Raw genomic sequence first — 72,089 nt, 5'->3', positions numbered from 1 at the left:
TTCCTTTTCTAGATGTTTACTGTACTTTTGTTGATGCTTTAGTATTTTCCCAGAAATTGAAGTCTATGTCTGTGCCCTAAATCTGCAGGCACCTATTCCCTTTTGGAAAATTGGGACAGCATTTGCCTGAATCCTCTTGTACTACACTCTTCCCTTTCTTCATGATCTTTCAAATATGGGCAGTGGCTTGGTGATTTATGTTGACTTGGATCAGGCATCTTAAATTTAGCAAGGAGAAACTGAGAGCTGCCAAAGGCAGCTAGATGTAGGTGTAGCACTGGGTTTGGAATCAGGAAGACCCAAGTTCAAATTCAGTGTCAAACAACTTGCTAACTGTGTGTCACTTAACCCTATTAACCTCAGTTTCCTCCTCTGTAAAATGAGCTGGAGAATGAAAGAATAAAACCTAAATGGAGTCATAATGAATCAGATGTGAATGAACAATAGCATGAACAATGAATAATAAATTATGTCCTTATTATTGCCCTGTCTACCTACCATCTTCTATACATTCCTTTAAAAGAAACCAACCAAATTAGTTGGCGAATTCCTTGAGTATCAACTCTGGTCTCTTTTAGACAATTTTTTCTTGGCAATTCCTCTTTGTAGGAATTGTTCCTTTATATCTCCCAAAATTTCATTCTTGAGAATTTCCCATTAGCCCTGGACAGATATATCTGGTAGAATTTTAGTCTAGAATTTTATCTATTCTTCCTCTGAATTCTAATTAATAATTCTTTATTAATTCTAATTAATTAATACCTTTCATTAACATAGGCTGCATGTCAGGATTTGTCTGATTTTCCTTCTTTATCACAAACTTGAGGAGGAAGAAGTCATTCTTTTACCAAACAGTTTTTTTTCTCTTTTGTTCTCAATTTAAAAAAAATTGACCATGAGATTAACATGCTTTAGGGAGTTGATATGTTATGCTAAAATTAATTTCTATGAAACAATTCTAGTTTTTTTTTTTTAGTTTTTTTAATCAAAAAGAGAGTCCTTCTATTTCATCTTCTTGTGTCAGACATTGTGCAATTGTTTTAAATTGCTTTGTTTTCTTTCTTATCTAGTTTGTTCCATTGATCCACTGTGTTTTCTTTATTTTAGCTTTCCCCCAATTTTGATTATTATTGCTTAAAAATAACAATGATAAGGATGATTATAGCTAGCATCTCTTTAAAATTTACAAAGTAAGAGGCTTTCAAATAGATGGAGAAAACATACCAGATTGAATCCTGCCTGGTAAGAGATATCCAGAAAAAGACAGTGACTTATTTGTTCAGCCTAAATCAATATAGAGAAACAAAGGTCTGCAAATGATAGGGATGGAGTTTGATCAGAACACAACTAATAGAATACTCAAGTGCCCAGCAAGAGGAGATCCCAGACCTATGTCAGAGCACTGAGTGCAGGAGCAGGTGCCAACTGGCCACTTTGGCATTATGACCTAATTCCATAGTATGAAGAGAACCTGAAATATGGATAGTAACCTGTGTAGGACAGTTCAGGACTGTACAAGTACCATTTGTGTGGCTTAGACCACAGGAGGAGATTAAGAGCTCAGTTCTAGCTTCTAAACTAGTCTGAAGTTTGGTACAGCTTCATAATCAGGTTAAGAATTCCAGAACAAAGGGAAATCACAATTCTGTAACTGAACTAGCATTCTAGCTGGCTGATAGAAGCCAAGTTCAGCAGTAGCATACAATATTCAAAGAAAGTAGCAAGAGGACTAGCCCAGAATTTCCTTCCAGGAATGTGGCAGAGCTTAGTTCTAACATCAAATCTGAAGTCAGGAAGCAGGAGAAAACAAAAAAAGAACCCCACCCTAAAGAACAAAGAAGCACATGATTCCAAAACATCTTAAAAACAACAACTTGAATACTAGTTGAAGTAGAATTTTTAGAAGAGATGAATGAAATTTTTTTAAGAACTAGAAATATTTTTGTAAATTAAATGAGAGCACTTTAGGAAAACAATATGGAAAATAAGTTGAGAACTAGGGAAGAAAGAATTGAAAAGGGAATTAACAGTTTAGTGTAAGAGGTACAAAGGACTTGTTCAGCCATCAAACAACCCTGAAAATGAGAACGACTTATATAGAAGTCAATGGTTCAAGGAGAAAACAAGAATTATTTAGAACAGATTCAAATACTGAAAAATAGAAGAAAATATAAAGTTTCTCGTAGCAAAACAACTGCCCTGCAGACAGATTAGAAAGAAAAACATTAAGAATCATTGGACTATTTGAATGCCATGACCACAAAAGAGCCTAAACATTGTATTTCAAGAAATCTTAAAGAACACTGCCCAGATCTCTTAGAACCAGAGAATGATGTAGAAATAGAATATACTGGTAATATTCTGAAAGAAACCCCCAAAAGAAAACTCCTAGAACATTATGGCCAAAATCCAGAGTTTCTGGGTCAAAATAAAAATATTGCAAGCAGACAGAAAAAAGGAATTCAAGTACCAAAGAGCATGGTCAGGATCCCACATAAAACCTTTCATTATGAAAATATAGAGAATTTAGAACATGATATTTTGGAAGGTAAAGGATATAGGAGTACAACTAAGAATAACTTATCCAGCAAAACTAAATATAAAGAGGAAAAATGAATCCTTAATGAAATATATGACTTCCAAACATTTCTGATAAAAAGACCACAGCTGCACAGAAATTTTGAAGTTTCAACACAGGACTTAAGAGAAACAGAAAAAAAGAAAAAAGAAACATGAACAAACAATGATAAAGGACTAATTACCCAATTGAGGAGCATTTCCTCAGTTTCCTATTCTTTGCTATCATAAGAAAAGCTGATATATATATATATATATATATATATATATATATATATATACATATTACATATGATTCCTTTTCCCTTTCCTTTCATCTCTAAAGGAGACTATGTGGATCAAAGCATAGTATTTTCACCATTTTTTGGTAATGGTGTTATGTTATTTGTTTGCTTGTTTTTTCTTTCCTTTTTGATCTGATTTTTCTTGTGCAATATAACGAATATGGAAATATTTTCAGAAGAATTGCACATATTGCTTGCTGTCTGGGGGAGGAGGGAGAAGAATTTGGAACACAAGATTTTGCATAGGTGCATGTTGAAAACTATCTTTGGATATATTTGGAAAAATAAAAAGCTATTATAAAAAATAAATTTGGATCAGTTCCTGTTATGTCTTAGAAATAAGAACCTCATCAGAGGAACTTGCTATAAAGATTCATCCCTTACCCCTGTTATTGTTTCTCTTTTAATTTAGCTGCATTGGTTTTGTTGATAAATCAAAATGAAAAAAATTTATGAAATGAAAATTGTTTATTTTACCTTCTACAAACCTGTTTTTTTGCTATTGTTAACCCTTCTAACACCATGTCAAATAGTAGTGGTAATAATGTATATCCTTCCCTTCTGATTTTATTGGAATGGCAAATAAATTAAAATTTTTGATCTTCCATTACCTCATCTGCAAAGTGGAAATAATAGTACTTGCAATATTTATGTCACAGGATTTATGTATGGTTTAAGTCAGTTAATCCATCTGAAATATTTTATATAAATGGTGGTTTCTCTTATTTAGTGGTTTTGACATATTTTTATATTATTAGGCCATACTATTAATTTGTCCTCTATTATTTGTTCTTATTTCTATCTTTTATGTGTCTTTTCTGATCTTTAATTGGTTAGTGTCTAATTATCCACATTAATCTTCAGATCATAAATTTTGAATTGAATATTATTTTAAAGGTTATCTTATCAAATCCCCATATTTTACAGGTGAGGATAATGAAATCCAGAGAAAGAAAGTCACACAAGAAGAAATTAAGTGATATGGGATTTGAATTTCTATAAATTTATAATAATTGAATCAATAATGCAATGTGGTGTGTTGGAGAGATTATTATTTTTAAAACCAGAAAACTTAGATTCAAATTTCTGTTGTGAGACTTTCTGCCTGTGTGATTGTGGGTAAATCACTTAGCTTTTCTAAGTCTTGATTTCCTCATCTAAAAAACTGAGTGATTGAACTAGATGAACTTTAATACTACTTTTAGCTAGAAATCTATGATCCTATGAATCTAAGATCACCATTCTTTTCATTGTCTTTGAATTTTGTTACTGGTTCCTTCCTGAGTTTTGTTTCCTACAAATTTTTGGATGTCTCCATCTCTGTGTCCTTGCATGGATGATGGTATCTATACTTGGTTTGCCTTTCTTCCTCATGGCCTCCTTTCAGAGAATTCCTTTAAGTTTATACCACTTCTTCTATGAAGGTCTCTCTAATCTCTCTGGTTGTTTATTATCTCTTCCTCTTCTGATTGTCTCTGTGTATGGTTTATCCCATAGCTTCTTAAAGTTTTAGTTGTGACCTCATGTGGGGTCATGTAAGTGAATGTGGGGATTGTGAAAAATTTGGCCACAATAAAAGGTATCAAATATTCTTCCAAGATTTAATTCTTTATGTAAAAAATGAACAAACATAATTCACTTCAGTAGTATGCAAATTTGATTTCATCTTTAATAAATGGCAAAATTACATGTATACTAAAGAATTGTTTTGAAATAAATTTCTTTATGATTTATTTTCAATAAATGTTTGTTTTGTATACCTATTTTATAAACTTGTATAGCCAGAATCATGTAAAATCCCTCTGGAGAAATAGGGGTTGCAAATGGGAAAAAAGTTAAAGAAACTGTTGTTTGTCCCTTCTTGAAGACAGGGTGCTGTTGTATTTTAATTTCTGGTTCCCCAGTGTCTAACATAGTGCCTTACATATAGCAGGCATTTAATAAATGTTTTAGGAATTATATTGAATTGAATTGTGTAACATGGGCTATGCTGCTCTTATTATTAAAGATTAATTTAAGATTGCTTCAAACCAAGTCTTACCTTGTGATATCAGGGTCCCAGATATGAAAAAAATGGCTGAGAATTGACAGACGTGATTTTATCCTGTAATAATTAGTGGGACTTGAAAAGCTAAGATGTTTTCACTGAAAGTTCACCAGTGATTCAGAGACATAAGAATTCAAAGGATTCTGACTTGGAAAACAGTGGGAAAAGAGAATGTTAAAATAAAAACTTGGACTCAAGTTTTCAAGGCTCTTTTGTATCAAAGGATTCACTGACCCTGAGAAAGTTCTATTTTGTCTCTGATATATGATTGAAAAGTTTAATTGGCTAGGAGAGGAATCCAAGGCCAAAAATTCATCTTTCAGGCAAGGCTTAGAAAGGGAAGAAGATCAGAAGGAGGGAGTGTTGGGAATGGAGGTGGTGACATGATATCTTCAAATGTTTCTGGAGAGCTTTAATTTCCTTCCTCTTAGAGTTATAAACCATCCCCTCCCTCAAAAAACCCTTCTCTACAAAAACACCCCAGTATGATGGAAATAGTACCTGTAACATCGAGTCCATTAATATGTTATTTTTCTTATCTAAACCATTTTCAAGTGGGGGAAATAATACGTTCATTGCCTACTTAATAATTCACCATATACCTCCTTTCATTTTAATTTCCTTTTCACAGGTGAGGTAATAATACAGAGGGGAGTACTTTGTAAACCATTAAGTATTATATGATGGTGAGTCTGTTTTCATAGAATCTTTGAACTGGGCTGGATCTTACTGACCCCTGGGTCTTACATTCATATTTTACAGATAAAAAATGTATGTCAAGTCTACTTGCTCAAGGTTAGTGCATCAAAGGGAGTGAGAGTACATTAATGGATGACTTATATAGCACATCCCTTCCACTTTCTCTCCCCCGTTTTCTTCCCTCCTTCAAAAGCAGGGTAATGATAATGCCCCATTTATAGAGGGTTTTCAAATTTGTGAAGGTCACAGACATGATCTTGTTTGAGCTTTATACAAGGTAGAGAATGATGAGTCTTATTGTGATTTTACATATGAATAAATTGAAAACCATAGAAGTGCCTATGGTCATATGACTAGTAAGTGTAACACAGAATTTGAAACCAGCTGTTACTGACTCCATGACCACTCCTCCATTTACTAGCAGGAGTAGTAAGAGTACCTCTGTTTTATCCAGAATGAAGGGAGAAAGGTGATATGAAAAGAGAAAATTGTTTTTTAAAAATATAGGCGAGTTATCGATGTTTTATCTATATTATTGTATTTTTCTCTGTTATCTCAAGCAGTAACAGTCAATGACAGACCAAGCTTTTCTTAAACAATACATAGGAAAATTCTGGGAAGATGGCGGAATAGATCAGAATATTTCAAGCTCTCCGGATTTCTTTTACAAACAAGACAAAAATAGCAACTCAGGGTAAATTTCGAGCAGCAAAAGTAAACAAAAGGTTGGGGCAGAACATAAGCCTAGAGAAAACCTGAAAGACTTGGGAAACAGAGGTTTGGCCAGAGAGAAGTGCAAACCTCACTATCTTTGTTGACGCAACAAACCAAATGTCTGAGGGCAGTTAGGTCGGGGTGAGTAGTCTCAGTCTCGGTCTCAGCTACAGGAATTCTCCCCTCACAGACATCTGGGCAGGGGAAGATTGAAGGGTCTCTGTTGCCCAGGAATTCTATGTCTAGCTGGACTACAAAGAAATGGGTCCTGGTTGTGGCTGAAGGCAAGAAAGGACCAGTATACTTTGACGAAAAGCAGTGGTTCAAGGATGCTGTTGGCTGTAAGCACTTAGAGGAGAGCTGAGTTCTTGGCTTCCACTCCAGGTCAGAGGGTAGAACTGAGTGTTACAGCTATTGTTTAGGGGCCCTAGCTGTGCCTTGGCAGGGAAAGGAGTGTTGAGGTTGGTTCCTGGACAAAGGTCATAAAATAACAGGAAGAAGGACCTAAGATCAGAGTCACCATCCCCTGCACACCTCCAGAGACTAGCTGTGATTATAATAACAAGCTGCTAAAAACAAAAATAAAATAAAAATGAGTTAGCAAAGGAGAAAGAATCCAAACACAGACAGCTACTATGGGGAAAGAGAAGACCTGGGTTAATTTTCTGAGATGGCTACTTAAGCAAAAACAAAACAAAAAAAAAAAAAAACCCCTCTCCTCCCCCAAAGAGTAACATTAAATGGTCACAGGTCCCAAAAGAATTCTTGGGAGAACTTTAAAAAGATGTGGAATAGGGTAGGTAGGGAAGTAAAAAGAGAAACTGAGGACAATAGTGAGGAAAAATAGGATGGAGGGAAATTCATAAAGAGTAATTATAACTATGAATGCAAATGAAACAAATTTGTTCATAAATGGAAACCAAGAGCAGAATTGCTTAAAAATCAGAATCTGACAATACGGTGCTCACAGGAAACAAATTTTAAAATAGGAGATATACACAGAGTTAAAATAAAGGGCTGCAGTAGAATGTATTGTACCTCAGTCAATATAAAAAAGCAGAGATAGCAATCATGGTATCACATAAAATCAAAGCTAAAGTAGATTTAATTAATTGTTATGGCCAGAACTCTGAACTTGAAACGAGGATGCTTACAAGGTACTAACTAAGTGGAATTGATGAGACAATGGTTATCTATTTAGTTTAGGATGGTTCAGTATGATTGATTTAATCTTACAACAAATAATGGTTTCCTAGTGATATAATGATTGTTTTATACTTAGTGTGGAGCATATAAGCAGGGACTGAAAGCCACAGAGGACAAGAGCACTAGAAGCTCTCGGAGCCAAATAGACAGAAATTCATTTCACCTTCAGTCAGGCTTCTGGTGGCTGGTCTGGCCTCCTGCACTTCCCCGACTGAGACCAAGGCTGCTTTGAAAGGCTCTCCAGAAAGCTGCCCAGCCCCAGGAAGGAGATAATATAGGATTTGGACTTTAACACCTGGATGTTCTTGTGGTGATTACTGAACTGAAATGAAGATGCTTCCAGAGATCCCAGGAAAACCAAACAGAACCAGAGAACATTATACTACGTTATGATAAAAGGACCATAGATAATGAAGCATTGTCAATAATAAACATATTCACCAAATACCAAAGCATTTAAATTTCAAGGAAAAGTTAATGAATTATATAAGGAAATAGATAATAGTACTATGATAATGCTGGACTTCAATCTTCATCTCTCAGAATTAGACAAATCTAACAAAACTAGTAAGGAAGGAAACTAGTAAGTGAAGGAAATTAATAGAATTTCAGATAAGCTAGATGTGATGGCTATTTGGAGAAAATCGAATGGATATAAAAAAATACACATTTTTTTCCTCTGCAGTTCATGGTACTTTCACAAAAAATAACCTTATATTAGGACATAGAAGTTTTATAGCTAAAAACTGAAAAGCAAAAATATTAAATGCTTAAAGATCCCAATGCAATAAAAATTATATTTAATAAAGCACCATGGAAACATAGGGGGAAAAAGCTAACTGGAGACTAAATAACCTATTCTTAAATAATGATGGGTTAAAAAACAAATGATAGGAACAATCAGTAACTTCATTTAAAAAAATTACAGTAATGGGATGATTCTGGGAAGATGGCAGAGTAGGTGAGTAAATTTCAAGCTCTCCAGATATCCCCTACAAACAGAACAAATTTGCACTTCAAGGCAAATATAGATGGGTGAAAAATCAAGAGGAGTTGGAAAAGAACAGAGTCCTCCAGATACAAGCCAAGAATATCTGAAGAAAGACACCAGAACAGGATTTGTGAAATGCCCACACTTTCAGGTTAGCTCCACAGAAACACCAATTGGATTCTTTATCCTTGGATTCCCCAGGATGGACTGGAGCCTCAGAAGGAACCACAGAAACTTTCACCTCCTGGATTGTTTGTGGAGTCAGGCATATGACTCCTGGAAGACTGAGGGAACTTCTGCTAATTAGGAACACCAGGCCCAGCTATGCTACAGAGTCATACCCTGGGCAAGAATGAACCTGCACAACTGGTGAGTGCAGGAGCAGTGGAGGCAGGAACACCATTAACTGCACATACTGGCACCAGGGAGGAACTCTTGGCTTGGGGTTTCAGCTCAGAGAGGAGAGCTGACGTGAAGGTACAGGCACCATTCTCTTACCCCATGATTTGAGGAGCTTACATTAGAACTTCTTCTTCTTCTTCTTCTTCTTTTTTTCATCATAATAAATTTTTATTGACAGAATCCATGCCAGGGTAATTTTTTACAACATTATCCCTTGCACTCACTTCTGTTCCAATTTTTCCCCTCCCTCCCTCTACCCCCTCCCCCAGATGGCAAGCAGTCCTATACATGTTAAATAGGTTACAGCAGATCTTAGATAGAATATATGTGTGCAGAACCGAACAGTTCTCTTGTTGCACAGGAAGAATTGGATTCAGAAGGTAAAAATAACCCGGGAAGAAAAACAAAAATGCAAACAGTTTATATTCATTTCCCAGTGTTCTTTCTTTGGGTGTAGCTGCTTCTGTCTATCCTTGATCAATTGAAACTGAGTTAGATCTTCTCTTTATCGAAGAAATCCTTTCCCATCAGAACACATCCTCATACAGTATCATTGTTGAGGTATATAATGATCTCCTGGTACTGCTCATTTCATTCAGCATCAGTTCATGTAAGTCTCTCCAAGCCTCTCTGTATTCATCCTGCTGGTCGTTTCTTGCAGAACAATAATATTCCATAACATTCATATACCACAATTTACCCAACCATTCTCTAATTGAAGGGCATCCATTCAGTTTCCAGTTTCTAACCACTACAAACAGGGCTGCCACAAACATTTTGGCATATACAGGTCCCTTTCCCTTCTTTAGTATCTCTTTGGGGTATAAGCCCAGCAATAGCACTGCTAGGTCAAAGGGTATGCCCAGTTTGATAACTTTTTGGACATAGTTCCAGATTGTTCTCCAGAATGGTTGGAATCGTTCACAACTCCACCAATAATGCATCAGTGTCCCAGTTTTCCCATAATTCCCCTCCAACATCCATCATTATTTTTTCCTGTCATCTTAGCCAATCTGACAGGTGTGTAGTGGTATCTCAGAGTTGTCTTAATTTGCATTTCTCTGATCAATAGTGATTTGGAACACTCTTTCATATGAGTGGTAATAGTTTTAATTTCATCATCTGAAAATTGTCTGTTCATATCCTTTGACCATTTGTCAATTGGAGAATGGCTTGATTTCTTATAAATTAGAGTCAATTCTCTATATATTTTGGAAATGAGACCTTTATCAGAACCTTTAGCTGTGAAGATATTTTCCCAGTTTGATGCTTCCCTTCTAATCTTGTTTGCATTAGTTTTGTTTGTACGAAGGCTTTTTAATTTGATGTAATCAAAATTTTCTATTTTGTGATCAATAATGGTCTCTAGTTCATCTTTGGTCACAAATTTCTTCCTCCTTCACAGGTCTGAGAGGTAGTCTATCCTATGTTCCTCTAATTTATTTATAATCTCGTTCTTTATGCCTAAATCATGGACCCATTTTGATTTTATCTTGGTATACGGTGCTAAGTGTGGGTCCATGCCTAATTTCTGCCATACTAATTTCCAGTTATCTCAGCAGTTTTTGTCAGATAATGAATTCTTATCCCAAAAGTTAGGATCTTTGGGTTTGTCAAACACTAGATTGCTATAGTTGACTATTCTGTCTTGTGAACCTATACCAAATGGTTTTGGTGACTGCTGCTTTATAATATAGTTTTAGATCAGGTGCAGCTAGGCCACCTTCATTTGATTTGTTTTTCATTAATTCCCTTGAGATTCTTGACCTTTAATTATTCCATATGAATTTTGTTGTTATTTTTCTAGATCATTAAAATATTTTCTTGGAAGTCTGATTGGTATAGCACTAAATAACTAGATTAGTTTAGGGAGTATTGTCATCTTTATTATATTCACTCGGCCTATCCAAGAGCACTTAATATTTTTCCAATTATTTAAGGTTGACTTTATTTGTGTGGAAAGTTTTTTGTAATTTTGCTCATATAATTCCTGACTTTCCTTTGGTAGATAGATTCCCAAATATTTTATGCTGTCAACAGTTATTTTGAATGGAATTTCTCTTTATATCTCTTGCTATTGGATTTTGTTGGTGATATATACAAATGCTTAGGATTTATGGGGATTTGTTTTGTATCCTGTATTTTTAGTATTCTACTAAAAAACTATCAGAAATAAGTTATGAATTATTTCTGATAGTTTTTTAGTAGAATCTATGGGGTTCTCTAGGTATACCATCATATCATCTGCAAAGAGTGATAGTTTGGTTTCCTCATTGCCTACTCTAATTCCTTTAATCTCTTTCTTGACTCTTATTGCCGAGGCTAGCGTTTCTAATACAATATTGAATAATAATGGTGATAGTGGGCAACCTTGCTTCACTCCAGATCTTACTGGGAAAGGTTCCAGTTTTTCCCCATTGCATATGATACTTACTGACAATTTTAAATATATGCTCCTGACTATTTTAAGGAAAAGTCCATTTATTCCTATGCTCTCAAGTGTTTTTATTAGGAATGGATGTTGTTTTTATCAAATGCTTTTTCTGCATCTATTGAGATGATCATATGGTTTTTGTTAGTTTGGTTATTGATATAGTCGATTATGCTAATAGTTTTCCTAATATTGAACCAGCCCTGCATTCCTGGTATAAAACTACTTGGCATAGTGTATTATCCTGGGGATGATTTTCTGTAATCTTTTTACTAACATTTTATTTAAGATTTTAGCATCAATATTCATTAGGGAGATTGGTCTATAATTTTTTTTCTCTGTTTTCAGCCTACCTGGTTTAGGTATCAGTACCATGTCTGTGTCATAAAAGGAGTTTGGTAGGACTCCTTCAATCCCTATTTTTTCAAATCGTTTATATAGCATATAATTAATTGTTCTTTAAATGTTTGGTAGAATTCACATGTAAATTCATCTGGTCCTGGGGATTTTTTCTTAGGGAGTTGGTTAATAGCTTGTTCTATATCTTTTTCTAAGATGGGACTGTTTAGGATATTTACTTCTTCCTCTGTTAATCTGGGCAAGCTATATTTTTGAAGGTATTCTTCCATTTCATTTAAGTTGTCGAATTTATTGGCATAAAGTTGGGCAAAGTAACTCCTAATTATTGCTCTAATTTCCTCTTCATTAGTGGTGAGTTCTCCCTTTTCATTTTTAAGACTAACAATTTGATTTTCCTCTTTCCTTTTTTAAATCAGATTTACTAAGGGTTTGTCTATTTTGTTGGTTTTTTCATAGAACTAACTCTTAGTTTTATTAATTAATTCAATCATTTTTTTACTTTCAATTTTATTGATCTTTCCTTTTATTTTTAGAATTTCAAGCATAGTGTTTGACTGGGGGGGTTTTAATTTGTTCCTTTTCTAACATTTTTCATGGCCAAAGAAGAACTTCAAATTATGGAATGCAAAATGGATAATTTTGATTATATTAAGTTTAAAAAAGTTTTTGTACTAGAAATTTACTTAATACCATCAGTAAGCATTATTTGTAATAGGTATAAAGCTAGAAGTCTTCCCAGTAAAAACAGATGTGAAACAAGGATGCCCACTGTCAAAAATATTATTCAATATTGCGTTGGGAATTCTAGAAATAGCAACAAGAGAAGGAAAAAGAAATAGAAAGAATCAGAATAGGGAAAGAGGAAATAAAACTATTTCTCTTTGTAAATGTTATACTTGGAAAATCCTAAAGACTCAACGAAAAAGTTAATTGAAGTAATTTCAGTGAAGTAGCAAGATGTAAAGTAAAAGGACATAAACCATCCACATTTCTATATATCATTAATAGGATTCTGCAGGAAGATAGAGTTATAGATACCAAGTGTAAAGGAATGCTAGACAGCATAAAATACCTAGAAATATACCCCCTAAAATAAACTCAGGATCTATATGAACAAAATCACAAAAAAACTGTATATGAATAGGATCATATTTATATAAATGGAGAAATATTAATTGTTCATGGGTAGGCAGGGCCAATATAATAAAAATGACAACATAACCAAAATCTATATATTCAATGTCATCCCAATTAAATTACTAAAAAGTTGTTTTACAGAGTTGGGAAAAATAAGAACAAAATTCATTTAGAAGAACAAAAATATAAGAATATCAAAAGAACTAGTGAGGGAAAATGTAAAGGAAGGAGGTTTAGCATACTACATCTTAAAACTATATTATAAGGCAGTAATTATCAAAGCTATCTGGTACTAAGAAATAAAAAAATAGATCAGTGGAACAGAATAGATATATAATCTATAGCAACAAATGAATATAATAACCCAGTGTTTGACAAGTGTAAAGACCAGAGTTTTGAAAATAAGAATTTATTTGGCAAAAATTGTTAGGAAGTCTACAGTTTGGCAGAAATTAGGCATAGACCAATATTTGACACCATTTACCAAGATAAGATCAAAATGGACACATGACCTAGATATAAATGTAGATATCACAAGAAAATTTGCAGACTATGGAACATTATTAATCAGGCTTATAGATAGATGAACAATTTATGAATAAACAAGAGATAAAAAGTTTTGTGAGATAGAAAACTGATAATTTAGGTTACATTAAATTAAAAAAGTTTTATACAAATAAAACAAATGTAGTCAAGATCAGAAGGCATAATGTCCGGACTAGCTCTCTGGAGGATCTCTGGATGAGCCTTGGTCTTGGGTGGAGGAGTGATGAAGGCAGGAGAGCCACCAGGAGAATCTCTGTTTCTGTCTTTATCTTTTGTGTCTCCTCTGTGTCTGAATCTCTCCTCTCTCTGTGTCCAAGTTTGAGCTATGTCTTCAGTTCTCTCAGCCCTTAAATATCTCAGTATGATACAGCATTATATCAGTATATATATCAAGTATGCTAAAGTATATGCCAACTAGAGTGATTACATCATTATATCATACTAAGTATATGTGAACTAGAGAACCATTATCTCATCAATAACACTGAGTATGTGCTTAACTATAAGCACCCAGCTGTAAGTATCCTTGATTCAAGTAGAATACAGGTGGTCATGCCCTCCCTGACTTCTCAGGAGTGGGGGAGATGAGAAATTCCAAAGGGAAAATGGGGAGCCAAACCAGATATTTTTAGCAGGTTTCCTCTGGGCTGAAGAGTCTTATACCTCACTCAGAGTTCCCCCACTATCTGTGGCCCTCTACAAGAAGGAAAGCAGAAAACTTGGAAAATATTTTGTAGATAGTTTCTTAAATAGAGGTCTCATTTCTCAAATATATAAAGAAATTGATCAAATCTATAAGAATTCAAATCATTCTTTAATTGATAGATGGTCAAAGGATACAAAGGGGTGGTTTTCCAATGAAAAATGAAAACAATTCATAGTAATATGAAAGAATGCTCTAAATCATTATTGATTAGAGAAATGCAAATTAAAACAATCTTGAGATACCATTTTACACATACCAAATTGGCTAAAATGGTAGAAAGGAAAGTGCTAAATGTTGGAGGCAATGTGGAAAAATTAGAACTTTAATTGATTGTTGCTGGGTCAGTGAAATGATCCAACCTTTTTGGAGAGATATTTGAACTTATGCTCAAAGAGTTATTAAACACTTATACCCTTTGATCCAAACAGTACCACTATTAGGTCTGTTTTCCAAGACAATTAGGAAAAATGGAAAAGAACTTAAATGTTCTAAAATATTTATAGCAACTCTCTTTGTGGTAGCAAAGAAGTGGAAATTGTGGGGATGTCTGTAAATTATGGAATGGCTAAACAAATCGTGGTGTATGTTCATGATGGATTATTATTCTACTATAAGAAATGATGAGCTCAATCATTTTAGAAAGCATGGGAAGATCTCCATGACATAATGAAGAGTGAAATGAACAGACCCAAAAGAACACAGCAGTATTGTTTTAAGAACAAGTTTGAACAACCAAGTCATCCTGATTATTATAAATAATGAAATTAACTGCAAAAATCTTATGAAGGAAGATACTGTTTGATTCCAGAAAAAGAACTGACACATGCATACACATACACACACACACAGCATATATATGTATACACAAAGATTTATGTCTAATGGTAGTCGTCCTAAAGTTTGGGGTAAGAGGAAGAAGGGAAAAAAAGAAAATATAATTTTGTCATATATTTGAAAGGAATATCAAGTTCTGCATAATGGATCTTCATTTTCAGATGAAATTGTCTATTTTTCTATCCCATTTTGATATGGAAATGCTTGTTTTACTTCTTAAGTTCAGAATAAAATATAATAAAATCAAAACATTGCTCAATGTTTCCCTATGTTTAGAAAAGAAGTCAAGATCTTGAAGCTTTCTCTAGATAGTGAATTGAAGCCTGGAAAGACAAAGTTAGATGTCTGTGTGTCAGTGAAGATCTTCTGGAGAGTCACTTAGAAGCCTATTCCCAATTTTTTAATGCATTCCAGAAAAAGGAATAGTTCCCACATATTGAAAGAAAATTTTTCTTTTCAACATTGGATCCTTAGGATTTGGAGGCCCTATGATCACTGATGATGGAAATGTCACTGAATGAATGCAGCTGTTCCTTTCTGCTCCTTCCAAGTGAGTACTATATTGCAAATATCTTCAGTTTCATTGGGATGATCAAATTATTCAATTTAGTCTCTGGGCACAAAATGTGGCAGCACAATCAGGGAGATGAAGGAGGAAGTCAATCATTCGCTCGTAAGGAAGGAGAAAACCAATAAGTTGTATTGATAACAGAATAGCATCAGAATTCCAGTTATCCTTGATCCTGACATTCTTGTTCCTGAAATCCAGTTTGATTGCACAGCTGGCCTGATGAAGTTTTTGCGTGTGTGTGAGGGCACACACACACACACGGGCACATACATGAAGTAAGAAGGAAGGGTCTATAGGGTCATTTGATATATCCAGTGTTCAGATTGCTTGGAAAGGTCACTCTTATAGCTTGGAGAACTGTACCAAGTCCTGGTTGATCTCTGAGATTGACCGGCAACCTAAAATGATAAAACACAGCCATATGTATCTGGATTCCTTTAGTCAGATAATCAAGGGTCTATTTTAATTCATATAAAAGCAGACTTAGACTGACTTTTATATCATCTTAGCCAATTATCAGGGAATCCCTAACCCATTTGAAAAAGCAAAATTGTTTCAAATACTTTTGAAGCACTAATTTAAAAACAAAATCTTACTATGAGAATTACAAGTAATTTTTATCTTTTATTCAGGTAGTCCTCAAAAGATTTCCATTTGGCAGCTTACCTTGTCATAGGCATTATATACTATGAAAAGTAATACAATTCATTAAAAAAAGATTACCACTTAGACTAGTTTTCTTTCATTAGATTTAGTGAGGAAGATTCTTTTTTTTTTTATTAAAGACTTTTATTTACAAAACATATGCATGGGTAATTTTTCAATATTGACCCTTGCAAAACTTTCTGTTCCAAGTTTTCCTCTCCTTCCCCCACCCCTCCCCTAGATGGTAGGTAGTCCAATACATGTTAAATCCAATATATGTAGATATATTTATACAGTTATCTTGCTGCACAAGAAAAATCAGAACTAGAAAGGAAAAAAACCCTGAGATGTAAGGAAACATTAACAGAAAGCATGAAAATGCGATGTTGTAGTCCACACTCAGTTCCCACAGGCCTCTCTCTGAGTGTTGATGGCTTTCTTCATCACTGAACAATTGGAACTGGTTTGTTGTTGAAGAGAGCCACCTCCATCAGAATTGATCATCGTATAGTCTTCTTGTTGCTGTGTATAATGATCTCCTGGTTCTGCTCATTTCATTTAACATCAGTTCATGTAAGTTTCTTCAAGCCTCTCTGAAATCATCCTGCTGGTCATTTCTTACAGAGCAATATTCCATAATATTCACATACCCTAATTTATTCAGCCATTCTCCAATTGATGGGCATCCACTCAGTTTCCAGTTTCTAGCCACTACAAAAAGGGCTGCCACATTGTTGCACATGTGGGTCCCTTTCCCTCCTTTAAAATCTCTTTGATATATAAAGCCTAGTAGAAACACTGCTGGGTCAAAGGGTATGTACAGCTTGATAATTTTTTAAACATGATTCCAAATTGCTCTCCAGAATGGTTGGATTCATTCACAGTTCCACCAACAATGTATCAGTGTCGAAGTTTTCCCACATTCCCTCCAACATTCATCATTATCTTTTCTTGTCATCTTAGCCAATCTGACAGGTGTGAAGCAGTATCTCAGAGTTGTCTTAATTTGCATTTCTCTGATCAGTAATGATTTGGAGCACCTTTTTATATGAGTAGAAATAGTTTCAATTTCTTCATTTCAGAATTTTCTATTCATATCTTTTGACCATTTATCAATCAGAGAATAGCTTCAATTCTTATAAATTTGAGTTAATTCTCTATATATTTTAGAAATGAAGCCTTTGAATGTAAAAACGTTTTCCCAGTTTATTGCTTCCCTTCTAATCTTGTCTGCATTAGTTTTGTTTGTACAAGTATATCTTAATATAATCAAAATTATTTATTTTGTGATCAGTAATGATCTCTAGTTCATCTTTGGTCACAAATTCTTTTCTACTCCACAGATCTGAGAAGTAAACTATCCTATGTTCTTCTAATTTGTTTATGATATCATTCTTTATGTGTAGATCATGAACCCATTACAACTTTATCTTGGTATATAGTGTTAGCTGTAGGTCAATCCCTAGTTTCTGCCATACTAGTTTCCAATTTTCCCAGCAGTTTTTGTCAAATAGTGAGTTCTCATCCCAAAAGCTGGGATCTTTGGGTTTGTCACACACTATATTACTATAGTTATTGACTATTTTGTCCTGTGAACCTAACCTATTGTACTGATCAATTACTCCATTTCTTAGCCAGTACCAAATGGTTTGATAACCACAACTAGGCCACCTTCGTTTGCTTTTTTTTTTTGTCATTAATTCTCTTGAAATTCTTAATCTTTTGTTCTTCCAGATGAATTTTGTTGTTATTTTTTCTAGGTCAGTAAAATAGTTTCTTGGGAGTTTGATTGGCATAGCACTAAATAAATAGATTTGTTTAGGTAGTATTGTCATCTTTATTATATTTGTTCCATCTATCCAAGAACACTTGATATTTTTCCAATTGTTTAAATCTGACTTTATTTGTGTGGTAAGTGTTTCATAGTTTTGCTTATAGCTCCTGACTTCCCTTGGCAGATAGATTCCCAAATATTTCATATAATCCACAGGTATTTTAAATGGAATTTTTCTTTTTATCTCTTACTACTGAATTTTGTTAGCGATGTATTAAAATGCTGATGATTGAGGGTTAGATGTGGATTTATTTTGCATCCTGCAACTTTGCTAAAGTTGTGGATTATTTCTAATAGTTTTTTAGTTGATTCTCTAGGGTTTTCTAAGTATACCATCATATCATCTGCAGAAAGTGATAATTTGGTTTCCTCATTACTTACTCTAATTCCTTTAATCTCTTTTTCTTCTCTTATTGCCAAAGCTAGCATTTCTAATGCAATATTGAATAGTAATGGTGACAGTGGGTAACGTTGTTTCACCCCGATCTTATTGGGAATGGTTCCAGTTTTTCCCCATTGCATATGATGCTTGCTGATGGTTTAAAATAGATGCTACTGACTATTTTAAGGAAAAGTCCATTTATTCCTATACTCTCTAGTGTTTTTAATAGGAATGGATGTTGGATTTTATCAAATGCTTTTTCTGCATCTATTGATATACTCATGTTTTTTGTTAATTTGGTTATTGATACAGTCAGTTATGCTAATAGTTTTCCTAATATTGAACCAGCCCTGCATTCCTAGTATAAATCCTACTTGGTCATGGTATATTATCTTGGGGATGATTTTCTGTAATCTCTTTGCTAATATTTTATTTAAGATTTTTACATCAATATTGATTAGGGAGATTGGTCTATAATTTTCTTTCTCTGTTTTTGTTCTACCTGGTTTAGGTATTAGTACCACATCTGTGTCATAAACGGAATTTAGTAGGTCTTTTATTCCCTATTTTTTCAAATAGTTTAAGTAGTATTGGAGTTAATTGTTCTTTAAATGTTTGGTAGAATTCACATGTAAATCCATCTGGTCCTGGGGAGTTTTTCTTGGGGAGTTGATTAATAGCTTATTCTATTTCTTTTTCTAAAATAGGGTTATTTAAGTAATTTATTTCCTCTTCTGTTAATCTGGGCAATCTATATTTTTGTAGGTATCTCTCCATTTCACTTACGTTACCAAATTTATTGGCATAAAATTGGGCAAAGTAACTCCTAATTATTGTTCTAATTTCTTCTTCATTGGTGGAAAGTTCTCTCTTTTCATTTTTGAGACCAACAATTTGGTTTTCCTCTTTCCTTTTTCTAATCAAATTAACTAAAGGTTTATCTATTTTGTTGTTGTTTTCATAAAACTTTTAGTTTTATTTATTAATGAAATAGCTTTTTATTTACTTTCAACTTTATTAATCTCTCCTTTTCTTTTTAGAATTTCAAGTTTGGTATTTGGGGATTTAAAATTTGTTCTTTTTTCTAGCTTTTTTAATTGCAAGCCCAATTCACTGATTTTCTCATTCTCTATTTTATGCAAGTAAGCATCTAGAGATATAAAATTTCCCCTTATTACTGCTTTGGCTGCATCCCACAAATTTTGGTATATTGTCTCATTGTTGTCATTCTCTTGGATGAAATTATTAATTGTGTCTATGATTTGCTGTTTCACCCATTCATTCTTTAGGATGAGATTATTTAGTTTCCAATTACTTTTTAGTCTATTTTGTATTGCATGTGATTTTTATTGCATCATGATTTGAAAAAAAATGCATTTACAATTTCTGCCTTTCTGCATTTGATTTTGAAGTTTTGAAGTTAGACTCTAACACATGGTCAATTTTTGTATAAGTTCCGTGAATGGCTGAGAAAAAAGTAATCTTATACCTGTAAAACTAGATAATATGACATAAAAAAAGAAAATGACACATATTGGAAGGGATGTGGAAAAAATGGAACACTAGTGCATTTTTGGTGGAGCTGTGAGCTGATCCAACCATTTTGGAGAAAATTTGAAACTGTCTGAAGGACTATAAAATAGTCCATATCTTTTGACCCAGAAATATCACTATTAGGTCTGTTACCTAAGGAGATATGTAAAAAAGGAAAAAAGGACCTATATATACAAAAATATTTATAATAGCTCTTTTTTTGTGGTGGCAAAGAATTGGAATTTGAGGATGTCCATCAATGAGGAAGGACTGAACAAGTTATGTTATATGCTTAGTAGAACACCACTGTAGTATAAATGATGAACAAGATGGGAAGACTTATATGAATTGATGCAAAATGAAGTAAGAAAACCCAAAAGAACATTGTGCACAGTAACAGCAATATTGTAGATGATCAACTATTCAAGAGAGATATATAACAGTAGAAGAAATTATATTCATGAACACTCATATTTTCTTTGCTACCTTGTAAGTTGTTCTTTTCTGTGCACTTTTTTACTTTATTCTTTTCCCCCTTTCATCCCCACTCCAACCCCAAGCATGTTATAGTTAAGCACAGATATATTTAATAGATATATACATATACACACACTGGCCCTCCATATATATGTATACATTCAGACCCATCCACAGACCCACACACATATACATATATCAATATATACACATAGAGTGATCACAACAAGTTTGGGTGTGGGGACATTTTTTCTTCTTTAGAATATTTTGATTTTATTCTTTTACTTTTAAACAGACACTCCTTATTTTCATAAAGGAATTTCCTCCTCAGAAGTTCCTTTCCTTCAAGAATTCATGGGTCCGGACCAAAATAAGATAATAATCAAAGATTTTAAAGCTACAAAAGGCATTAGAAGCCTAGTCTTCCACTCAGTGCAACAGAAATATCACCTAAGTAGGCTGAATTAATGTTCATAGCATTTGAGAACTTCTGTCTCATATCTCAATTCAATCCAGTAAGTATATACTGAGGTCTAGTATCAGGTACTATACAATAAATGGTAGCCCTTCCAATTATTGAGCATTTAATTGTTCTACTGAGCTGAAATTTGCTTTCTTCTAACTTCTATTGGTTTTTGTAGCTAGGTGGTATATTGGATAGAGCACTGGACTTGGATTCAGGAAGATTTGAGTTCAAATCCAGATTTATTCACTTTCTAGCTATGTGATTCTGGAACAAAAGTTCACTTGATTCTGTTTGCCTCAGTTTCCTCATCTGTAAAATTATCTGGAAAAGAAAAAGTATCTCTGCCAAAAAACAAAGCAACCAAATGGTGTCCTATAGTCACTTACAACTGAAAGGACTTAATGAAAAAAAAAATACTCTTTCCCATAATAGCCCTTAGAATATTTACAGATAGTATGTCTCTTCTTAATGCCATTTTTTACAGTCTAAATTCAGAGTATTTTAACTGTCCCTTACATTCCAAGTTCTTCAAGTCCCTTCTTGTAATTTTTTCTTTCTCTAGCCACAGTTAATTTAGTATAGCAAATGCTTTTTAAAGAGTGGCATCCAGTACTCTTGAGGATGTAGTCTTTTGAGTAAAGTAGAAGTATGCTAGTTTAGTAAAGGACTCTCTGTAATCTCAACAAACAATGCAATACTCCCTCCTCCTTTTTAAGCAGTTACATTAAGTTATCTGCTCATATTAAGTTTTCCTTATTTTCTTTCTCCTTGATGCCCATTCTAAGGAGGAATATACCATGGAGGGAAGATGGGGATAAAAAAAAGGATAATGCTTGTTTTTTTTTTATATGTTTTACACTTAATCTAGATTTAAAGTGATCTTACCTGTAAGGGCCATGGATCTATGGAATTCCTTTTTTAATAAGTTCAAGAGTTGTTGAACTCCCTCTTCACCCTATTACCAAATGGAAAGAATTGTGAGGCAAATTTTTTTCTTTATTAATTATCACCCATCACAATATCTTGTTTGTCCATAATTGTTTGCATGTTTTCTCCCTACATTAGATTGTGAAGGAGATAATCCCTAGTTAAGTTAGTATTGCTCATCCTGATGATTTATTTTTAGCTTATTCAGCCTATTTCAGATAGCTTTTAAAATAAGATATATCTCTTGTTAAATCATCACTGTAGTAAAAGATTAATTTCTTCATTTTTCATCATTCAGCAGTTTCTTTTACAATGAGAAAAATTCCTAAAACACCTAAACAAGGAATTTAGCACAAAGGTTTTGTCCTGGAAGGTGTAGATATTACCTATGAAGTTTTTGGCAGCCAGCAGGAAAGTCTCTGTGGTACAAAGATAATTGTGACTATTGGAAACTAGGCTTGCCTCTAAAGCATTAGACAAATTGTAAAATCACGGGAACTGCTGATAGAATCTCCTGGGAAAAATATTAAGATCAGGGGACCAGAGAAAACTCTGAGTTTAACCAGGAATGTCAAAATAATGTGTTGTCAAGTTGTGTGAAATTTGGTCTAGAATAAATTATTTTGACCTTGATATGGCATTTTTGATTACTGTACATTGAAAAAATTGAGAGCAGCTATTGAAGTACTCTCTACCCTGGCTAAATGGATTATTGACTCTGTTGGGCTGATTTATCAGATGGTCTATATTTAGTACCTCAAAGAAAAACCCTTTGTCTACCTCTTCTTACCTATTCGAATCCTAAAACATTCAAACTTATTACCAGTATCTTTCTCCTTTGGGAAAAAATGGTATATAATGAGGAGACAGGAGGTCTGCTGTACCAGCTTTTTAGCTCATCTGACCTTTCTGTGTGGAGAGGCATCCCCCAAATTGATGAGGCTTCTGCAGCACTCATTATTCAACTTCAAGCTATTTTTAGAGATTACAAGTCTCCCTGGGAGATATTACAAATTTAATGGACATCTCTTTCCCTTGGAGAAAATACAACTTTCATAGTGGTGGTCAATAGACAGAGAAGCAGCCCCTCAAGGTGTAAGACACTTAACATCTGTTTTGATTTACTTTATAAGAACAGATTAAGATTTATGATATATTACATATATATATATATATATTTCTCGCTTTAATTACTCTTATAATATTAGTGTTATCTTGCTCATCTACTTTCTCAAAGGTACTAGGACCCAACATTCCTAGGAGAATAGATACTTTTTTGCATCAGGCCTTGTACTTGTTGACATAATAATATATTAATTATATTATGTTGACATAATAATGTCATATTAACATAATAATAATGACTGTTCCCAACCAATCCTTTCTAATATCTTGATGATTCTGTTATTCCTTCCCACTCACTTTTCTGTTCTCATGCTCCTTCCACAATTAGGGTAGGGACACGAGTGAGCCATTGTAGAATGGCCACAAGTTTCAACTAGACAAGATGCTAGCTAGATGTTTTCTGTAGGAAGTGATACAATGATCTTCATTCAGATTAAACTCTAAAATTAAGGGGATGATGTTTGTAGAACACTACAAAAAAGGGTGGGGAAGGTAGTTCTCATCTGTACAGCTGGAAATCCTGCCAACAAAAGCATAATAATAACAACCCAAGAAACAGAATTATTCAAGAGGAGAAATTGTTTGGTGATTGTCAGGTGAAATAATTGTATCTTTCCCTAAAACACTTCCCCTAAGTGCTATGAATGCTCTACTACTCCCTATAAAGCCAAGCAATGAAGTTTCTCATCCCTATAGAATTATCTAATCTCCTGGTCAAAAGGTTGGGTGACTATGATAGTCACTACCTTACTAATATTAGTATTCTGCGTCATATTGCCATGCAAACCTCCTTCTTGTTGCACAGCAATACTCTTAGCAGTGTTGTTTATAGTTCTCTCCTATGCCATCCAAACTTTTTTTGAAAATTTGAAAATTTTGAAAATTGAAAATTTGAAAAAAATGTCATTGATTATCACAGCATGATAGGTTAAGCTTTGTATGAAGCCAGAAGTGTAGGGTTTCATAGGTATTAGGTGTGTCAGCACACTCATTCTCTGGGGCCTGTGACTTCTGGCTTATTTTAGTACTCTCTACTCCTTGTTGTTATGGGGGAAAGCAGGTACGCTAAACAATATTTGTTACAGAGCCAGGAAGAATCACCAGGATTTGGAAAGGATATCAAGAAGCTTACTTCTTAGGTCTTCTTAAATTGATCAACAAGCAAGTGTTTTTTGGAGGCCTCCTCTGGAGGATTTAAAGAAGCATGTTTTGCGATCTCTGCTTCAAGGATAATGCGATCTATTTGAAACAATAGGACCTAACACATAAAATGATTAAATGGAAATACAAGATATCTTGAAGCAAGTTCTAAATGAGTAGAATAGATAATGGATTTCAGAGGAAAAGGAGGTCTGTGCTAGCTGGGCTAGTCAGATAAGTCTCCTTGGAAGAAATTAAAGTTGAATTTAGGCTTTCAAGACAGGTACAGTTGAGCTGGGCAGAAGCAGAAAGGAGAAAATATTCCAAGTAGAGGGATGGTTTGATGCATGGAAACAGAACTTCAAAAGGCTTATTCCGAGAACAAAGATAAAAATATCTGATTGGATGATGAGCGTTTATGAAATCAGAAACCCTCCTCTATCTGTCTTTCCAGTTTTATTTCATGTTACTTTTTAGCCATTTTAAATCCTACTCAAATCAAACCATCTGCTGTTCCTCCAAACTCAACATTCCATTCTCCAGTTTGGTGCATTGCCAAAGCCACCTCTCCTCCCTTGAATGGATCTCTCACTCTCCCTTCAAGATTAAGTTCTTTGTAAAAACTTTCTGGTCTCTTCAATTAAAATCTAAAGTTCTTAAGAACGAAGATTGCTTCATTGTTTATATTTGTATCTCCAGATCCTAGCTTAATACCTAACACATAACAAGTTATGAATAAATTCTAGTGACTGATTAGGCGATTGATTCTTTAATCCTTCAGTTAGTGATGATCTCTTGTCGTTATCATTGTTTTCATTGATCTTCATATATATTATATGCACTGTCTTCTCCAGTAGAATATAAAATCTTTTAGAGAATACATAATTTTGTTTTTTTTATTTTGTATTCCCAGTGTCTAGCAACCAGTGCCTTAAATAGTGAGCAATAGATGTTTTTTAATTAGATTAATTTATAAATATATAAATATATGTTATATAAATAAACAAATATAAATAAATATATAATAAATAAAATTAAATATATATAAATTAAAAATAAATAAATAAAATTACATTTTAATAGATTATTTTTAAATTAAATTGAATGCAATGTAGGAAGTACTGGTAGATAAGACTGAAACCAATTTATGAGGACTGTAAATATCTGAAAAATAAGAGACTGCTTATGTCTAGCTTTGCAAACTTGAGAAAGTCAATCTCTTTAGGAACCCTGTTCCCTTATCTGTAAAAAAAGCAATTGGATTCTAATCTCCAAGATTATGATCTAGTTGGGAAGTTTTAAGAGTATTTTCTGTAAACAGTGTTATGGGAGCAAAAAAGGATTTTGGCAGTGATTTTAGACCCGTATTAACTTTGCACTCTCCAGAAAGAACAATGAAGAATAATGAAAGAGATAGAAATAAGATTTCTTTTACTTGACTTTGGAGAGTAGAACTAAGACCAAGTTACAGCATAGATTGTAGTTTTATGTAAATGTTGTATAATAGAAATAGCACTGGATTTGCTCTTAGTCCAAAGACCTGAGTTCAAATATCAACTCCACCATTTACAAGCTGAATGACCTCAAATAAGTCCTTGGATCTCTCTAGATATCTATATTTATATATCTAAATTGAGATGACCTCTAAGTTCCCATTCTGGGACTAGATTTTGGGCAGTATCTCAAACAGCTAAGTGAGGAGATGCATTTTTAACCTGATGTATTCCTTTCTATTATCTCACCTTGTAAGTGAGTCCCCATAAGATTGGCCTTCCAAGGAAAATGCACCTGGCACCAAGTGCTAGTGCTTTCAGTACATCTGTTCCAGTTCGGATGCCACCATCCAAGTAGACTTCGATTCTTCCTTGCACAGCATTTACAACTTCTGCCAGGGCATCAATCTAAAAAGAAAAGCACATTTGTCCTTGCTGATCTTGATTCTTTCTTAGCAGAAATGGGGAACATATGAAAAGCAGAGCATCAGTGGATGGCATCCTGAGAACATGACACAATCCATTGATGTAATATTGCCTAAATTAAATTTCCCTTTCAATACCATACCAACCAAACTACCAAAGCCTTTCTTGATATTCCAGGAAATGTTTTTTGATTCATCTGGAGCAACAAAAACCTTAAAAATGTCAAGGGAAATTATGAATGAAAGAGCTTACATCAATAAAAGAAAAATACTGAGATCTAACCTCACATCTCACAAATTGGAAAAGATGACAAAAGATAGAAATAGTCAATGTTGGAATTCCTGTGGGAAGATGTAAAAATAAGAGATAGCTATAAAAATATACCACAGTAATGTAGTCATATGGAGAAGAACCATATGCTCTTAGTCTTATAATTTTGGACTCACTTTTGTACTTTATTATTAACTGATTATAGCTGCTAAAATAGGACAAAAACAGACACATGGAAGTGTCTTGAAACATGCAGGAAATAAATGAATACATAGAGATATGTATACACAGAGACTGTGTTTAACATGCAAATAGTAGTCACTTACTGTGGCTGGAACTGTATCCAGCTGCCTTCCACCGTGGTTGGAGACGAGAATACCCTGCACATTGTAGTTTATGGCCAGTTCAGCATCTTCCTTTGTTAAAATTCCTTTCAGGATGATAGGCATTTGTGTTATGCTCCTTAGCCAGGCAATGTCTTTCCAGGAGGCAGATGAATCAATTTTTGAGACTGGGAGAAGAGACTCTGAGTTTTCCTTAAGTGGGAAAAAAGGAAACATCACATTATTGTGAACCACACTTTTGGACTAAAATACCAGATCAAAGCTTTTGATATAGGCACTAGCCTTCTGAATCAGGATTACTATGAACTGTTAGCTCCCCCCCCCCAAGGTTCTCTAGTAGTTGAACTTTCTTGCCTTTCCAATGTAGGTAGACAAATAGTATTCTGTTTATTTATTGACATCACAACCTTGCTTTTTACCTCTAGGATCAAATATAAAATTTTCTCTTTAGTTTTCAAGCTTTTCAAGTCCTGTCCTAGCTCTATCTTAGAATGTTATGCTTTGCTCCCTCATCCCCTTACTCTATTATCCCAACTCACTACCTTTTACCTCACACATGATCCCTATCTCTTGACTCTGACTTTTCACTGACACAGATTGCCCAGAATGCTTTCTCTGTTTAATTTTATGTCTTGACTTCCTATAAGACAACTCAAATCCTGCCTTCTACAAAAGGCTGTTTTCAGTCCCTCTTATCTCCTCTCTAACTCTTTCCTTCTGAGATAATCACCTTGTTATACTATATATATCTTGAGTGTACATAGTTGTTTGCATGTTATCTCCCACATTAAACTGTGAGCCTCTTATTGGTCTTGCTATATGACACTAACATAGACTATGACTCCCTTCAAACAACTAAAAACAAGTATCACCCATAGGACATTAGAGACACAGGTTATGGTGGGATGTGAGCATTTGGAAATATCTGATCAATGAGGAACTCTGGAGGAAGAGTACAAGATGGCCAAGTGGCAAGTTTGAAAGGAGAGAGGTGAATAGCCAGAGGGCTTCACTCATGATTTTGTAAAGTTTGGAGAAAGTGAGGAGTTGGTAAAGCCCTCTAATACTTTGGATGAACTTTTAGGAAACAAAGTTTCTGAGCTATACAGGATATCCCCTGTATTTCTGAGTTCTTTCCCCAGCTATCATTCCTGCTCTAGATACATTCTTCTCCTTTTCTCATCTTGACCACTTGATACAACACAATAATTCCTGGGTCCACTAAAAATGTATACTGTATCATCTCAACCAGGCTGTCACTGCTGTTAGGTAATTTTTTTCATACCTTCCTACTTGATTCACTATCCCACTTATCACAGTGGTATTTCCAAATCTTTTCATCTCTCCTCAAATTTCCCATGACTTTTTCTCATCTCACCTTCTCATCTTGCTTCATATTTACTGAAAAAAATCTGAGGCTTCTTGCCAAGAATTCCCACTTGACAAGTATTTGTTGACTTGAAGCAATAGTCATGGAGAGTTCTTTTGCTTGGAAAGGTGCAAGAATAGTAAATAGAGTCACAGAAGAATAGATTGATATACCTCCAAGAGCATGGTAGTGATGATTTGAGTATAATTCTTGAACAAGAAAGAGACAGAAGGGATAGAATGTACAAAGGTAGCAGCAAGGTAACTGGTGAGAAGATAAACAGGTAGTAAAGAGAAGCATGGTTAGAGCTCTCTTAGATATAGTAAGCTACATATGAAATACTCCCTCAGAGAATCAATCAGCCTGTCAGTCAATTCGTGTTTATTAGTCATCTACTATATATCAGGCATTGTGCAAAGTGCTGAGATTACAAAGAAAGGCAAATGGCAATCCCTGCCTCCAAGGAGCTCATAAGTCTCAGGGGAAGACAACATGCAGACAACTATTACAAATAAGATATAGACATGGTAAATGAAAGAAAATCACAGAGGGAAAGCACTGAAATTAAGGGGAACTGGGAAAAGTTAAGGTAAGACTATAGCCAGAGGTTGAAGAAAGCCCTGGCAGTGGTAAGGAGGGAAAGAATTCCAGAAATGGGGAATTTCCAATAAAAATACCCAGAATCTTTAGAAGAATTGTCTTATTTGAGAAACAGCTTCCCTTCTAATGGGAGAGACAACATGAAGATATCTAAATATCTATTTAATATGTACAAAATAAAAACATGAAAGGTAGGGAATTACTGTGCAGGAATCAGAAAAGTTTTCGTGAAAGGGGTACTTGAACAAGTCTTAAAGAAAACTAGGGATTTTGGTAAGACATTGAGTGTTGTTGTTAAAAAGGGATTTATCTATGGTCTAGCTTAGCCCAAATTGTCACTGGAGGAAAATTCTCCCAATTTTGAAATTCTTCAGGTTCCAGGTATACCACTTTGATTATCCTAATTTCATCGTTATATTATGTCTACTTTCTCTTCAACTCATTCTTCCTCAGAGACTAAGGTAAGCCAAAAATGACAAGGAAAAAACACACTCCGAGTCTAGCTGACAACTCCAGAAGGCTGAATCCAAGATCTGAGCATTTCATAATGCTACCACAGCTGTCTAGTTATTACAAAAGTCACAATTGTAAAATTGTTTCTAAAAACACCAATATCACCAGAAGCAACTCTGTATTTATCATTTTTCTTTTCTTCTTAGGATACTTTGTCTTTTAGAGCCATAGACTCTCCATCTAGTCTTTCATTCCATAAAATTCAGAATCTGCTCTATGACATGGCAGAAGGGTCATTCAGTTTTTGCTTACCCCTTACCTGCCCTGCTTTCAGAAACAGTGTATTCTTTCAGGAGGCTGCCTATTCTACTAGTTCACCTCTTAAATGTTTGAAAGTTTGTTCTCCTTTTGAGTCAAATCTGCTTCTTTGTAACACTCACCCATTGGCTCCCACCCCTAACTTTCATGAAATATTCCCCATACCTCAACGTCCACATTGAAGTTTTTCATCTTTATGGATTCTGGCAAAGAGAATTTGTTGCGATTATCTTGCAATCTGTTGCCCAAAGCAGGAACATCTACAGTGAGGACTAGAGCTTTGTAGCCTAGGGCTTCCGCTTTCTGGATCAGCTTCTTTGTCATTTGCCTGTCCTTTTGTATATATAGTTGAAACCATCGGAGACCATTGGGAGCACTAGCCACGATGTCCTCATAGGAGCATGTGGAAAAAGTACTTGTAATATAGCAGATATTCATAGCTTGTGCAGCTATAAGAGACAATAAACACAAGAAATGAATTAGAGAGGATTTCATAGAAGTCCTGGCTTGGAAGTGGGAAGCCCTTGGTATAGAGCAAAGCTTCTTAAACTGTGGTTTGTGACTCCATATGGTGTCACACAATGTCTCAAAATTATGATTAATTATCTATAATATTTGATTCTATTTTATATAACTATATGCCTAGGATTGCATAAAACTTTCTCAGGCAAAAATTGGGGTTGTGAGTGGAAAAAGGTTAAGAAGCCTTGGAATAGAGTTAAATCTATTACCACATTTGTGATGTGATTTGAGAAAAAAAATGGTGTCTTCTTTCTGCCTCAGTTTCTTTCTATGTCAAAGAAGATATTTGATTATAGATGCAGAAATGCTGGGAAAAATTCCCCAGTTCCATCTGTTTCTTTTGGTTAAGTAATGAATCTGAATGGTTCCAGTTGTAGCAATGAGGGGACATAGTAGGAGTTGAAAGGAATTTACTCATATTCACCCACATATCAAATAAACTTGAGTAAGTTCCAACAGAAGAGAAAATAGGCAAAAAGACAGATATGATCCAAGGTAGAGGCGACAAATAGGCAGCCTACAAAAGTACCCCCTTTTTCTAATGAGATTACAATGTAATTGGGAAATTTTAAATAAAATTTATCTCTCTAGATAGGGATGGCATTTTCTACCCAAAGTTTATTGGAATTTCCTTGGATTACTGAACTGGAAGACTCAAGTCTATCATAATTGAAAATCTTCACTTTAACTTCAAACATGATCTCTCCCTCTCTTCTCCTCCCTCTCCTTTTCTCTCTCTGCCTCTGTCTCTGTCTGTTTCTGTCTGTCTGTCTGTCTGTCTCTCTGTTTCTCTCTCTGTCTTTCTTTGTCTCTCTTTCTGTTTCTCTGTCTCTGTCTCTCTCTTACACATATATACACCTGTGCAATTTCCTCAACTATATAATGGGGATAATAATAGCACCAATCTCCAAAAGTGTTGTGAGGGTCAAAATAATATAATAATTATAAAACATTTAATACAATGCCTGACATATAGTAGGTACTTACTCTAAATGCTTGTTTGCTTTCTTCCTTTCTATTCTAGCATGCATATGGATATGACCATTGCATTTGGTGTTTGTTAATTTTGGGATAAAAACAAAATGTTAACAAGCAACATAAAAAAACCTGATAATTATGAGCAACCAGGATTTATAGGTCAGTTACTCAGGGAATCTGGAAACTGATAGGTTATACAGTAATGATTAGTTTCATTTGCTTGGCCTAAAGTCAGTGGACTATTGTTTAACTCAAAGGTGTTTTATTTTTGCCTATGGAGATGAAAGGGTGGTTGCAAAGCAGTGGTTTAAAAATGATTTGGGGGTTTTAGGGTACTGTAAGCCCCTTATGGGTCAGCAATGTCATGTGGCAGCCCTAAAAATAAATGTAATCTTGGGCTGCAATGAGAGGCAGATGTTCTAGGAATAGGGAGGTGATGGTCTCTCTGTAATCTGCCTTTATTAGATCTTACCTGAAGCATTGTTGACAATCTGAAGTGTCCAGAAGAAGCCAAGTAGGATGAGTAATGGCTAGAGTTCATGTTATGTGAGGATTGGTTAAAGACACCAATACAAGTATGTTTATCCTGGAGAAGAGAGGACTTGAGACATATAGATTTGAGGAATATTATTTGAAGATTTGATGGGTTGTTATTTGGAATAATAGCTAGAAAGTTTGCAAAGTTCTTTAAATTTACTTTTCACAATAAAAATAGATGGGAAAACTGAGGTAGAGAGATTATCCAGGTCTATTATTATAATATCAACAATTAATTAATATTATATTAATATATATTATGTTATATTATCCAGATTATCCAGTCTTTCCAGGTCACATAGCTAGGAAGTGCCTGATGGAGGATTCAGACTTGGCTCTCTTTGACTCCAAGGCCACCACTCTCCCCAAGGTACCACATAGCCATCTTTAAATGGATGTTGCATTTAGTCACAAAGAGTAGAACCAAGAACTAGGGATAGAGGCTTTGCAGAAGCAAATTTAGACTTGTCACAAAAAATACTTCCCGACAATTTGAACTATCTAAGAATAGATTGGGTTGTCCTAAAAATGGTGGGTTCTCCCTCCTTGGAAGTCTTCAAGAAGAGACTTGATGGCCACCATCAGTAAGGTATGTTTTGCTGAGGATTCATTTTAGTACCCTGGACTAGATGGACAATGAGATCTCTTCTGATTCAAATTCTGTGACCTGTACCAGAAAGGGGTAGATTCTATTTAGGAATACATGGCTAATTTTTAGGGCTGAATGTGGGGAGGTTAGTGTTTTCCTTAAGATTTTGGGTTACACTCCTTACACCATGATTTTTCTTAAGAGCTCAAGGACTTTATACAGACAGGAGGGAATCTTTGGGGTTGGTCAGTACCTTTAGCTGTACTCTGTTCTCCATCAGGCCAGCAAAGGCAATGGAAAGCAGTGGGTCCAATGCAGACCGGAAAGCTGATCTCAGATCCTTGGATGGTGGTCCTGGTGTCTATTACAGACACATCTCTTAGGAAATGGGGACGGAGATGGATTCTGTGAGGCACAAATAACAAGGTTACCTCCTTGGTTAATACACTATTTGGTCCTAGGCTCTTCAGATCAGAGATTCTGAGAGGGGAAGTGTCTGACTTCTGAAAACTTATGGTCTCTTTTTGGGGATAATGTGCAAAATGACACAGCATATAAATGCTGGAATTTGAAGTCAGATCCTCTCCCTCTAAGCTTCCCATATTAGAAAGAATATGGCAAAGTGGAGCATATTTAGAGGCAACAGAGCTAGTGGATGTAACCTAAAATGGATCAACATGGGGATGTTTATCTAGAGGCAGCTAAACAGTGCAGTGGAGAAAGAAAGTGCTGAATCAAGAAGACCTTAGTTCCAATTTCCCACCCTCCAGATGCTTACTAGCTGTGGAATTCTGTGCAAATTGCTTAATCTTATCTTCCTCATCTGTAAAATAACACCTACCTGTAAGGAGTACTATAAAGATAGTATGAGATAATAATCGTAAAGCACTTTGCAAACCTTTAAGTGCCATATAAATGCTATTGTTATTTGAAAACAGTTGTTAAGTCTTTTCTCCCTTCCTGTACCTTCACATTTTTCTCTTTTCCAGATTAAACTTGCCCAGTTCTTTCAACAAACTCTTATTGGTAACAGACCCCAGACACTTCCTTGTCCTGGCTGTCAATGTTCTTCTAAATCTTCAGTGCCTTGTCTCTCGGACTAGACCATAAACACACTGAAGGTTGGGACCAGATCATTCCTTCTCCCTTTGTGTCTATTATTGTAGTTATTTCTTGCCATGCTGAATATATAATGGCATTTTTTATGTATCTCTAACACTGCTCTCCCAAATTTTGTACTCCATGATTTAATCTGCCCCTGTTTCCTCTTCTCCCTCAAGAGAGAGACTTAGGGATCTAATAAAAGGACAAGAGAATGGAATTGGGTTAAATATAATTGATTATATAATTGGTGATCCTTCTTAACTCTATTCTCTTCTTGAATGATTAGCAACCTCTTAGTGCTGGAGAGCTCTTTTGTCATTTCTCTTCAGCCTGTTATTACCAGGAATCAAAGAGAAGGAGAAAGAGGAGGAGGAAGATGGGAAGAAGAAAAAGGAGAAGAAGGAGAAGCAGAAGCAGGAGCAAGAGCAGGAGCAGGAGAAGAAGGAGAAGTAGGAGCAGGATCAGGAGGAGGAGGAGGAGGAGGAGGAGGAGGAGGAGGAGGAAGAGGAGGAGGAGGAAGAAGGAGTAGGAGGAGGAGAAAGTGGAGGAAGAGGAGGAGGAGATGGGGAGGAGGAGAAGAAGAAATACCCAACTTTTTATATGCTGAAATATTCTCATCTCTTGTGATGCATTCATCAGCTCCTCCTTCAATGAATTCCCAAGTGGACTTAGGAAGATGGCCTTTGGCATATGCTTGAAAGTCAGAGAGACATAGGAAAGCCATTTTTTTGGAAGGACCCTGGAAAAAGAATAGTTAAAATCTGTCAGTGAGAGAAAGGGAAATAACAATAAGTTAAAGAAGAAAAATCAATCCCTGTCATGTTTGCAACAATAGTAACTTTAGACTTTTGCTAACATAGAATAAGGGGCATATTAACATTGCTACCAGAGAATAAGAAAGAATGGATTCTAGTTTTTCTCCATGCTCTTGGGTTCTGCCCATTACTGTAGGTGTCAGTTTACATTGCTAGTAAGTTGACCCTGGCCCTAAGGTAGCCCGGGTAGCAGAAAATGTATTCTTCACCATAAGGTTGGCAGTGCAATGGGGAGAATGGGAACATTGATGGATATGGAAAAAGAAGAGAGCCCAGTTTCCATTCCACGGAATAGAAACAAACCACACTGGTATATCTTTTATGGGTACTTAACTTAGCCAATTAATGAGAAGACTGAATTCTTTTGGATCAAACTGGCTTTTATTTTGTGGTGAAAAGGATTATTGGTGAGATTAATAGAGTGGATACAGGGAATAGAGCAGTTGGGTCTAGAAGGCATTATTCAGTGATGGCACTCAGGATGTCAGTGCTAAATCTTACTTCACTCATGTTTAAATTGAGGTAAGTAGGAATTCAAAGCTGTCCTTTGTGAAGACCGCGTATTTTAAAATCAGCCGGAGTCAGGATTCAGGTTAGGGGAAAATCGTCAGTCTTTATTCTCAGTGAAGAAAGATCGGAGGTGGAAGAGAATGGGCAATTGCAATATGTGCAGCTGAGTCAAGAAGCTAGCTAGACCAGCAGCCACAAGACCAGCAGCTAGGAGACCCAGGCCAATCTCCCCCAGCTTCTCTTCCTGTCTCTCTCTGCCTCCAACCACCAAAATCGTCATTTCCTATACAACACATCAGGACTTGCACGGAGAGTGGGTGGGGCCATTCTTTTTCCAATCATGTATATTAATAGAGTATAGCCCAATTACTATTTAGCCTCACATACTTGGGACCTCAGTGCATCAACTCAAACCTCAGCCCATTACAGTCCTTGGTTAAAAATTATATTAAAAACATGTATTAAACATTTATTAGGTGTAAGACACTGGGCTAGGTGCTGAGGATAAAAACACAAAAATGAAACCATCTTTGCCCTCAGAAAGTATGAATTACAGTCAAAGTATGCTGAGTTTAACTAAAACTTGCCCTTTATCCTTGGGAACTTTGTGATCAAGTTGGCTGATGTGACATATAGATAACCGTAACACAAAACAATAGCAGGCACAAAATAAAGTGCCTATTAAGATGATGGCTTATAATGCTGCAGAGTTTACCCCCAAAGGTATACTCAGATTTGAGGGAGTAAGTAGTGAATGATGGAAGATAGTCAAATATAGCCTATATATTGCTTACTATGGGAAGAGGGACCATACTTCCAAATTTGTAATTAATCCTCAAACTATACTGTCATACATCTAGAATCCCAAGGATTTTCTAGAAATTTGAATATAGTATATGACAGTGAAGGATTTAGATTAGAAAAAGAATAATATTTTTAAAAAATGAATCACTTTTCCCCTACATATATGAAGTGATGAATAATATATCTTTGTAATATATCTGTATACCCATGTGGTCAGTTTCCATTCAGTTCACCTATTTCCCCCAACCATTGCAGCATCCCAGGAAATCTCCTTTGGCATTAACTGGGCTCTCTTCCTCCTGAACATCCATCAATGCTTCTATTCTCCCCATTATACTGATCCTATGGGGGAAAAATGCAGTGTCTACTACCCTGGCTACCTCAGAGCCAAGATTAACTCTCTATATCACAATGTAAAAATGAATCACTTTTCTCCCAACACATATGAAGTGGTGAATAATATATCATTGATTCATTCAATAAACTTTTTACTGAGGATCTATTACAAACAAATCATAGTTGTGTATATCATAGATAAAAAGTGTTTTGAGTTAAATGCAGGAAGAAGTCTCTATAGTCATAGTGGTCTAGAAGAGTTTTTATGGAAAAGTTAGAACTTGAGAAACTTGATATGAAAATGGGTGGATACAGTGGTAGGGTGGGCAGTGAAGGTGGGATGGCATAAGCAGAGTTGTGATGGCAGGAATATCATGATATATTGGAGGGACAATCATTATTTCAGACTGTCTGGAAGGGATAATAATAAATGTAAGAGAGTAGTGAAAAATACCATTAGAAAGAAAATATTCCTGTTCTTACATAGTTCTGTGCCACTTTCTCTATCAGGTTAAACCACAACCCCTCTACTTTTTATCTTCTGCAATTCTTGCCTATATCTTTCAAATCAGGTTTAATGTACTGTGAGATTTAGTACTTCTGCTATATTTTTGGGATCAATACTTAGGTACCTACCACTGTTTGATTTTTATATACCATAATATATAATGATATAATATAATATAATATATACCACAATATATAATGATATAATAATATAATAAATCATAACAACAGACACACACACACACAAGTGAAACTCTTGTCCCAAAGCTCATTGGTATGATATTCTCTCCTTATTGGTGGAGATCAAAACCCTGTCCCAAATGAAAGGAGAAAAAGTTCCATTCTCTACTAGCCTCCTTCAGTATTTTTCAAATTTCCAGTCTTCTTCAAGAATTGTTACTTTGGGTACTTCTGGCTTCCATTTTTTTTTTAATTTTCAACTTAAAAAATAAAATAAGCATTTCTATAAGAAAGTTCAATAGGAAAAAAAGAATTATATATAAAACTGCAAATCTGTTATATACAATTTGCTTTTCTTTTAAAATATTTAACAAAGTTATCATGTAACTTTTTTTCCCTTCGTCACCACTGCCCCTTCTTCTCCCTACCTTAAAGATGGCAATTATTAAACAAAAATATGTATATATATATATATATATATGTAAAATCATACTATACTTATTTCTATTTATCAGTACTTTCTCTGGATGCAGATAATATCTTCCTTCATAAGGTCCTTTGTAATTAATTTGAGTATTTATAGTAGTCAGAATGACTTGTTCACTCAAATTGTTCTTAAAACAATGTTGTTATTACTGTATATCACATTCTCTTGGTTTTGCTTGTTTTGTTCTTTATTATTTCATGCAAGTCTTTCCATATTTTTCTAAGATAACTGAGCTCATCAATTCTTAGTAGTATTCCATCATAATCATATACAAAAATTTGTTAAGTCATTTCCTAAGTACTGGGCATCCCTGCAATTTCCAGGGTTTTTTTTTTTTTTATCACCACAAAGAAAGCCACTATAAACATTTTAGAACATATAGGTTCTTTTCTTTTTTTCCCCTAATGAATTTGGGAAACAGACCTAATCATGGCATTGCTTATTCAAAGGGCAGTTTTATAACTTCTTTGGACACAATTCCAAATTGCTCTTCAGAATGGTTAATTTAATTCATAGTTCTACCAACAGTAAATGTGTCCCACTTTCCCACATCCTTTTAACATTTATTGCTTTCTCCTTTTATCATTTAAGCCAATCTGATAGGTATAAAATAATACATTTTAATTTATATTTCTCTGGTCAATAATGTTTAGAGCACTTCTGGCTTTCATCTTTAAGAAAGAACATGAGATAAGCTAATTCCACCTTAGGTTGCTGAAGGAAAAGATGTGAATAAGGAAGAAAAATTATACTGCATACTGAGGTAATTTTGCTAATGTTACTGTTGTTGATGTCTTGTAAAACTTGGACAACATCATGCCAGGAAACTGAATTGCTTCCATTTGATATGTTTTAGGAAGATTCGAAGATTACCTGACAAAATGAAGTATAGGGCAATGAGGTTATTTATTGAGCAAAACTGCCAAACATTCAAACTACTACAGGGAGCGCAACTCTGATGGGCTAGCCACATTTGAATGCCAAAAATACATTTGTCTGAAAGATTATTATAAAGCAGGTGCTCACATGATGATCAGAAAATGTGATGCAGGGACACTCTCAAAGTCTCTTTGAAGAATTTTGGAATTTCTTCCTTCCTTCCTTCCTTCCTTCCTTCCTTCCTTCCTTCCTTCCTTCCTTCCTTCCTTCCTTCCTTCCTCCCTCCCTCCTTCTTTCCTTCTTCCCTCCTTGCTTCCTTCCTTCCTTCCTCCCTCCCTCCCTTCCTCCCTCTCTTCCTTCCTTCCTCCCTTCTTCCCTCTCTTCCTTCCTTCCTTCCTTCCTTCCTTCTTTCTACCTTCCTTCCTTCTTCCTTTCTCTCTTTCCTTTTCCTCCTCTCTTCATCTTCCTCCTCTTCCTTTTCTTCCTCCTCCTCCTCCTCCTTCTTCTATGACTATGAATCAAATTCATTCCCCATTATAACATATTCTTCTGCCTGGTGTAGTGTGAGGACTCTTTCAACTGACTTATTATTATAATTACTCATTCCATAGATCATGTGCCCCTGCAATCTGGAAAATCCATGTAAAAATTTTTGACCCTCCCTTCATACCAAAGAAAGAAGACTGAATTATTATGGCATTAAAAGATAAAATATGTTGATATTACACAATATTATAATATATTTTATACATGTCTTGAGTTTCTAAATGTTTTCTGTGTCATCTACTGACCTTTGTGTATCATCTTTGGTTTCCACAAAACTCTACCCAAATTTCCATTTAATTTCTTATGTTATCCTGTGATATATCAAAACTACAATGGAGAAAGTCATGATGTGGAAGGGATGCTTGTATTACAATTCACATTACTTAGATTTTTCCAAAAAATGTTCATGGTCAACATAAACTTTTGTTAATTTCTCATTTTAAAAATTTAGTGTGGTCAAGCAGTGCTGTTTAAATCTTTTATAATCTCATGCTATACTGTCCTTCCACTATTATCATCTATTAGCATTTATGTCAAAATTACTGAGTCCTTCCCAACTTTTTAATTTCTTTCCATGGTGTCACCATCCTTTGAATCAGCCAGGTCTATAACTTGAGAGACACTTTGGACTTTTCATTTTCCTTTATCCCATATATACAAACAGATCCTCATTATATCTTCCCCCTTCTCACACCTGTTTTCTGCTCTCCACTCTCACTGAAGTCCTTATCACTTCTTGTCTAGATTATTGTATTAGTTTCTTAAATGAACTCCTTGCCTCAAAACCATCTTCAATCCATTTTCCATATCAATGATAGATTGATATTCTTAAAGCACAGATCTGACCATGTCACTGTCCTGCTCATAAAGCTTTAATAATTCCATGTTACTTCTGGATAAAATACAGATGCCTCTATGGAACTTCTAGAGCCTTTCCCCATCTGGCTCTAGCTGAACTTTCCAAGATGGTTTTAGAAATCTCCCCTCTTATACTCTACATTCTGGCCCTTTTAGCTGGAATGTTCTCCTCACTAAGTACAGCAGGGCTATCCCTTATGTAATATTCTTCCTCTTTACTTCTACCTCTTAGGATTTCTGTTCCCTCCAATATTCAACTCAAATTCTGTTCCCCTTTCCTGCTTTCTCTGCTGTTAGTGCATCCCTTTTAGAAATTTCTTTTTAATGATTTTATATAGATTTTCCATTTCCTTACTTGAACACATATTACTTTCTGCCCAAATCAGAGTACAATGTAACGTGAGGATCAAGGACAATTTGGTTTTTATCTTTGTATTCCCAGTCTGAATATAGTGCCTGGCACACAAGGGTTACATTACATTCTTCTTGTGATATTCTAGTGGGGAATTTCCCATATTAGTTTCATTTGATTAAAAACTTAGACATTTGTTAGACAACAAATGTCCCTCTAAGGTTAATGCGTCAAACTCTTATCATCTGCTTCCCAATAACAGCATGACTATCCCTGGAATTATAAATGAAGGTCCTTGTCTGTGACAGAAATATGTGGCTTTTGAAAACTTACCAAGATCAGAGAGAAACAAATGTGTCCAAGGTTAGGAAAATGGAAAAACGGGAGACAAACAGTTACAAAGAACATTTAACATATAGATTGTGGATTTAGGATTTTGAGCTGAGACAGACTTTATATATTATTATACTATCTCTGTGACAATAGGCAAATCATTAAATCTCTAAGCCTCAGTTTCCTCCTCAGTAAGAAGGGAGTTTGGGATGGAGTGGATAAGCATTTTTATGGTTCATATTATGTATATGTACTAAGGTACTATGCTAATCATTTTATATCTTATTTGATCCACATAACAATTCTGCGAGCTAAGTGCAATTATTATCTCTATTTTACAGCTCTATTTTTATTTTTTATTAAAGCTTTTTATTTTCAAAACATATGCATGGATAATTTTAAACATTCACCTTTGCAAAACCTTGTGTTCCAATTTCTTCCTTCCCTTCCCTTCATTCCCTCCCCGAGATGGCAAGTAATTCAATATATGTTAAACATATGCAATTCTTCTATATATATTTCCACAATTATCATGTATAACTATATTTAGAGGTCAAATGACCTGCCAAAAGTCACACAGCCAGTAAGTATCTCAGGCTAGATTCGAACAGCTTCCTTATTTCAAACCCAATGCTCTATCTACTATTCAACAAACTCTTACTGGACTATATGACTTCTCAGGTCCTTCAACTCTAGATGTTATGATCCAGTCATTTTGATTTCCTTTCTTTGTCTCCCTAGCACTTAGCACAATGTTTGGCACATAGGAATAAGTGTTTAATACATGCTGGTTAACAGAGTGATTCCCTTTGTTTTATAGGGGAGGAAGCTTCTGGGGCCCCAGAGAGTTTAAAGCAGTAAGAGGCAGAGCTCAAATTCAAATGCATATCATCTGACTCGAGATCCAGTTCTTTTCCCAATGGACCACACTATTGAAATTTAAACCTGGTTCATCCTGATTCCATATACTGTTATCTTTCCATTATACCATGATCCCTATCTTTCAAAAACAGGATTAGCAGCATATAAAGTTACAGTTATAGATGTTACAGTTTTAGAGAAAGCATGTATGAGCTTGGCTTCTCCAGCCTTTAGAAGACTCAAGGGGCTAAAAATTCACTAAGGGAGAAATGCAGCATGCCCTTGTATGTCAGAATAAGATTTGTTGTTTCTTATATTCCTCTCCTATACTCTATATAAGAAATTATATAAAAAGGGTTGAAGGAAAAAAAAGGATTTTTCAGGATCTAGTTGGGTAAAGCCAGAGGGACTGAGACAATTAAAAGGGTTGGATCTATAAAGGTAGTTTGCCAAATAGTCAGTCTTTGATCATGAGGAAATTATGGATCAAATAGATCTTCCGAGGACTATTCCTCCCACTGTGTTGGAAGAGTAACTTTTCAGTACCTTAGCTTATATGATCTTATTATGGAGCTCTTCCCCCCTGCCCATGTAGGCTTACATCTGAGGGAAAGTGACAATCAGTCTTCCTTGGGAGTACACTTCCTCCCACTGCCCTCAATTTGATTTTTTGAAGGTTGAGTTTTTTTACGCTAGGGAAGCCCTCCCACAACCCAGAGGATCTGAGGGAGGGTAGCTTCCAGACTTTGCCCTTTTCAAGCTCGTTGCTCTCTTGGTGATACAAAAAACTGAATATATAAACAAACAGCAAACCTGATTCTTGTTTCTCTAGTGGTAGCGGGGCTGGTTTCCAGATAGAGCTTGGAACCGTCCAACAGTACACTGATCAGCTCACTGCAGGATTTCCTAGGAAGTGGAGGATTTTCCTAGACTGGACTGCAGAAAAAAAAAAAAAAAAAAAAAAAAAAACCAAAAAATGTGAACCATGCTTCATTGTGTGACTTTTTAAAGTGTGAACTATTTGCTCTGGGAGTTAATAAATTATGAAACCAGAATGAAGTTTAATTTCCAAATGAACTTTGTCTTGCTATGTGGAGAAGTCTGATAGGACTGGTGAAGGGTTCACATTCCAATTGTCCAAAAAACAAAGAGAATAGAGTTCACAGACTAGGCAGTGAGTTTGGCTTTGGTTTCTGGCAAAGTTCTAGAACAGATTAATAAAGCAATGGTTTCTTTAAATCTCTAGAAAAGAACATGATCACAGAGGGTGGTCCAGTTTCCACAAGGAGTAGGCTATGGAAAACCAACTATGTTTCATTTTGTTTAAGGGTGACTAAAATGGGGGAACAGAGAAATACTCTAGATATAACTGGCCAAAATTTTAGCAATGAATTTGTTAAAATAAACTATATTACCAAGTGACCTTGGAGAAGTCACTAATCCTGATTGCCTCCTCCCCAAAATTGTCTTATTTTTATGGAAATGTGGAGGAATGTAGACTGGATGGCAGTATAATTAGGTTCAGAGCTCGTTGAATAGTTGTTAGTGGTTTTGATGTGAATTTGGAAGGTCTCCAGAAAAGTATTCCTTTGATCTAGGCTTGTGTCTGCATTGTTTAATATTTTATTAATAATAAGAGCTAATATTTTTGGCATTTTAAAGATTTACAAATATTATATTATAATATATTGCATATTGTCATATTTCAATTATTATTCATATTATAAATATTATATTAGAATAATAATTCTCAAACAATCCTAGAAGGTAAGTACTATTATTATCCTATTTTACAGATGAAAAACAGGAAAACAGATTGATTGAGTGACTTGTCCACTCTTGAACAGCTAGTGAGGGGGCAGGATTTGAATTTAAATATTCAGAACTCTAGACTTAGCAGTCTATATATTACACCACTCTGCTGTTTTCAGTATTATCTACATATTAAGGACTTGGATAAGGACAAAAATCTGGGAAAAGTAGCTAAGACATTAGATGTCAGGATTTTGAAAATCTTGGCAAATTGAACTGATTCTACAGAGATGAAGTTTACTGGAGATAAATCTAGTCTTGTACTTTAAAAACCATATCACAAGTACAAGATAGAGGGGGCATAGTTTACTTGGGAAAAAAAGGTGGGGGTTTTAATGCATTACAAAAATTTAAAGGAATTAATAAGTTTTAATTAATTTTTATAAAACTTAATTCTAATTAATAAAAAAAGTATTAAAACTTAACAAGAATGATCATTATGATCCAGCAGTCAAAAAAAGCTTAGTGAGATCTGGGATTGCATTAAAATAGTTTTTGTTTGTTTGCTTGTTTGTTTGTTTGTTTTAATAAAGGGTGTGCTGGAGCCAACTTGAATCAGCCTGAGAAAAACTGATTGTTAAATGTTCGATGTGAATATCTATATCTTAGAAATCAATAAATGTTACAAATCAGGGCTTAATTTATTGTTTTGTTGATGTTCTAGATTAAAGTGGTGCAGAAAATGGTAATGATGTACTTAAAAGTGTATTGTGTACATATTTCCCCCCATTCTGGTTGTTAATACATTTATTAACACATCATCGATTCTAGTTCTGCTGTATTCTACTTTGGTAGGAGTATTGGGTTCAGTTCTAGACTAGAAACTATCCAGAGTGGGGGTAACCAGGATGGAGAAGGAACTTGAGTCTGTGTCAGGTGATAATTAACTCATAGAACTGGGGATATTTATATCTTGGAGAAGAAAAGACTTAATGGAGGAAAGGCTATGATATTTATCTTTAAATATTTGAATTTAGATATTTGAATATTTAAATGCAAAATATTTTAAATAACCAATAGAATGAAAATGACAGATTAGATCTCTTTGTTTTTTGCTTCATCATTCTCTTGGCTGAATCTCTGGATTTTGCAACCAGATTCCTCTTCTCTTTCCTGTTCCCTTCACCTCTCATTCTCCCATTCTCAAAAAACAAAACAAGACTAAATATAACCTGGTCATGAAACATAGGAAACAGCTTGGTCAAGTAGAAAACAAAACACTAATGCAGGAGCCAGAAGATCTGAATTCTAATCCTGTCCTCTTGCTGACTGATTAGAAAGATATGCTGAAATCACATCATCCATCTGGGCAATGAGGAGGTTTCCCTAGCTGATGGTTAGCTGTAATGATGTATGATTCTTTGGATCCATCAGATTTCACATCCATTCTGAAGAGATGATCCCTATGCTCTTGACACTCCCTCAATTATAAAATAAGGAAGTTGGATTCTGAGGTTCCTTTTCAATTCTAGATTTATGGTTAATTTCAGAGAGTTGATGTGCACATAAAATGAGAATATACACACAAAAATATTTTTATATATAAAGATTTTTTTAAAAAAATAAATCTCAAATCATCATCATCATTGAAGACCACCATAACCAATAGTTTTTTTCTCTTATTAGTAGGTCACATTTCCTAGCCACTGGCTCCAATCACTTTTCTCATAAACATCCGGGAATAAAAGGAGGGAGACCAAATACTAGTTATTCTCATTTGTCTTTTAAACAGATGAGGCTTGTAGAGATGTAAATATTTTATTGGTTTGTATGGCCCTGGCTTAAAGGAGCCAGGGACTTTTAATTTCTTTTCAAATTTGACTTGGGCCTATTTGAACACTAGATGGCAATATTGCCTCAGAAACTTAGACCAAGGTAGTCTCAGGGCAGTCTCCAAGGAACCTATTTATATGATTTTCTTAACTTTTAAAAAAAATTTATTTTAATTTATAAAGAAAAAGAATTTAAAAAATGAAAAACAGAAAAGGAATACAAAACAAAATAAAAAAGAACATTATCATGTGTCCAGCAGAACCTCGGGGTTTTTTTTTTTTTTCTTCTTTTTTTATTTTTGTTGTTGTTGTTGTTTTTTGCTAGCCCTGTGCAAGCTCTACAAAACAAAAGTATGGCAAAAGCCATGGATTTTGAGGGCCTTTCTTCTTCCCCTTTTTATGTGCGCTCTCTCTCTCTCTCTTTTTTGATTTGGTGAGCATCCTCATGCTTTTCCTTCCTTTCACTTGGGGTGCTACATAAAGGGATCAAGGGATCATAAATCTAGAACTGGAAGGGATTCCATAAGTCATTTTACTGAGGAGGAAACTGAATCTGTGAGAATTTAGTGACTTGCCCAGGTTAAAATAGCTATCTGAAGCAGAATTTTAAATCAGGTTTTCCTCACTCTATGTTTTGTGTTTTATCCACTGTGCAAGGGACCAAGGAAAACCCCACTGCCTTCATAGTCCTTTCCATTGCCCCTGATATGTTTATAAAGGTCACCCAGTTGTTCACTCTGGAGTCAAGGATAGCATCTACTTTTCAGCCCATTAAGGACACAAACCTTTTTGATTCAGTTTATTCATTTATAAAATGTAAATATGACATCTACTTTCCAGCCTACTGAGGTCATGTTAACTTTGACTCAGTTTACTCATTTTTATATGTGGATAATAATAGCATCTACTTTTTAGGGCTGCTATAGGAATAAAGGAAAACAGTATATTTGCAAACCTTAAAGTGTTATCTAAATGTTAGTGAATTGTAAAGGTACACAATTGTAGATTTAGAGCTGGAAAGACCCTTAGAGGTCATCAGGTCAACCCTCCTCTTTTTATGTATAGTTAGAGACTCACCCAGTTAGTGCCTCAGGCCAAATTTGAATCCCAGACTTAAAAAAAAAAAATGCTCTCTCTATTTTAGAGGGCTAAACCTTCCCTTCTCCTTTGTTCCTTCCTTATGAACTCTTCACATCTGTATTTTCTTTCTTTTGGGCCTTGTAGGCTCTCAGATTTACAACTAGAAGAGAACTCAGAAGTCATTTAGTGGAGTTCTCTCATTCTACAGATGGGGCAACTGAGACCCAAAAAAGGGACATACTTGCCTAAGCTCACACAGGGAGTTTGTGGCTGAGCCAGGATTCAAATTACATCCTGTGACTTCAATTGATTGAACAGATTTGTGTTATCTTTTGCAGATCACATTTCTATTTTAATATTATTCTTCAGTGCCTCAACTTAAAGGCAAGGCTGTTTAACTTAGATCTTGGTGCTTTCAGAGCCTGGTCCAGTGCCTCGTATGCTGACTTATTTTTTTGGATTGTTTCTTTCACAACCTTCCCCTTTACATGATTGATACACCCCAGCTCAAACAAATGCTTGGCTGTTCTTGAATTAATCCTGACCTTTCCCTGTCTAAAGCCAAGGTCAAATGTAGCTGTTCTCTGGAGCTCATCATATTTCCTTATATAAATATCACCTATATACACAGTGCCTCCCTTCCCTTAGATTGTAAACTTAATGAATGTAGGAGCTATTTTTCAAGTTTGAATCACAGTACTTAGACACTTCAATACTAAAATGGACAGGAGAGTTTCCAGTGCTTAGCGCATATTAGGTGCTATTATTTCTTAATACCTACTATTTGCCGGACTGCTAAGTGCTTTATAAATACTTTTTCATTTGGCTATTACAACAGCTCTGGGAGGTAGGTACTGTTATCATCCCCATTTTACATACAAGGAAACTGAGGCAGATAGATGTTAAATCACATCGCTCATGATTGTCTGAGGCTGAATTTGAATTCAGATTTTCCCAATTCTAGGTGCAGTTCTTTATCTGCTATAGCACCTAGCTGCTTGTTATTCTGCACATGGCTTTCTAAAATTCAGAAGGGAGTAATTCCAGTAAGATGCCAGCCAAGAATACCTGGAATTTAGAAGGCAAAACTGTGGAATCAGAGAAAAGGATGAAAAAGAAAGACTTGTGGTAGGCTGTGAGCACTGGGAATAAAAATTAGGTTCTCTTCCTTCTTCCACAGTTGACTTACTTCAGGATTCATTTGGTCAATGGTATTAGTCAACATATATTAATTATGTTCTTAATCTACCAACACAGGAAATAAAAAGAAAAAGCAAAAACAGCCCTTGTTCTCAAGAAGTTGATATTCCAATGGGAAAGATAAAATTAACATAGGTATATATAAGATACATTCACATTAAATGCCAAGTAACCTAAGAGGGAAAAGCTGTAGCAAGTGAGTATGTTTTTTATCGAATTAAGAATGCCCTGGAAGAAAAAAAGAATTCCACTGTAGCATTTTTGGTCATAGTCACCACTAAATAATTGTCCTATATACTTTAACATATTTAACATGTATTGGTCTACCTGCCATCTTGAGGAGGGGATGGGGGGAAGGAGTGGAAAAGTTGGAGCAGAAGGTTTTGCAAGGGTCAATGCTGAAAAATTACCCATGCATATATCTTGTAAATAAAAAGCTATAATAAAAAATAAATAATTGTCCTGCTAAAGGGAAATTATTTTGTGAGGTTCAGTTTAATAGGTATGTCATAACCAAAGTAAAAAAAAAAAAAATGTCGCTTTATTCCCAATGGATTTAAGGGAGCATCAAATTTAAAAATCTGTTAAAGTTGGAGAGAGGTATTCCCCTTTTTCAGGGGTATTAAAGTGTTATTTTTAATATGAAATAGCAAATTATTTTGGATGTATGACTCTTGTTAAAATCTGGCAGAAAGCTGATACTTAAACTTCATTGGAACATAAAACTGTTTTCAGGATTACTAATTAATCCCTTTACATTTCACCTCTGCTCTGTACTGTTCAAATAACTTCCTGTATGTGACTGCTGTTAAAATGGCCAAGCTTGGGCCAATGCTTTTTTCAGTGACCATCCTCTCTAAGAGTTTTGGAGAAGATGATAAAGGCTCCTTCCCTGAAACCAATCAATTCTGACCTGTGAAAGGTAAGGATCCATAATATCACATGGTTTGCTACAATCAACAAATCATCTGCAAACAGGAACATCTCATCTATAGGGGAAAATCTCTTGTATTTGAACCCTCTTTTGGACTTTACTCTATGACAATGGCAAATACTTTTGGCAAACATACAATTTATTATTTCATCCTTTGCTTGATATTAATAACTGGAGAATCCTCCAACAACATTCTCTTTACTGTATCTCCCAACAAATTTTCTATAATCTTAATATATGCTTTGAAGGACCTCCTTAAAACCTACTTTTGCTCTACTAGATCAAATGCTAATCTGTTGTCAAAAGAATAAATAGGGTATCAAGTGGTACAGTGAATTAAATGCTAGACTGAGTCAGGAAGACCTACATCAAATCTCATCTCAGATACTAACTGTGTGAGCCTTGATGAGTCACCCTTTCTGAGCCTCCATTTCTTTTTTTCTATAAAATGGGGATAATAACACCTTTCTCACAAGACTTTTGTGAAGACTGAATGAGATAATATGTATAAAGTTCTTTGAAAACCTTCAAAAGAAAGAGATATGTTAAAAATGGTTGTTATGGTGAGCAGATTGCATTCTTTACACTAGAATAACATTTGTGAACACTTTCCTGTTACTTTCTTATATTTTCATCAAGAATACTCTTGATAGGTGTGTAGTTTTTTTCCATAAAAATGTTTTTAAGAGTGAAGGGGGAATATGCTTAAAAGGAGACTAGAGTTATATTCTTTTCAATCATCCTTTTTAGGTAGCTGTTATACAGTATTGTTTTTTTCTCAGTGGTTTGGTAATTTTTCATTTTTTATAGATCTTGAGAACCAATCCTTCAATGCCCTAAAAACCCTGTCAACTCAAGCATGAACCTTTTCTAGATATATTTATTTAATTTAATCCATTAATTGTCCTGTGTTTCCTTTCATGCTATTTTTATTTCATACGAAGCATGTTGGGGATTGATGTTAAAGATAAATGTTGTGACTCTAAGATGAAGAAAATAGCTAGCATTTATATAGGGTTTTCAGATAGTCAAAGCAGTTCAGATATTTTAACTAATTGATTTTTAACAACAACCTTATGAGGTAGGTGCTATTAATACCATAATTTTACAGATGAGAAAAATGAAGCTAAGAGGTTAAATGACTTTCCCAGAGTCATGAAACTAGGAAGTATTTGAGTTAGGATTAGAATTCTGTCTTCATGTCTTCAAGTCCCATGTCCTGAACATTGTACCACATGGCTGTCCAATGTTTGTTATATAAAACATGGCAGATATTTTCCATTTTTGAGCCTATTTTCTCTTTCTAATTTCTTCTTTAAATTCTCTTGGGGTTTTGTTGCTTAATCTCATGCCAGATTTTCAACAAACTCATTTTTCCTTCCACTGCTTCTCACTATTTTATGAGCCCATATTGCTCATAAGTTTGGGATACCCTCCTCCATTTGGTTTTGCAAATAATTTTATGTTTTATGCTTTAAACCTGTGTTTCCCTTGGCTACCTTGTCTTTTTACTTGGCAAGAATATCAAGTGTTTGCTGCCCGAGGCCATTTCCATGTTGTGGAAATTACATCAATTACATTTTCACAGGAAATGGTGCTAGTCTGGATTGATGTTTGCCCACATAACTTATACCTTAATGATTTGCCTTGGTCATGGATTTTAATAGAAGAAAAAAGTTAAGCCTCTGAAGATGGTATAGTGGAGAATCCTGGGCTGGAGTAGGAAAAGGGTCAGGAAATCTTGATGCTAGGCTTGGCTCTGTGAGACCTTGGACAATTTCTTTGGACTTGACTTTTTTCATCCTTAATATGAGGCATTAAGACTGGAGTATCCATAACATTCCTTCTACCTCCCAAATCTCGTGATTCTATTAAGTCCAGACCACTGGGCCATAGAGACAGACCAGATAAGTGGTGCTATGGAGAGAACACTAGACTGGAAGTCAGGAACACTTGAGTTTGAATTCTGCCTTGGATATTTGCCAACTCTGTGACTCTGGGCAAGTCATTCAGTCAATTGACACCCATTAATTAAATGTCTGATATGTAACTGGAACTATACTATGTCCTAGGACTACAAAGAAACTACAGTTCCTGCTCTCAAAGAATTCACTCTAATGGGGAAGACAATGTATATAAATTCAATTCAATTCAATAAACATTTTAAAAATGTCAATAAACATTTATTAAATATTAAATGCGAAATATGCCAGGCTCTGTGTTAAGCTCTGGGGATACAAATAAGAAAAAAGTCCCTGCCCTCGAATAGCTTATAATCTAATGAAGGAAAGCAACACATAAAAGGAAACTGAAAGGTGGGGAAGGGGACACTAGGATATTTGGGTATAGTGTTCCGGGGACTCAAAACCAAGCAGGATTGCTGATGGGAGGAGTTTGTTGATCCACCTTATAGTTCTCCAGTCAGAGGGGAGAGGTAACTGAGGGTGGTGAGAAAATATAAGCATGGTGATGAGATTTAGGTGATTAGCCTATCCTGGGTGAGATATGATGTTCCTTAGCAAAGAAGCTAATGGAAAATGGAGAATTACCATTGCAACATACAAGATAAATACTAAATAATGGGAGATGATTAGAGGAGATGATTTTAGCCATTGGCAGGACCATAAAAGGCCCATCTCCCGGAGGAATGGCACTTAAGTTATAAGCCAGGGGTTTCAAGAGGCTGACACAAGACTCAGGAATGGTGGATAGCCAGTGCAAAAGCACAGAGGTGGGAAATGGAGGATTGTGTGAGAATATCTACTATGCCAGGTTGACGCAATTTCTTTATTTAGGGAGGTAGGGTAGAATGGAAGAAGATTAGAAGAGTTAGAATAGTCCAAGTTTTGAAGAGTTTTTAAATTTCAAAAGATATTAATTTGGATTGTAGACATATTAATAAACCTTTGGAGTTTATTGGATAAGGAGTGGGGTGTGACATCCTAAGATCTGCATTTTAGGAAAAATATTTTGGTAGCTAAAGAAGGATGTGTTGAAATGGCAGAAATTTGTGGCAGAGAGAGACCAATTTAAAAGCCCTTGACAAAATCAAATTTAATTAATCAATTAAACATCCAGGTGAGAAGTGATGAGGGCCTGAACTAGAGTGGTACTGTTGGAAGGGGAAAAAGAGGCTTCTGTTAAGAGATGGTTTGAAGAGAGTTGAGGATGACATCAAAAGTCCATGTGTAAGGATTTACCTTGGCAAGGAGAAGGGCCATCTCTTCTTCAGAGACTAAAATGAAGGGAGCACTATTAGGGAACAATGTCAGAGAGATGTGAATCAAAGAGAAGGGGGAAATTTCAAAGAATAACCTTAATTATTTTTTTCTGTGAAGTTTGAGGAGAGATTCTCAGGAGAAAGGATAGGGAGAAAAAGTAGCATTGGAGGCTTGATGAAAGAAAAAAATTGATTTGGAACCATTGCTGTGAATGAAGATAGAGAATCAATTAGGGAGGAAGAACGGCATTATCTCAGAGATTGGGGAGGACAACCCTAATTAGTGGATGTGACATGGGTGAAGATCCAACAAAAAGGAGGAGTAATCAAATAGGTTGGAGAAACAAAAGAGATCAATGAGAAAAAAAAACAAAACAGTCATAAAGGCTTCCATGAAATAGTTGAGCTATAGGGATATCCAATAGGAATGAATGGGAAGATGATGGAGAGAAATAATATCTATCATTCACTGACTGAAGGAAATCTTGGAAGAATGGCTCTCTGAAGACAAAATTGATTAATTGAGAAACATAAACAGTACTAATTGGGTTCTTGCTAAGTTGCAAGCAATGTGATACCTTAAACCATTGGGGCAAGAAGGCAGCCATCAGAGCTAATGCCATCTGAAGTAGTGTTAATACTGTAGCATCACTGATTCTTAAAGATGGAGGGAACCAAGGAAGTCATCTAGTTTAACATATAAGATGCATAAAACACTTCTCATCCTTAATGGATGATGATCCAGCAATCCCCTGCAGACTCATATTAAGCTTATAGTCAATTAACACCATTTCTTTTATCCTCAATCTTTATTCTGGTTATCCATCTCTTGTGTCTTATACTTATTCCTATGGAGTTTCATCTTATTTGATATAGCCCAATGTTCTGTGGCAGTTAGGTAGCACAGTAGACACTCCTACCTGGGTGACTCTAGGCAGATCACTTAATCTTGTTTACCTCAGTTTTTCCATCTGTAAAATAAATTGGAGAAGAAAATGTCAAATCACTGCAGTATTTTTACCAGAAGAACCCTAATTGGGGCCACAAAGAGTTGGTTACAACTGAAGATGACTGAACAATGGTCCAGGAAAAAAACTGTAGCCTAGAGATTGTGACGTGTTAAAGGTCACACAGATAATAAATAGCAAAGACAGGATTAGAAGTCAGATCTTATAACTCCAAGTCCACACTTTCCATTGTACCAAGTACTTTGAAATTTTTGGATGAAACTGTTAGGTGATAATTAGAATAACTGACATTTACACAGTGCTTCTACGTTGGAGAAAAACGTGTATGTGTGTGTGTATGTGTGTGTATAATCTTACCTATGTTATACCCATTATTTCAAAACAACCACCTTTGTGACTTTGGTCAAGGTCCCATTTTACAAATGAGGAGATTTGTGTTTCAGAAAGGCTAGGTGATTTGCTCAGTTAGACAATTCTTAAGTACCAGAGCATTTGAATCCAGGTCTCACTGATTCTAAATCTTGCAATCTAACCATTATTCTTTGCTATTTAGAGAATCAAAACAACATTTGTCATTATTTTTTATCACTTTGAATTAATATAATTTCATGATTAGATGGCCATGCTTAATTTTTTGTTGTTGATTTTCAAGGAATTTTTATACCATATGAAGCTTTGGGATTTAAAACATTTCCTTCATGTGGTCTTTCACCCAATTAGGGAATGACAAAAATGAGTTGCTAAGGCCATGGTGACTTAGGACTTGATCCTGTTTTGAGGTTACATTTATATTCTGGAAGAACCTTTGAATGATTTTAAGGCATGGGGTGACTAGGATTTATTTCACTGCAATTTTAACGAAGTGCCACACTCTCAGATATTTTATACCTTGATCTAAATAAGGAGCTGAAATGCGAGCATTCCAGAGCTGGCAAAATTGAGAATCAAACCCAAAATTGGCATGGGAATTCCATCCTGCCCAAAGTTATGATAATAATACGAATCCATTCATACTGTCAATGATATGTTTTGTTTTTAAGGAGAGGGGAAAAGAAAAGTTAAAAATCACTGTAGAACTTTGAGATTTGGGGGCAGCTAGGTGGCACAGTAGAGCACCCACCCTGAAGTCAGGAGGATCTGATCTCAGACACTTAACACTTCCTAGTTATGTGATCCTGAGCAACTCACTTAACTCCAATTGCCTCAGCAAAAAAAACAAAAACAAAAACAAAAACAAAAAAAAAACAAACAAACCAAAAAGCAAAAACCAAAAAAAAACTTTGAGATTTACTCTGATTATTTTCAAATCTAACTCTGAGTCTAGAGGAGAGTTAAGGAAATAAGCTTGTCTAACTAAGCAGAGAAACATGTTTCCCAGTTGACTACCCCAAAAGATGGACCATTAACAATTCTGAGTGGGTCTTTTCTGACTTTTTGCTGTCCCAAAAAATATTCCTTCAACATGTAGTAAGAGGAAAAAAACCAGAGGAAGGCCTCTGTGTATCTGTTGATGGAGGGAGTGATAAATTACCTTCCTAACTTTTTAAAAATTTTCTTGCAAAGGATGTTCAGGGTAGATTAGTTACAATACTCTAGGGGTTTTTCAGCAGCAGAGAAAATAACAATGGCAAAAAAGAGTGGATAAAACTTGTTTCACTAGTGTGGAAGAAAAACGAATGCAGGGATCAGAATTCTAGGATATCCTAGTACTTCAAACACAGTAAGTAACCCTATCAGAAGTTATCTGTGTGAGCTCTTTTATTTAGAACATGACAGAATTAAAAGGCCCAGCAAAGTGACGTGAAAAATGGAATCTATTTCTGACATTATTAACTAGTCCTTCTGCTCTCAGATTCTTCACCTGCCTGGGCTTTAGGTGATGATCTCTCCAGCTTTAACATTTCACATTCCTCCAGCTGGGTAAAGCCACAATACACAGAACATTGGACCCGGGGTCTCAAATACTGGCGTTCCAGTCTTGTGTCTAACACTTAAGGAATGCATATAATTACAAACAAGTGTGATAGATAAGCATCAGCATTATTGTTTGGCTACATGTGTAATTGTTTCTGTAGTTTTAAGTTAATCTGGTCACCAGTCTGACCTTCTTCTGTGACCCACTGACTTCTCTGTGACCACTAATGTTGCGTGATGACATTTGACTGATCATAATTATAGTATTATGTGATATATTATATTATATTGTACAGTACTATTATATTATATGATATATCTCACATAGTATAGTACTACATAATTATAGTATTAATTTCCTAAATCTGAGGTCATTGAGGGCTTATGTCACCAAGCAGGGTTATTAATCCTTGAGGTACAATATGCAGAATCTTCTTCATCTGAAATGTTTATTTCTGAACCAGTCTTAGGCCATCTTTGTATGATTGGTAGGTCTTATTATGGATAGAACTACCTATCAGTCTTAACTTCCTCAAGCAACTTATTTGAGATGTTCTTTGAGATCATCACAAAATAATTTCTTCTGGATAGATACTCATCAATATAATTTCTTCTACATATATATGTATCACAAATTCTCAATAATTTATAGTCTGAAAGAGTCGCTCAGAAAAGGTGAATAATTAGCCCATAACCCAACAACTAATAAACATCAGAGGAGGATTCGACCTCTGGTCTTTCTGGGTCCAAATTCAGTTTTTGACCCACTATCCACATTTTTATTTCTCTTCTAAGTAACTTCTGGTGTTCAGGTAAGTCTTGAACATTGGTCCTGGAAAGAGGAGACAGCTAGGTGGCGCCATGGGGCACAGAGTGCTGGGTTTGGAGTCTGGAAGCTGTGGTCAAATGTAACCTCAATTAGCTACATGATCCTGAGCAAGTTACTTAATTTCTGTTTCTCTTAGTTTCCTCCACTATCAAATGAGGATAACAATAGCACTTACTTTACTATATTGTTGCAAGGATCAAAGGAGGTAATAAATATATAATGTTTAGCACAGCACCTAGCACTATGTGCTATATTAAGTAGTAGCAATTACTATTAATTTTTGTAATTATCCAGCTACTGTTCTTAGCCCAGAAGCAATGAATCTAAGTAAGCAAGATCATTTCTTCTCTCAAAGTTTTTTAAAAATTATTTTTAATGAATAAAAATCACTTTTTCTCTCTCCTATTCTCTAGCATTGAAAAGGGGGAAAAATCATATCGAGTAAGCAGAATTGAGGCAAAACAAATTGGCCATTGTCCTAATACACACCTCAGTCTGCAGCCTTGAATCCATCACTTCCCTGTCAGGAGTTGGGTAGTACATTTTATTGCCAGTCCTTTGGTGTGATGACCGCATATTTTAAAATCAGCCTGAGTCAGGAATTCAGGTTAAGGGAAAATCTTCAATCTTTATTTTCAGTAGAGGTGAAGAAGGGTCGGAGGTAAAAGGGGAATTGGCAATAGCAATGTCAGCAACTGAGTCAAGAAGCTAGTCAGATCAGAAGCCACGAGACCAGAAGTCACCAGAGCAGAACCCAGCCAGCAGTCTCTCTCCACTTCTCTTCCTGCCTCTCTGCCTCCACCCACCAAAATCATCATTTCCAATACAACACATCAGGACTTGCACAGAGAGTGGGCGGGGGCCATTTTTTCTCCAAGCATATATATTAATAGAATATAGTCCAATTACTATTTAGCCTCACGTGCTTGGGACCTCAGTGCATCAACTCAAACCTCAGCCCATTACACTTTGGAGTGATCTTGATCAGTCAAAGCATTGATCAGGGTTCCCAAGTTTTTCAAAGTTATTTGTTTTTATAACGTGCTACTCTATAAGTTGTTACTGTAAATATTGTTCTGTTCATTCATTCTGCACCACTTATACGAATCTCCTCAGTTTTCACAGACACTGTCTCTTAAGCTATTTCTTATGACACAATAGTTTTCATTATATGAATATGCTATAATTTGTTTAACCAGTCTTCAATCGTTAGTTTGTCAGTTTTTTGCTTCTGAAAAAGGAGTGGCTATAAGGGCTTGTTAATGTGTGTGTGTGTATACATGCATATAATATATATGCATTTGTGTGCATACCTATATACATATATGTACATACATATATAAATGCAAACACACATATATATTTGTATGCATATACATACATGCAAAGATACCTACAGACACACGTGTTTATATTGTACACATAAGCATTGTGTGCATATACATATGTATATGTGCTTGTATGTATAAATAAACACATTACAACACACATGCACATTTATGTATATGTGTGTACATGTAAATATGCACATATACACATATGTGTTTATACACACAAGTATATGCACAGATATATAGGCACTTTTCCTATTTATTTTTCTTCCTTGGGGTTACTGGAACAGTGGGATTATTGCTTGGGCCAAAGGACTCATATCATTCTGTAATTTAGGGGCATCATTCCAAATGGCTTTCTGGAATGTCTGGACCAATTCACAAAAGAACTTATTTTTAATGAGTAAAGACAATATATAGGAAAGCTAGACTTGGGAAGCAGAAGTGTGGGATTGGCTGAGGCTGCATACTCAGTTGCATGGATTAGAGCTGCCTCCAGTTCCGAGCAACATAAGGTGAGAATTCACTGTCAGAGCCCAAGGTGACAAAAGGCAGGAATATGAGTTCTAGTGTAAGGTGAAGGAGGACCCCATTGAGGCAGCTAGATAGCATAATTGATAGAGTCTAGGCTTGGACTTATTTTGAAGATCTGAATTCAAATATAATGTGATATTCTCACTAGCTGTGTGAGTCTGAGCAAGTCCTTTAGCCTCTGTTTGCCTCAATTTCCTCATCTGTAAAATGAAGGGATAGCATCAATTTCCCAGGATTGTTGTGAAGGTAAAATAAGATAATAATTGTCAAGAGCTTAGCACAGTGCTCAGCACATATAAACTTTATCTATCTATCTATTCATTCATCTATTTATCATCTATCTATCTATCTATTGTTAGTGGTTAGGGCAAGGTTTAGAGATAATCTGAAAATATAATAAAAATCACACAAGTGGCAATTAAACCAAATTTATCTGAGTGAGGGGAGAATTTAATTATCTTAGTGATTACTCTGTAGCAGAAGGAGTGTGTGTGTGTGTGTGTGTGTGTGTGTGTGTGTGTGTGACTTTTTCCATTCTCTCAATTCCAATGCCCAGGGACAAAGCTCTACATACAGCTCTGCTGTATAGAGCTTCCAGGGAGTCTCTATGAGGAGAGAGGTCAATATAAATTAAATTACTCATTTACAGAAAAAGCAGCAGGCACAGAATGACAGAGTTTAGAAACTCCATTTTCTAAAGCTCTCTCATCTTTTCTATCTTCCCTCCACCCTTATATAAAAATCCTGTAGAGACACAGTGACTGAATCTAGATGGTGACTTTGGGCAGTTATGGTCAAGGGGTGGTACTTGATGCCAGCTCCCATGTTCCAATGCCTCTGTGTTCCCATGGTCCTCTGCACCTCAACATAAGCAGGATCTGGTCTCCATGTGAATGTACTGGGACATGTGGGTATAATGAGTTTAATGGTTTGTAGCACTGATGAGGTATGTACTCCTGACCAGACCCCCTCCCCTACGCCCTGGCGGATGCATTATTTGCCTCCAGATGGGTCACATATGTTCAGTTGCTGAAATGAGCTTCCACAGGTACAAATGAACTGACTGCACCTGCTGTGCTGGCTAATATACTAAGGACATTTGGGTAAAGGGAACCTCCTGGGCTGCTGAATTGATGAGAGACACCTGAAGATGGTCACGTGCTTTTCTCTTCCTCCCATTTTATCCCAATAGTGGCTGAAAGTACAAGCTGCCTTCCCAGATACTATGTAATTCAAAGAATGCTTGGAGGATGGCACACTTGCAGTCATAGTGATCTAGCACCAGGCTGCTATAAAAGGAGAAAGCCTAGACTTAGAGCCACCTTGTTAACCTTGGCCCCTAAAGGGATCAATCATCCATAGAGATGATTCAGAAAGTGAACCCCTACAATTGTGCCTGGACAGGAGTGACATGTGATGGAAAGTGATGGCTGGAGCATCAAGGGACCAAAGGAAGTATGATAGAGACAGCAGACTGTCAGTCAGGTAGACCAAAGGATCAAATGTGGACTCTCATGCTTGCTAGTTGAGACAGGGGACAAGTTACTTAACTGCTTGATTTTCTCATCTGTAAAATAGGGAGAATACTAGATTCAGGATTAGAAGCAAATTAGAAGTCTTCTATTCATCCAATCCTCTTACTATGCAAATGAGAAACTGAAGCCTTAGGTTTGAAACCCAGGATTTACACCTTGGTTTTCTGATTTCAGGTGCTATAATTTTTCGTTATTTATAAAAATACTTAGCGCAGTGCTTATAAGATAGTAGGGACTTCCCTCCCTCTCTGTGTTCTTCCTTCCTTCCCTCCCTCCCTCCTTCCTTCCTTCCTTCCTTCCTTCCTTCCTTCCTTCCTTCCTTCCTTCCTTCCTTCCTTCCTTCCTTCCTTCCTTCCTTCCTTCTATTGTTTCACATTGAAGAATAAAATTCTTTTCTTTTCCCCTGACTCATTTCTCTTCCTAATTTCCCCATTTTTGTGATGATAACATCAATGTCACCCAGTTTCAAAACTTTGGATTCATTCTCAATTTTCCATTCACTCTCCTTCCCCCAAACCACTTAGCTGCCAAGTCTTACCAATTCTTCATGCTCATCTCTGGTGTCCATTTCCTTTTTTATATTCTTACAGTCATCACCTTAGTTTAAGCCCTTATTGCCTCTTGTCTGGATCTCTGTTTCAGTCTCCTAATGTATCTCTCTATTTCCAGTCTTTGCTCTTACCAAGTCATCTTTCAGACAACTGCAAACATGACTTTCCTAAATCAGAATTCTGACCATGTCATCTCCAGTGCCACACTGGACAAAATATAAACCCTTCTGTTTGGCAATGAAGTTCAAGTTCTATCCATTCCATCAGACTTGAGTTCTAATCTACCTATTTAGATGCGTTAAACTAACTCCCCTTCACAGTCTTATATCAAAGCTAAACTGGTTCCTCTTTTCTTAGTACATTCTACTTCCTATTATCGTTCCTTTTCACTTGTCTGTTCCCCTACCTGACATGTACCCCTTTAGAATCTCCAGCTTCTTTAAAGTTCAGTTCAGAGGCAACTAATAAGAAGCCTTTCCTGATTATTGTAATTTTAAAGTATTCTTATGCTCTCCATTACTTCTGCTTACTTAAAAATAATCTTTTTATCCCCAGACAGAGCTAAGATGATGATGTGAGGACTTTGCCACTGCTCCCCTTAAATCCTTTCTACATTCACCACAGAAAATTCACCAAACTTAATTCTGAGCAGGAAGGCCAAGAAAAAGTCATAGTGAATCATTCTTTTGGTCCAGGGTAACTTAGGAAAATGGAAAGAAATGTCTGCAGATCCTGGACTAGACACTGATCAGAAGCAAAGTACATCACTGTGGTGACAACAGGGACAGTAAGAATACTGGATACATAGTCAGAAAGATTTCAGGAAGCCCCTGTACTAGCATTGGTAATAGGAACAATTGGTATCTCTGTTACTCATTACTCAGATTCCATTAAATATAAATAAACAATATAACAAAGCCAAAAGACTTTAAAAAAAGAAAATGTAAAATATCTCATAGGAAAAAAAAAACTGAAAGGAAAACTGCTCAGATATCTTAGAACGAGAGGGCAAAATATTTTTATATCTCTATTGCCAAATATTTTTCCTGACACATAGTAGGTACTTAATAAATGTTTATTGAATTTAATTTAATAATGCCAACTTCACCAGGCTGTTGTAGATATCAAATAGGACAATGTAAATCTGAAAGTTCTATGAAAAGGCTAATTACTACAATTATTATAGATTGTAGTCCTAGCTCTTTTAACTTGCTAGGTTGATGTCACTTCTCTGACCTTAGTTTTTTCTTCTATAAAATGATATTAGGTCAGGTAATCTTCAAGTCCCCTCCCAGTTCTAAGGGTCTGTAATTCAATTTTGAGTCAAACTGTTGGCTTGAGGAGGATGAAGGAGTTGCTGAGCATTCGTAATCCCCTTAAAGCAAGGTTGGATTCAGGAACAAGGCATAGCATATTCACTTTGTGCCATCAGAGCAGGAGAGAATCTTTCCTGGAAAGCCCTACATCAATAGTCACATGGCTCCCATAAGACTAGAGAGCAGAAGGGATCCTTTGGAAAGTGACACCCCAGCCCCCCTCTTACTTTCTTTAAGCCATTGGAGGTTGGGGTATTTTAAACCATAGCTCACAAATATTCTCGTTCATGTGACATCTCAATATGGACAGAATGCTGGAATTGGAGAAAAAGGATCTGTGTTCACATTCTGGCAATGCGACAGACTTACTGCCTGTGTGACCTCAGCCCAGATAGAGACCTCTCTGGATTTACTTTACTTAACTGCTAAATGAGGGGATTAACCTTTAAAGTCCCTTTCAGTATCCTGTGATTCTTTCCTCAGGATATTAGAGGTTGCAAAAGACAAGAAGTAGGCTCTAGTACTTTTTTTTTTTTTTACTTATTTATTAACCATTACCTCGGATTCATAATCAGACAATTGTCTTTACTGAATCAAGGACAAAACCTCCAAGAAATCATATTCTTAAAAAAAAATTCCCTACAAAATACATCATTATGCCACAACAAGTGCTGGATATCCTTTTTATTTTTGGCCTAGGGGGAGGGGGAGAGATATCCCAGGCACTAAATGGAGAGGATTGGGAGGAAGGAAAGAAGCATTTATATCGCACCTACTATGTGCCAGACACTGTGCTAAGCATTTTACAAATATTATTTAATTTGATCTTCATTACAACACTGGGATGCAGGTGCTTTTATTATCCCCACTTTACAGTTGAGGTATTGGAGGCAAATAAAATTTAAATGGTTTAGCCAGTGTCAAACAACTTATAAGGGTCTCAGGTTGGATTTGAACTCAGATTTTCCTAACTCCAGGCTTTTTTCACTATACCACCTCGTTGCCCCCAGAATGGTCAATATATTCTCCCAGAATAAAGAATAAAGATGAAGAACTTGGAGGAATCTGAGTTTAAAGTGAATTGTTCCCTGGACAGATCCTATACTCTTACCTGGGATAATGCCCCCTTTTCTGAAGTCTGCTTTAACTTGTCTGTCTTTTCTCTTGCCTGGCTCCTAGATTGGTTGCTTCTTCCGTGCCTGACCAGCTTTTAATTCCAAATCCTTCTTCTTATTACCCCCTTGCCCATTTATTTCTTTGGTTCACAGTTTTCTTTGAATTCAGGCTGAAACATCCCTTAGCTGACCCAGTTCCTAGTAGCTGGCCCTGGTCCCATTGATTGCCTGTCACCTCCTCCCTTTTTTCCCCCGAGAAGTACATGACATTATGTTCTTTCTTTCTCCTTTGCCAGTTTCCTTGACCTTGTTTACAGTTGTTTTTATTTTTCCTGAGTCCCTTTCTAGATTTTTCAGGCACGATTTTCTCTCTCAAGATATGAGAAATCTCATAGATTTCATATAGGACCATAAAATTTAAAATTGTAAGGGACTAGTCATTCACTCGCTGGCTGCCCATCCTTTTTTTTTAATAAGAAAAAAGTTAAGTAAAAAAAGACCTATAAAATGATTATACAAATGAATAAAAGAACCTTTATTAAGTGCTTACCATATGCCAAGTATTGTGCCAGTTCCTGGGGACACAAATAGAAAAAACTGAAGGGGCCTTTTTCTCAAGGACTTCAAATTCTAATTAAGAGGAAACCACTAAAAAGTCCCAATGTGGAGCATTTGGCAGGACCCAGGAGTTAGGAGTCCTAACTTATCTTAGTTAAGATGTCAGTGCCAAGAGACTGTAGGGCATAAAAACAGACTAGATGGTAGAATTGGAGGGTTGGGGACTGTTTTTCAAAATCTCTTTTTGCATTTCCAGAACTTAGTATAATACCTGCACATAGTAGATACCTGATAAATATTCGTTGACTGACTATATTGCATTTTTGTACCTGTAGTGTCCTATGTGTTGAAAGACATGTGTTTTTTAAAAATTCATTTCTTATATAAATTTTGAATTCCAAAATTTCTCCCACTTTCCCTTTCCTCAAGATGGTAATTAATTTGATATAAATTATATATGTTCAAGTGATATGTTTTGATTCAATAAATATTTATTAAATCCTACTATATTTGAGGCACAGTACTGCTTGCTAGAAATTGTTATTCAATCACATCTGATTTTCCATGATCCCCATTTGGGGTCTTCTGGCAAAGGTGCTGAAGTGATTTTGCCATATCCTTTTCCAGTTCATTTTACAGATGAGGAAACTGAGACAAATACTTAAGTGACTTAAGTGACAATGTGTGAGTGACTAGTTCCTTGTAATTCTAATTTCTATGGAAAATGAGTTTTCAGGATTTCTGGTCCAACACTCTATCCACTGCAGCATCTAGACAAACAAACAATCCCCCCCTCCCCCCCCCCCCCCCCCCCCCCCCCCCGCAAACAGTACTGTTCTTGTGAAACTTACATTTTATTTGGGAAGAGGGGGATTGAAGGAAGCATAAATATTCACAACAAAAGTATAGGGCAAGGAAAATTGAGTCAAGAAAGTACAGTGAAAAATTGTGTTCTGGAAAGACATCAAAGAGGAAGTGCTATCTAAAGTGAGCCTTGAAGGAGAACAAATGTTTTGAGAATTAGAGATGAGGAGGGGTCCATTCCAAGTGGAGGAAAGTGCTTGTGTGAATGCATGGAGATGGAAGATTCAGGGAATCAAATGCAGAAAATAACAAATTGTAATTTGGCTAGTGTTTACAGTACCTGAAGGAAAGAAGTTTTGTTCTTTTAAAGAAGGCTGGAAAAACAGGCTGGAGTGAGGGGCTGGAAAGGAGGAGGGAGTGTTAAACTAAAGAGCTTATATTTAACTTACTAATCAACAGGGTGACATTGTTGGCTTGTGGATTTTTTAGAGCATGGTCAGATCTATAGCTCAGGAAAATTATTTTGGAAGCAAGATATCATAGTGCCTAGAGTGTTGGATTTGGGTTGAAGAAGACACAAGTTCCAATTCTGCCCCGGCTACTTCCCGGCAGTGTGGCCCTTCAATCTATCTCATTAAATAAATAAAAAAAAATTAAAAATGGAGATAATAATAGCATGTACCTTATCAAATAAGATAATATTTGTAAAGTGATTTGCAAACTTTAAAATGCTGTATAAATGCTAATTTATTATTATTATTATTATTATTTTCTGCTTTGTGGATACTAATGTAGAATAGGCAGATCAGTTAAGAGACAATTAAAATCAATATTGATTGTTGGGATTAACCAAAGTTCAACTGATACTTGCATTTGCATTATTGCAGTTACAGTGTTTATTGTCCTGTAGGGTAGTCTTTGCTCTGGATCATTTAATATAAGTCCAGAATTTGCAAATTAATTGAGAGAAATATGTTCAAACATGGAAATAGTAAAAAAAAAATCAGTAAATAAGCATTTTATTAAACATCCATAAATGATTGCATTTCATCCCATTTTCTCTAGGCTGTTGCCCCCACCATCATCCTCAATTAGCTTCAATTTCTCTTTGTCTCTGCCTGCTTCTCTGCTACTTTTAAACACGCTCACGTCTCTTCCATTTTCAAAATTTTTTGACTTGATCCAACCATCCTCATTATCCCTCCAAATCTTTCCTATCTTATTCAGTTGATACCTTTGAGGTCATTTAGAAAAAGTGTCTCTGCTTTTTTTCTTTTATTCTGTTTCTTGACTTTCTGCAATCTATCTTCTAAATTATCAGTCAACTGAAACTGTTCTTTCCGAAGTCACCAACAATCTCTTAGCTTATAAACTGAATGGTCTTGCCTTGCTCCTCATGCTTCTTGCTCTCTTGGCAGCCTTTGACACCATTTGTCACCCTCCTTTCCTTGATACTTTTTTCTCTCCTGGTTATTGTGCCATTGTTGTCCTCTCATATTTCTGATTACTCTTTTTTAGTCTCCTTTGCTGGATTGTCACCCAGGTTTCCTAACTAACCATGGATATCTTACAGGGCTCTGCCCTGGGTCCTCTGCTCCTCTCCCTCCATATTATTTCACTTGGAGATCTTTTACATTCCTGTTTTCTATGATGATGATTCTCAAATCTGCCTATTTTGCTCCATCTTTTTAGTTTTGTATCTCCAATTGCCTATTGAGTACTCCAAATGAATATCTTGAAGACACCTTAAATTTGATGTGATCCAAACTGAAATCAGTCCTTCCATCCTCTTTCTTCCTTACTTTACTATTACTGACTATGATACCACTTTCCTTCTAGTCATCCAGGCTTAAAATCTGGGTGTTATCTTTGATTCTTCACATTGTCTCACACAATTCTCACCTTTACCCACTCTCCCACCATAGGAATTTTCTCCTATGATACCATCAGCACCCTAGCACAGTGCTGACTAATGCAATAATCTGCTGATTAATCTCTTTGCTTCAAATCTTCTACTTCAGTCAATTCTCCACTAAGCTATCAAGGTGATCTTCCTAAAGCTTAGGTCTGATCATGTCCCCCTATTTTCCCCTTACTCTGCAAACTCCAGTAGCTCCCTATTGCTCCCAGAATGAAATAGAAAATCTTCTATCAGGCACCCAAAGGCTTTCATAACCTCCCTTTCCTGGTTCCACCATCCACTCCTCTATATGGTTTCTGATCTAGTGGCTTTGACCTCTTTGCTTTTCATCAGACAAGATACTTCACCCCCCAACTCTGAGCATTTCCCCCATACCGTGAATGTTTTCCTTCCTCATCTCTACCTCCCGGGTTCCCTGGCTTCCTTCATTTTCTAACCATAATCCCACCTTTTCCAGGAAGACTTTCGTGATTCTTCTTAATTCTAGTGACCTCATGTTGATGATCTCTAATTTATCTTCTATATCAAAGATTCTTAAACTGTGGGTAATTGAATGTGGAGTCACAAAAAATTTGGCAAAGGTAAAAGATTTCTGAATGCTTTCCATCCCGCAGTATCAAATATTCCACCAAGACTTAGTTCTTTACATAAAAATAAACACGCACATCTATCTCATTAGTATTCAAATTTGCTTTCATCTTTAGTAGTAAAATTATATGTATGCCAAAGAATTGTTTTAAAATAAATTTCTTTATGATTTATTATCAATAAATGTTTTATTTGTATACCTATTTTATAAACCTATATACTCAGGATCATGTAAAAATTTCTCAGACAAAAAGGGATAGTGATAGAAAAAGTTTAAGAAACTATGCTCTATGTCTCTTGCTTGTACACAGTCATTTGCACATTATCTCTCATTATATTTTGAGCTCTTCAAAAGCACAAGGAACATCTTCTGTCTTCCTTTGTATTCCCTGCATCGAGCACAGTACCTGACACATAGTAGGCACTTAAGAAGTGTTTATTGACAGCCTGCCAGCTACTGTGCTAAGCACTAATAATACCAAAAGGGACAAAATCATTCTTTTCCTCAAGGAGCTCCCCAATGGGAGAAAGCCTGTAAATAACTAGATCCACACAAGATCCATATAGAGGAGATAGAAGATAATGCCAAAGGGAAAGGCTCCAGTTGCTTATTGTATGGCAGTGCTTTTTGAGTGAAATGAGATGCCAAACCCTGAAGAATGGCAGGTAACTTAAAAGAAGGAAGACTGTCTTCCAACAACACATATAATAGAGTTTTAAAAGGGATCTATCATGAAGGAAAAGATGAACAAAATTGATATGAGGTGGAATGACATGAGAACATAAACACATAGGACAAATGCAGACAAACAATCCAGGAAGATCTGAGGAAAATGGGAGCATTTTCAACTAGTTGGGGAGAGGAATCAAAAAAGGCTTCCTGAAGGAGGTGGCACCCCGTCTGATTTTTAGAGAAAGAATAGAATTTCAACAGGGAAATGAATGGCCTCCTGTAATGGATGGAGGCTGGAGAAAACTAGAAAAGATTTTAAGGAAAAAAACTATAGGTGAGTGGTTTTAAACGTGTCTACAAAGGTATCAGAATCTCAGGACGAGAAAAGATTTCAAAGGTTTTCTATTACATCTTGTTCCTCAACAATATATCTAACAAGTAGTCATCAAATCTTCATTTGAATATCTCCAGTGAAGAGATGTGGGGAAGGAGAATTGGGACTCATCACCCCCTAAGACTGTCTATTCCACTTTGGAAATGTTTAAAATGTTTCCACTTAAAAAATACTTTATCATTTTATTTTTCTTCAGTTACATGTAAAAACAATTTTTGACATTCATTTTTAAAATTTTGAGTTCCAGATTCTCTCACTTCCTTCCTCTCCACTTCCCTGCTTGAGAATGCAAGCAATTTGACATAGGTTATACATGTGTAGTCATGCAAAACATTTCCATACTAGTCATGTTCTTCAAGAAAACACAGATCAAAAAAAACCGCTCAAGAAAAATCAAGTACAAAAAGTAGGCATTAATCTTCTTTCAGACACCTTCCATTCTTCCTTTTGGTATGGAGAGCATTTTTCATTATATGTCCTTCAGAGCTTTCTTGGATCATTGCATTGCTGAAAATAGTTATGTCATTCACAGTTGATCGGGTTAACATATTGCTATTACTTTGTATACAGAGTACATTTCACTTTACATCAACTCATAAAAGTCATTCCAGGTTTTCCTGAGAGCATCCTACTCATCATTTCTTTTACATAATAGCATTCCATCATAATCACATGTCACAATTTATTCAGTCGTTCCCCAAATGATTGACATCCCCTAAGTTTCCAATTCTTTTCTCCCTCCAAAAGAGCTCTTATAAATGTTTTTGTGGACATATATGACCTTTCCTTTTTTGTTTTTTAATCTCTTTTGGGATATTGAGACTTAGTAGTAGTATTGCTACATTGAAGAGTATGCAGGGAATACTTTAAATTGTTAAGAAGTTTTTTCTTTTATCCAGTTTAAAATTCTCTTTTTGAAACTTCTACCTATTGTTTCTAGTTTTGCCTTTTGAGACCAATTAGAACAAGTCTAGTTTCTATGAGATATGATAGTCTTTCAAATAATTTATCCTTCGAAATCTTTTCTTCTTTGAGCTAAGAATCCCCAGTTCTCTCTTCCCCCATCATGAACTCAAGTCCTTTCTGTCATTTTTATTGCCTTCTTCTTGTATGTGTTTGTGTGAGTATGTGTATATATACATAGATGTATATATATATAATATTTTATTTCCCCAATTACATGTAAAAAACTTTTTAATATTTGCTTTTTTTTAAAAAAAGTTTTGAGTTCCAAATTCTATCTCGACCTCCCTTCCTCCTCCCCTCCCTATGACAGTAAGCAATCAATATAGATTATATATGTATTATCATGTAAACATTTTCTTAGAGGGACTCAAGTAGTTTGTATTTTATGCTAGGGACAGCAGGGAGTCACTGATATTACTGAGCAGGGGTTTATTGAATTCAAGTAGATCTGAACATTAGAAAGATTATTTTGGTAACTGTGTGAAAAATGGATTAGAGAAAAGAAGAACCTGTAAGAAGGGAAACCAATCAGGAGTTTATTAAAGGAGTCCACCTAAGAGAGAATGATAGTCTGAATGAGGCTGATTCATTAATGTGAATGAAGAGAAAGGAACAGATGGAAAAATATTCTATAGATGGAATTGAAAAGGTTCTGGGCAATGTATCACCCCAGCATTTGTGAATGAATATGAGACCAGCATGATGGCAGGGAAGCTATGATCATATTCACATGAGTTTTCTGGTGGCCACATCACACTGTAGACTCCTATTGAAATAGTAGTCCTCCAAATCACTCATTTTTTCAGACAAACTATTGTTTCAACATGCTTCCCTCATTTCATACTTCTGAAACTGAATTGTACACATTTACATTTACCCCTATTGGAAATCATCTTATTAAGATTAAACCCAATGTTCTAAACTATGAAAATCACTTTGGAGTTTGATTCTCATTCAATGTCTCAGACTCTGCATTCCACTTTGTGCCTGGGTTACCGAATGCAGAATTAGATCAATTGAGTGTAAATTGCAAAAAGACAAATTTAATTGTGATGGAAATAAAAAACTTCCCATGGGAGAGCTGTCTGAAAATGGGATGGCCCTTTTCACAAGAGTCTAACAGAGGCTGCCCCCTGTTAGAAAGCTCAATTCTAATATTCAACCTGCCATTCTGTGAAAGTATGGGTAATTAAGAAATGAGCATCTTATCCTGCTGACTGCTGCTTTTTGTTGTTACCATATTTACTACTACTGCTACTCTTGAGTATAAAAGGCAAATCCATGTCATGGATGCGTGCCATGTGAGAGGACTGCTAGACTTCTTTTGTCCATGCACTAGGAAATGATGCCAGTGTCCACATACTGAGAGCCATAAATATCTCACAAATTTGATAAATGAGCTCCACCCTTTCTTTGGCTGGAAGCTTTGAACATAATTCAAATAAAATGTTCGCTGCCATCATGCTGGTATCATACTCCTTCACAAGTGTTAGTCAGCTGCTAACTACTTAATTCTCCAACTGCCTACCTGCTGCCCCTATGGTTTTGGATGTCAGAGACAAGTGCAAAGTCCAGATTCAAGGTTTTGCTGCCTCTGGATGGGAGTTGAGTAACATCAGGCAGATCCACAGCCGGAATCCACAGCTGGATTCACTACTCCAATCCTCTTATTTTATAGATAAGGAAACTTCGGAATAGAGATGTTACATAATTTGGCTGGTAGAAGCCAAGATTTGAATTCAAGTCACAGAATTCTAGCTCTAGAATTGGAAAAGAATTTGGAGGTCATTTAGCAAAACCCTATTGTTTTACAGATGGGGAAACTAAGATCCAAAAGAATTGAGTATGATCAGGGTCACATAAATGTTGTCAGAGGTAGGATTAGAACTCAGGAATTGGGAGCAGCCAGATGGCTCAGTGGATAGAGCACTAGCTCTGAAGTCAGCAGGACTCGAGTTCAAATCTGGCTTCAGACACTTAACACTTCCTAGCTGTGTGATCCTTAGGCAAGTCACTTAACCCTAACCCTAAATTTGTGCCTTAGCAAAAAAAATAAAATAAAAAAATAGAACTCAGAAATGGTGGACTCCAGGATCAGTGTTCTTTCTTCTTTACCATTCTTAAGAAATCTTAGCTTTTTTCAAAAAATAGCTGAGGTGTCACCTCCTAAAGAAGACCCTTGTTAGTAATCCCATTCCTGTCCCTCCCAACTCCACAATATCATTTTGTATTTACTCATCTGTGCAGGTGTTATTTTATTTCAGTAAAGTGTAAACTCGTGGAAGGCAGAGGTTTTTTATTTTTTGTCTTTGTATCTCCAGCATATAACATAGGCTGGAACATAGTGTGTACTGATTGTAGATGAATTGAATTTAATCTCCAAGGTCATGCACTTGGTTCTCCAAGGATGGGGAGAGGTAAAGTCAATAACTACTGCAAAAGACTCATTCTGGGTGAAGAAAATTAAATGAATACCATATCGATTCCTAAATTTACCTATGTCCTTACTTAGGAAAGCTTAGGAATCAACTTTCTCTCTGAGTTACTTGGAAGTTTTAATTAAAAGAAGAATTGTTATTTTTCATACTGGTAGCTCCTAGGATACACCCAGAACATCTATTTTATTGTTGAGTCCCACAAGTTAATATGGCATCATCCGCAAAAGATATATATCTGTTCTTACCTTGTGCAATTTAGGAAGTTTTTTTAATCTCTTCCAAGAAGACAGTAAATCTGTAGGTTATGATCCCCTAGAAAATGACATAGTGCCAAACTCATAAAAATGAACATCCCTTAATTGTAAGAGGTGGGTAGTGATTAGCTTCACATGTAAACCAGCATACCTTTCTCAGAATAGCAGTTATACTGTTCCTCTTCAACCCTACATCGTTGCATTGCGAAATACCGTTTCTTCTTTTTCACTGGGTCATTATTTTTACTGAAGTTGCAAGTCCAATGTGCTTTGTGAATAGTTATATAATCACTGTTAATAAACTGAAGTTTATAAATAACTTTGAAAACTTGTACCTAAAACTTCAAATGTTAGCATATGCCTTCTCTGATTATGATGTTAAACCTCTTAATAGGGAACAGTTTTAGGAAAGTAAATACTGACCATCTGGAGGCCTCTCCCTAGCAATGTGTAAACTGGGTAATTAAGTCAATGATGGAATTCATCGCAGAAACTGCTTTATTTTCTTCTGAAGTTGTTTGGTGTGTTGAAAAGAATGCTAAACTACAGGATCTAAATCCAGTTTGAATAGTGATTGTGTTAGTGGAGAGGGGCCATGTGAGAAATACAATGAAAGTAGAATCAATAATACTTGGCAATTAATTTTATACGAGGTAAAAGAATTGAGGACATGTTTGAGCTTGGGAACCTGGGTGACTGAAGGGACAATGTCCTCATGAGGATAGAAAAATTGGGGAAAGGAGAGTTTTGGGGTGAAGGAAATGAGCTTTATTTTGCACATGTGCTTGAGATACCTTATGGGACATGTTAAAATCCTACTTTTTTTGCAAGACAACTTTCCCAGTTTTTCTTTTAAAAAAAGATTGTATTGATATTTTCTGTTTCTTATATCACCGTAGTATCCCCTATATCATTCCTTCTACCTATCCTAGCAGGCCATCAAAAATAGTATTTTTTGGGAGAAAAAGTCAGCACAACTGATCATTACATTGAAAAAATAAAAAAGCATGTAATATGTAATATCTGTGTATCTCTTACCTTCACAAAGAATGAATTGGGAGTATCTTCTATCTCTTCATTTTTAGTCCCACTTGGGGTTTGTAATTTTATTAAGTTTATATTTGATTTTTTGGGACTTTGTTTTGATTTTTGGGTATTTTGGGAGTCTTCTTTCCATTTACATTGTTGTAGTTACTTTTTTATTTACACTCGATGCCTAGTAAACAATTGTTCCATTTCCTTAGTATTATTTTGTGTATGTCTTTGTTTTAAAAATGTGTTTCTTATAAGCAACAAATTGTAGGGGGTTGTTTTCTTATCTGTCACTCTTTTTCATTTTGTTGAATGGTTTAATCCATTTACATTTAAAGTCATGAGATAGATTTTTATTTTACACTATCTGCACAAAATTTTTTTTCAAGTTAAGATTGTTTTCTTTCTTCTGCTAATCAGCACAGTATTAGGTTTCTTCAGTTACTTTAATCTTTCTGTCTCTGTTTCTGTCTCTGTCTCTGTCTTTCTCTCTCTGGTAGTTCTGTTTCCACTGCCTCTTTTCCTTTCATTTCTTATTTTTCCTTCTAATTTTCTACCCCTTTTAGGGGTTTTGTTTATTAGTTCTTTTAAGCTGATATTTTTATTTACTTATTTATGTCTTCCCCTCTTTTTTTCTCTCAATTAGTCAACTTAGATTTCTCCTTTCCTTTTTCCCCTTTCAGTTAGTCCTGTTAGATTTTTTTTGTTAATTTCAATTTTTGTGTTCCTTTTCAAAAAGGTTTTTTTCTCTCTTCATTATCTATTTTTCCTTCTGTTTTCCATAAATCCTTATTCTCTGACTTGTGACCCTATAATTGTTCATTCTCTCTCTTTTCTCTGTATTCTTCATGTGATTAGTTTTCAAGCTATCCCCCCTAAAGGCACAATCTGCTATTGCCTTATAGGGATGCCATGAATTCCCCTTTCCTATAGTGCCTCAGTCCCAGAACAATACCAATTATTGCAAATATCAGAAAAGACCATGCCCATGATTGGACCCCTTCCTGATAACTTATTTGTGTCCTCTCTTGTTGTACCTTTTTGTACATTTGTTTGAAAATTTCCTTACTGTAACCATCCAATTCTCCAGATGGCCAGTTGCTTCTAAGACTTCCAACTTCATCCCTCCCAGGACAAGAAGACTTTTCAAGTACTAAATTTTCAGGTCTCATTCATTATAAGCGCCTCATCTTTTTCACAAATAATTCCTCTTCACTCATAAAAGGATTCATCAGGGGAACCTCCTCTCACTTCCAAAGTAAGACCACTTTCCTTTTCCTCTCTTCAATCTTTCCTTCCTCATCTTCACCCTTTTCCCTGCAGACTTTTCTCTTCTAAGACCAGAGAGATGATCAGCTCTATATTGCTAGTCCTACATTAGACCCAGTGCATCACACATTTTTCTCTATCCTCTACTTCCCCTCCGCTTCACCTGTAGGCTGGATATTGCCAGGTTCAGTCCATAATGCCCTCACCCATTTGATTTTTTCAATGTTATTGATACCAAATTTCTGTCTTCACTCCTTGCATTCTTATGTACCTTTAGAAGGAAATCTCTTACTGCTCTCTCTGATATCACTATGTTGCTATTGCTGTCATTGGCTGCTTCATTTATTCATTCTTTTTACATTCTGTTGCTTGGGAACATTCAAGAAGTGAATAACTTCTTTAGGTCTAGTTTTCTTTCTAAAAATGTGTCAGATCTTTCTTTATGGTTGAATTGCCCTATATGGGTAAATTCTGGATGGGTTTAGGGCTACATCCTGAACCTCTTTGCTCTTTGGAAGGCATTATTCCATTCCCTTTTCCTTTTTCCAGTGGGTACAGAGTGGTGTTGTATTATTC

At 35.6% G+C, this 72,089-nt stretch overlaps 1 protein-coding gene across 1 annotated transcript; it reads right to left on the bottom strand.

The window, feature by feature from the left end:
* Positions 1–15,555: 15,555 nt before the first annotated feature.
* On the bottom strand, positions 15,556–60,775 carry HAO2 (hydroxyacid oxidase 2). Its single transcript, XM_031967382.1, has 10 exons — positions 60,613–60,775; positions 51,444–51,494; positions 41,319–41,441; positions 33,631–33,776; positions 32,187–32,338; positions 29,473–29,756; positions 26,550–26,759; positions 25,777–25,935; positions 21,728–21,797; positions 15,556–15,903 (listed from the first exon to the last, which is right to left on the bottom strand). The coding sequence occupies exons 4-10, from the start codon at positions 33,759–33,761 to the stop codon at positions 15,848–15,850; spliced, it is 1,062 nt and encodes a 353-aa protein (XP_031823242.1). The 5' UTR covers positions 33,762–33,776; positions 41,319–41,441; positions 51,444–51,494; positions 60,613–60,775; the 3' UTR covers positions 15,556–15,847.
* Between the last annotated feature and the right edge of the window lie 11,314 nt (positions 60,776–72,089).

Source organism: Sarcophilus harrisii, chromosome 4 (assembly GCF_902635505.1).
Source record: "Sarcophilus harrisii chromosome 4, mSarHar1.11, whole genome shotgun sequence".
In the NCBI taxonomy this organism is placed as follows: Eukaryota; Metazoa; Chordata; class Mammalia; order Dasyuromorphia; family Dasyuridae; genus Sarcophilus; species Sarcophilus harrisii.
This window is presented reverse-complemented; position numbering and strand designations above follow the sequence as displayed.

Coding starts and splice junctions, on each gene's coding strand:
- HAO2 (XM_031967382.1), bottom strand. CDS start 33,761: ATGGCTTTCCTATGTCTCTCTGACTTTCAAGCATATGCCAAAGGCCAT. Junction 21,798..25,776: donor TATGGGGACTCACTTACAAG/GTGAGATAATAG, acceptor ATTTGGTAATAG/GGTGAAGAGGGAGTTCAACA. Junction 15,904..21,727: donor TAGATCCATGGCCCTTACAG/GTAAGATCACTT, acceptor TTATCATTTTAG/GTTGCCGGTCAATCTCAGAG.